General features: G+C 42.5%; 2 long non-coding RNA genes across 2 annotated transcripts; one reads left to right on the top strand and one right to left on the bottom strand.

Annotated features, from left to right (window-relative positions):
- Nucleotides 1–35,220: 35,220 nt before the first annotated feature.
- LOC135063840 (uncharacterized) lies at nt 35,221–36,774 on the bottom strand. Its single transcript, XR_010250213.1, has 5 exons — nt 36,721–36,774; nt 36,247–36,344; nt 35,683–35,779; nt 35,482–35,587; nt 35,221–35,299 (listed from the first exon to the last, which is right to left on the bottom strand). It is a non-coding gene; the product is annotated as an uncharacterized LOC135063840 (long non-coding RNA).
- A 2,510-nt stretch (nt 36,775–39,284) lies between these two features.
- LOC135063736 (uncharacterized) lies at nt 39,285–40,566 on the top strand. Its single transcript, XR_010250111.1, has 4 exons — nt 39,285–39,319; nt 39,696–39,793; nt 40,261–40,357; nt 40,453–40,566. It is a non-coding gene; the product is annotated as an uncharacterized LOC135063736 (long non-coding RNA).
- The last annotated feature ends 31,523 nt before the right edge of the window (nt 40,567–72,089 follow it).

Raw genomic sequence — 72,089 nt, 5'->3', positions numbered from 1 at the left:
TCAGTAGACTTGGCAAGGTAGGCAGGAAATCTCCAATTATAAGAAGTAATCGGGATCTTTTATAGATAGGGTTACCCAAACCGGTGAATGGTCTGAAAGAGCAATACGGCTTTTACCTGAGTCTACCACCCTACTACATAGTGTGTCAGAAAGTAACCAAAAATCTATTTGAGAAGAAGTATGATGGGGGTGAGAGTAAAAAGCATATTCCTGGGAAATTGGATGTTGGCACCTCCATGGATCACATAACTTTAAAGAATCTTTCAAAAAGGTCAACGAGGAAACATCTCCCTCCACACCACGACCAGAGGAATGGTCCAAGCCCCTAGAGAGAACACAATTAAAATCGCCACCAAGCAGCAATTCCCCTTCCGCCCATTCCTGCAATTTTGAATATATAGTCGTAAAAATTGGTCTAGTCGAGCCTGTTGGTGCGTAAAGCGCCGCTAATGTGTATAAGGAACCCAGAAGCGAGAGTTTTATAAAAAGAAAATGACCTTCCGGATCAGACCACGTGTCTTTGATTGTGTATGGCAAGTGTTTCCTAAACAATATAAACCCCCCCTATGTTTTGCAGTAAATGAAGCAGTTTTAAATTCTGCCACCCAAGGTCCCCTAAGGGTGTTGGGGTCTTTTATATGCCAGTCTCTTGTAAAAATTCAATATCCGGTTTAAGGCGTTTCAAATAAGACAATACTTTGCGTCTCTTAATAGGGGAGTTTAGTCCCTCCACATTCCAAGTGATACATTTTAAAGAGGACTGAGACAGTAATATGAGTACCTAGAGCATCGTGCCAAACCTGTATACAAATACCACAAATCCAAAACAATAAACCAAATAATCAGTTTCCAAAATGTTTTATAACGTTTCTGAACCCATAGGAGAATGAGTCCACAAAGTTCTTGGCCATCCTGTGGCGAATCAAAGAAATGGGGTTTGCCATTGTGGAAGACACAAGTTTTGCAGGATATAATAGTGAAAATCGGCACCCCAAATCAAATAACTTCTTGCAGGTCGGGGCATATTCACGTCGTTTCATAGCCACCAAATATGAAAAGTCTTGGAATAGTAATAGCTTTGCACCTTGGTAACGAAGATCAGTATGTTTGCGATAAGCTTCTAACAAACGCACTTTGTCGGCATAATTCAAGATCCGCAATATCACAGGGCGAGGGCGATCCCTAGTATCCTGTCTGTCAGGGCCCACCCGATGCACCATTTCCACCAAAAATGATGAACCGGTCGGGACACAGCCCAATTCTTGTGGCAGCCACTCAGAAACCACTGACATGAGGTCTGCATATTTGACCGATTCAGGAAGGCCGATAATGCGGACATTATTTCTACAATTTCTGTTCTGTAAATCTTCTAGCTTGTCCGCCATGGACATTACCGATTTCTCCTGATCAGATAAAGTGGCTTTAGCCGCAGTAAGCTCGTCTTCCAAATCTGATACGCGTTGTTCTGCTTCAGAGAGGCATTGATCGTGTTTCATGAGTTGTGTGAGTGCAAAGTCGATAGAGTCTTTAAGGGGTGCTAATTTCTGGTCCAAAAGTGAAGCTAGAAGGGTGGTCAGTTCTTGAGAGGTGAGAGAGCCAGCGATGGCAGAAAGAGTGGTATCATAGGCTTGTTCTCTATCAATGTTGCCCCGTCGATTACTGGGAGAGGTGGGTGATGCGGTAGATGGCGTGTTGTAGCCACGCCCCTTGTCCGGCTTGCCCCCTTTAGTGCCTCTGGTAGGTCTGGCCATGTATTTATCCATAATTAGCACAGTGGTGAAGAGAGAGAAACTTGTTGAAATTGAATGCAAGGAGACTATGTTATTCCGAAGCACAAGACTCCAGACAGCCTGGCCCGCCAACAGCCATCAGAGCCGAGCAGGGCATTGTGATGACCCCTATCCACTGCTCCCTGTGCCCACCAGCCTCTAATATGAGCAGGAGGAGTAAAGGCGGGGTATCCAGCAATTAGGGGCAATACAGTCCCCAGGAGAGAGCAACAGAGCCAGGATTATAATAAAAGGGGGGTGATGTTGCAGCTTACCCCAGCAGCTGCGTTGGAGAGCAGAGTGGTGAACCAGCAGCATTCTGGAAGCTTTATCCTGTCTCAGCAGAGAGCCCCACTGCCTGTCAGTGATTATTGCTCTCTGAAGTCCCCTCCTGGTCCTGGAGAGTCTCCGGAAGCCGGCACGCGCCGGCCGGCATGCAGGGGAAGAGGCCCGGATCGAAGCTCCAAACTCCAGGTTGCGGCTCCCTCCAGCGGGGTAGGCTGCAGTGCACGGGAACCGATAGCTGTGGTCCCCAGCTCCATGCGGCCACTCCTCGATGCCCCAGTCAGTGCTGGCCCGATGGCAGTGTGAGAAAGTAAAAGGTGACGAACTGAGTGTCACTGGCGCTTAATCAATAGGATGTCTATTAGGACCCTAACACAATTTATTGTGTGGAAAACTCCTCACCTCACCAGGAGTGGGACTTACCCCTGAATGGTGGGTGAAACAATGGGATAGCAGTGCATGAAAAATGGCAATATATGTAAAATCATAAATTACATATTTATTCATAAAACATAAAATACATAATGAATACAGGTGCAAGGTGAACTGATGGATTCCAAAAGTGACTTGTGCTTGATTGTAACAGAAAAGAAGCTCTCACCCTCTCCCTGTATTGCGGTGGGCTAGCTTATAAATAAGCTGGTGTGGTCCTGGGCTGAAATAGCCGAGCACCACCGCAATCAGATTTTCAGCATGAATTCACCTCGAGTCCACCTGTATTAGTCCTCAGTCCAAAGCAACGCGTTTCGGTTCCAAGGAACCTTTCTCAAGAATTGGATGGCAGTGTGGGCAGGGTGCTTATGCCCACTGTAGCTCCTCTCCCAAGGTGTTAGAGGAAGTTGGGCTCCAGAGCTCAGTGGCAGCACGTCCTTCCTCAATGCCCGCTAGGCCACACACCCTCACCTGTATTTTTTAAATTCTTCATAGGGATGGTCGACAAAGAGGCATGGATAGCGTTGTTCGAGGTGAGCTTACAATGGTGAGTAATGGCATGTTTCACTGTACACACACTTACACAAACCTTGACCCGCCTGCACTCTTGGATCCACATAGTCCAATGGGTTTTGCTGGACTGTGTGGTTCCACAAGTGCAGGCGGGTCAAAGTACAGACCACTGACACCACGACTCTTCCACCTTGACCGGCCTACACTTGTGGAACCACACTGTCCAGCAATGGGTTTTGCTGGACTGTGTGGTTCCACAAGTGCAGGCGGGTCACAGTACAGACCACTGACACCAGGACCCTTCCACCTTGAGCCGCCTGCACTTGTGGAACCACACAGTCCAGCAATGGGTTTTGCTGGACTGAGTGGTTCCACAAATATTCTTGGGAAATGCACTATGGAACGTGAACGAGTCATCACTACAGTGCCCTTTACTTCAGTCTGTTTCTCAAATTTTTTCAGAATTATACACAAGAACAAGGAATTTAGCAAGAAGAACAAACACTTTTTTTATGAACAATAAAATATTAAATTGAGAAGTTTTATGTTTTTCTTTTAGATATTGTAACTGTAATTTAAAAGTAGGCATTTATGGGGTGTGGGGGTATTGAAGGTCTTGAGGTAGGCCGGCATGGGAGCGGGGGTGAGTGTCTTAGCTCCACTGTCCACTTTATGGGGTTCATGGAGGTACATTCCAGAGAAAACCTGTGGAAGAGAAAAAGTATTATTTACAAGGTACTTCAAAGCGTGACATCCCTCCTGAAAAAAGAAGAATAGCAGGTGCAAGCAACATTGCAAAAACACACAGGTAACACTGACATCAGGGAGGTTGGGCTCCAACATCTCACCTGAAGGGTCTCTTTGTAACATCACAGTGGGGGAGGTCCACATCAGAAGTAGGCCGTCATGGTAGAGGGGGGACTTTTGCATCACTTTACAATGGAGAGGGTTCTTTAGGCTTGGAAGGGCTACCCTGTGAAACCTGTGAAAGAGAAAGAGTATTATTTACAAGGTACTGTACTTCAAAGCGTGACATCCCTCCTGAAAAAGAAGAATAGCAGGTGCAAGCATCATTGCAAAAACACACAGGTAACACTGACATCAGGGCGGTTGGGCTCCAGCATCTGACCTGAAGGGTCTCTTTGTAACATCGCAGTAGGGGAGGTTCACATCAGAAGTAGGTCGTCATGGTAGAGGGAGGACTTTAGCATCACTTTACAATGGAAAGTGTTCTTTTGGCTTGGAAGAGCTACCCCATGAAACCTGTGGAAGAGAAAAAGTATTATTTACAAGGTACTTCAAAGCGTGACATCCCTCCTGAAAAAGAAGAATAGCAGATACAACCAACATTGCAAAAACACACAGGTAACACTGACAACAGGGCGGTTGGGCTCCAGCATCTGACCTGAAGGGTCTCTTTGTAACATCGTAGTGGTGGAGGTCCACTTCACAAGTCGAAAGTCCAGGTAGAGGGCCACTTTGCACAGAACAGGATTCAAAAAAGGGGTAAACACACCCAACTGGTAATAACTGATAATAACACTCATCAACAGGATGCCACCAACTTGACGGAACTCAGGAATTAACAGGATGCTGTCAACAGGACAGAACTTTGGAATTAAAAGAAAAAAAACACACACGCAATTTATTTAAAAAATATAAACACTGATTTACAAAAATTTTTTTTTTTTTTTTTTTTTACAATTATACTCACAGGATGAAAGGAATGTCCAGATGAGATGGCTTCTTGCTTCCTCTCCTTCATCCATACCCACAGGTGGAGCAGAAGACCAGTTCCTATTGCGGAAAACCCTGCAACGAATAGTCACCGGCAAACAGTTTGCATCACAAATGTTGTGGAGGATTAATTATGCCGCAACCTTCGCTGGGGAGTATAAAAGAGTACCGCTGGAGGAGTCTAAACTTCAAAACTGGCTTTTAAGTACACCAAAGGCATGCTCAATTACTCCCCGCAATGTAATGTGTGTCTCTTGGTACCATTCTTGGGCTTCACCTTTGGGATTAGACAATGCGGTCAAGAGCCAAGGCTTGTTAGGGTAACCCGCATCAGCTATGAATAAAAACAAAAATAGGGGTTAATATCAACAAAAAAAATTAACAAAAAATAATAATAATTATACTTACCTAACAACCAGCCATCAGGCATTTTTACCGTCTCAATATCATGAAACAGCGATGACTGGCTTAGGATAAAATGAGTCATGGGCCGGCCCAGGGAAACCTACAAAAATGTTAGTAAACATAATTTTTGCATCACAGACCGCATGAACATTCATGGAATGGAAGCGTGTTTGATTCCGAAAACATTCTTCCGAATTCCTGGGCGTTCTGAATTGCACATGCTTACCGCCAATCGCGCTCAGAGCATTGCAGAATTTCCATTCATGGTAAAAGACAATTTTGATCTCATGACATCTGCTGTCCGTATTTGGGAATTTAATAAACTGGGTTGTTAATTTGCAGAACGCCTTAATGACCTGGGTTAAACAGCACAACAGTGTTGGCTGTGAAAAACCGCATGTTTGAAACAAAGTAGCCTGGAATGTGCCTGATGCCAAAATATGTAACGTAGCCAGCAGTTTCTGGAAACCACTGACTGCGTGATTTGTCCATGCCCGAGGTTCCAGGTCAGGTTCCAACAGATCGTACAGTGAATATATTTCACGAGCCGATAAACGATAATTTTATTATCACCTCGAATTCGGAGAGATCCTCCAGTACATGCCTAGTGTGATACTGGTGTGGATGTGGAAATGATGCACTCACTGACTCACCCAATGCAGACATTTGCTGACCAAGATCCTGATCTTCAAGATCTTGTTCCTCCTCCACACTTGCCTGGGTCATGAGTATCACAATGTGGTCAGAAAAAGGCTCCATTATTGTAGTCAGTGTAAAAAATATTAAATATATGTTAAAAACGCAGATTGCCCTTAAAAAACGATTCTACAAGACAGCTGACTGTAATGGCTGCTCTTCTCCCTGAAGTCTTAAGCATAGGATTGGCTTTGGTGAAGTGTAACCTGGGTAACAATGTAGAATCATGGGTACATTCTTACCCTCAGCCCAGTAAAGAGAAAAAATATTAGGAAAAAAATCTTAATATAATAATGTGGCTCATAAATACAAAAAACAATTATATAATTACCTAAAATATAAATAGATATGCTAGGAGAAATAAAACAATAATAATTCAGGTATTTAAAATTCCTTGTCAGCTCACGACAGAAAAACTTGTCAGATTGAAATTGTCGAAAGTCACATTAAAAACCACTGACACTGATTCGACAATCTTCAAATGAATATGGTTTTGTTGAAAAGCTGGAGTTTTTTTTAACATTACAGACACTCAACTGTCGAAAAGTCAAAAGTCGGAACGGATCCGACAGTAAATTTGTCGAAAAGTGCCGCATTGACATTCAACAGTATTTTTTGTCGGAAAGGACCGTTTTCCAACAAAATGAGGGATTAGACACCAATAGGGGTAATTACATTCAGAAGCAAGTATAACCTACCTGTTTTTAGACTGTGGGAGGAAACCGGAGAACCCATAGGGAACCCATGCAAACACAGGGAGAACATACAAACCTCACACAGTTAGGGCTCTGGTTGGAATCAAACGCATTACTTCAGTGCCATTACTGTTTTAACTAGAATTTTTAGCAATTTAAATGGTCATTTACAATGTCAGAAAATGTAATGGCTAATAACATTTTATTTTGTGAAAATGCAAATGCAATTTAAATATTGGTATGTATAGTGGTGCAGCCTCATTCCACAACTGAATAGACAGTTAAAACAGATTTGTTCAGTGACTAGGAGATGCCTATTTAAAAATGTCCTATTGAAATACTGTACCTTTAGACATTATTTGCTCATTCAGTCCCTGCCCAAGTGGAGCTTTCAATCCATATTCCCTACTACATGAACAGTATACACATATACACACTAGGATTCATTTTTTCAGGAGCCAATTAACCTATCAGTAAATATTTGTATTGTGGGAGGAAACCGGAGTATCTGAGGAAATCCATGCAAGCACAGGGAGAATATACAAACTCCACACAGTTAGGACCATGATGGGAATTGAACCTCAGTGTTGTTAGGCAGTAATAATAAACTATACACCATCCATCAGTGAAGGACTGGGGGCGCTTTCCGGACATGAAAGGGACACTTGAGGGTGGGGAGGCTGTGCTGCGCTTGGCTTTCCCGGCTCTCTGTGCAGCCGGACCGGCCCACCAGACTATCGGCCCTTCTGGCCTTTGCCAGAAGAGCCAGATGGGCAGTCCAGCCCTGTCGCCCATGCTGACCCATTTATTTGCTTTAACCTCTGAAAGAAAGGGACATCAAGTTGCATGGGCATATTAATTGCCAACTGGGCCTGTGTGCAGGAGGACTGGTAAGTGTGCAGCCACGGGAGGGTGGAGATGGGATGGAGTGAGGAGTGGGGCAGAATGGGTGGCAGAGTGGGTGGAGGACTGGACCATAGTGCGTATGTTGCGTCCAATATATTAGTATACATATATATGCATTAATACTGCCACACAGCTGGTATCATGCACAATATGGGTAAAAACCGAACGCAGACATATTTATTTTGCTTTATTTCCGAATTTAGCCTAGTGGCATGGCTGCTTCCAATCAAGGATATAAAAGGCCTAGTTGGGTGTGGCTCACAGGCCAGCCTTTGTCTAAGTGTTACCCTCTGTGATGGTGAACTGAGCATATATGCTAGTATAAGGATTTACAGAGAAATGGATCCTTGACGATGGGCTGCAAGCTTAAATGTTTTGATCAAACTATGAACATAATCATCATGCTTTTATTTGTTAGACACACACAGATTTGCAGTATATTATTGTTATCGCCATTACAGGTCGAGTATCCCATATCCAAATATTCCGAAATACAGAATTTTTTGAGTGAAAGTGAGTGTAACCTTTGTTTTCTGATGGCTCAATGTACACAAACTTTGTTTAATACACAAAGTTATTAATAATATTGTATTAAATTACCTTTAGGCTGTGTGTATGTATAAGGTGTATATGAAACATAAATGAATTGTGTGAATGTAAACACACTTTGGCCCTCATTCCGAGTTGTTCGCTAAGTTTTTCGTTCGCACAACCTATTAGTAAAGTTGCGTTAATGTAGTAAATTTGCGAACATCCGCCCCCAACGTATTTTTGCTCATTCGCACGCATTATTACACAAAGTGGGCGTACGCCAAATGACATCGCAGCAATGCGAAATCCTCGCAGCAATGCGAACCCATCGCATTAACACATACTTCTTCGTAAAAATACTAAGTTGTAGTAGATTTACACATTTTTCAGTTAAAGTGCTCACTTTTGCTGAGAAACGCAGCACAATTTGTTTTTATACTATTAAGTGGACTAACACCTTCCAATTAAAAGTCCACAAGCCCTCCTCAATAACAAATCCAATTAGTGAATGATTTGAAATGTTCATGATCAATTAAGTATTTGTTTAAATACCTGAAGTGCACTTTGTAGCCATAAAAGAGCCTCCTTTTATTTACATGTTTAATATAAATATAGATGTTTGCAATGTGCTTGGTCTAATGTGTTTTCTTAATTTATTAAAGTAGAGTTTTTGTATGTGAATGAAGGTGTTTGCATGTTTATTTAGCCAATAACATGTTTTATTTGGTGTTTTAAAATAACTTACGTTAGATGTTTGAAATGTTTAAGGTAAAAAATGTTTGTTCTGCAATCTGCTGTTCCTTTATTGCATTAATAAATAATAAAGAGCCGCTGAAGTATTTAAATTTAGTAGTTTATTTTTTTTTTTTACTGGAATAATGATAATATCCTTTTTTTTTTTTTTTTTTAAATCACAAAATTAACAAAATTTTTCCATTGCGTCCACAAGACCCAACAAGGCCTGGAGATGGAGCCTCATGTTGGAAACAATCTCCTGCAACGATGTGGGATCTCCAACGGCAACATCTGAAATTAAGAGATAACATAAACATTACTAACTTACTCACATTGCTTATTATCCAAGCAAGGCACAAAGCACACTTTAATGCAGGCAGGTCCAAACTGCATCCCTCAAGCTTGTGTGAAACTACATATACCAGCATGCGTTGACTCAGTTTTGGGGCCAGGGAATGCCAAACCTGTGTCAGGGCATGCTGGGATGTGTAGTTTCTCAACAGTTGCAGTTGCGCAGTTTGGACAGGCCTGCTTAATGGCAAAGTTGATACATCATGGCTGTTTTATGGTACAATCATTAGCAGAAAAACACACAAGCCTGCTCAGTCTTTTTTTGTTACTTATTACAGTTTTCTTGACCATGGGCTACATTTACTACTATGTGAGTTCATTTTAAGATGTAGCGTCGCCCATAGCAAACAAGCCAAAATAAGATTATTATCTTGTAGAAGTGGTTCCCCAATTGTAAAGATTAATTGTATTGGTTGTTATGGGCGACATCCCATGTTAAAGATAACTTCCATCTTCGTCACTGTTACACCATGTTGGCATTCATTCTCATCTTTTTTTATTTTTATTTTTTAAGGGGTTTGGTCCTGCCTCATCACACTGCATATCAACATCTTCAGAAGGCCAACATATCCTAGCATTCCCACACTCCCTGAAAGCTGCCCTTACTAAATAAGTGCAAACAGGTTTGACTTGAACAATTAGTCATTTTGTGAATGTAACTTTCACACCACAAATCAGTGTGTCATTAGGCTGCATAACAAAGTGAAGCATGTGATTTGTAAGTGCAAATATTAAGACTACACAGGCACAAGTGTAAAAGACCAACAACATACTAAACTCCACTCAGGTCTAACTGTTTACCAGAAAATGTAACACATATAAACCCTGTTGTCCTGGCAACCCTGGCTACCTAATAAGTGTCAACCTAGAGTGGACACACAAAACATTGCACACATACACACTGTACATATAATGACACTCACAAATATGTAAAGGCAACATGTACACCATGAAGAAAAACACAAATATTTGTCCTTGGCCCAAGAATTCAAACAGTACAACACTGCATGTTTTGTCATTGTAAGTGTAAGTGGGTAATCATTTGTAAATTTTTTTTAAAAAACTTACTTTCCACGGCAACATGAAGACTCCCTGAACTGTCTTCAGGGGCTTCCTCTGCCCATTCACTGGGTGGGGATGTTGGCTGGATGGGGGAAGGCGGCTGGATGGGGGAAGGAGGAGGGATTGGGGAAGGAGGAGGGATTGGGGAAGGAGGCTGGATGGGGGAAGGAGGCTGGATTTGGACTGCAATTTCAGAGGGGGGGTCTGATTGAGAGGGCGAGGGGGGCGGAGAGAAAGTTAATGCAATAGAGGGTGAGGGGGGTTGAGATGGTGATGTAGAAGTTGAAGGAGAAGGGGTATGGGAAGGAGGAGAAGGGGTCCCAGAAAGAGATGGAGAGGTGTGGTGAGAAGGGGAGTGGAAAGTGGAGTGGGCCAGGGAAGCTGAGGGGGACTGGGAAGCTGATGGGGACTGGGAAGATGAGGGGGACTGGGAAGATGAGGGGGACTGGGAAGCTGAGGGGGACTGGGAAGCTGAGTGGGACTGGGAAGGGGAGGGGGACTGTGAAGGGGAGGGGGAGTGAGAAGGGGAGGGGGACTGGGAAGGGGAAGGGGGCGGAGAGTTGTGCCGTTGTTGTTGTCCTATAATGATATTATTGACAACATTTAGTTTACATGAGAAATTACATAGTAAACAATTTGAATTATCAATGTTCTGTTCCATGTAAAATTCAGTGTTTTTAAAAATTGAAAAGCAAACATGTTAAGATCCTCTTCATGTTGGCCACAGCAAACAAAATGAGTCCAAACTTTTACTTTGAAGCTCATTCCTTAATCTAGTCCATTGAGTCATAGTGATTGGTCTAGGCAACATCACCAGATCACTATTCAAGGCACCTTATTATATAGCCAGCACTGATCAAGTATTTGTGTACAGTTTCCTGGCTGGTTCTTATTTCTTGAAAACATGCACTTGTTTGGTGACAGTTTGCTACAGTCAGTACTGTTTGCCCTAACCACACACACTGTCCTATTTTCCAAAAAAGGACACTCAAGGTTGCAATTAGCCTACCACTTAGTGTAAATTGTGGGTAATTCCAAGGGGATTACAGCAGGAATATAGTTTGCAATTGGCCAAAACCATGTGCACTGCAGGGGAGGCAGATATAACATGTGCAGAGAGAGTTAGATTTGGGTGGCTTATTTTATTCTGTGCAGGGTAAATACAGGCTGCTTTATTTTAACACTGCAAATTATTTTGCAGATTGAACACACCCCACCCAAATCTTACTCTCTCTGCACATGTTACATATGCTTCCCCTGCAGTGCACATGGTTTAGCCCAATTGTTCACTAAATTCCTGCTGCAAACAACTTGGAATTTCCCCCATTAGCACAATTTATGCTAATAATCTTATGTAATGTAACTTACTTCGTGTATGCATAGTTCGGATTTGCTGGCGGATCTCCGCCAACAGATCGGGAGTCCTCCTGCGGAGATCACTCCACCTCCTCTCAAGTTGTATGATTGTCCGCCTGCTGCGGACGCGAGTCCGCAGCAGGCGGCGGACCTCCGCGTAGGCCTCGCGCTTCACCCGATTGGGGATGAAGCGCCCAACGCGGCCTACGCGGCGGTCCATCACCGCAACCAGCACGCGGAGCTCCCGCCTGGTGAACGGTGCTGCACGCATCATGGCAATGGCGTTTTCCTTATTTGGGCATATATTTATAGTGTCTGTTAGCATGTGATTGGTCCAAAATCTATGTTGTCATTTCTAATAACTTTATTGATCTTTGCAATGCTGTGAAGAGCAGAGTGTTATTTCGCACGAGCGGAAATACGCATTCGCAGAAGCAAATATTTATCATAAACAAAATTTAAAAAAAAAACACAGACACAGAGACACAGTTTATTTAAAATTACTATACATATCTGTGTACTCACCACAGTTCGTGTGATCATTCAGCTGGACAGTCACAAAGTGGGAAACATTGAGTATCATTTGTTTGTGTGTTTGTTTACATAATCAGGATTTGAGGATATAAAACAAATAAGGACACTATTTAGCAACATTACATTATTTGGTTTTCTAACTAAACATTGTAAACTTAACGTGTTTGCGGAATTTGACGCCAACAAAAATTACCCATTCCAACACAACAAAAGCCTTACACAATCACTTTACAATATCATACAAAATGTCATCATTGTTAAAAAAACATAAGCATACTGTGTTTTAAAATTTTTAAAACTAGAAAATATCAAAACACTATACCTGAAATATTCGGCAACAATCCTTGCCCTCACTTGGCTCCCCCTCCGTGTAACACTCCCCCCACCGAAATGTCGAACAACCCCTGGCTCCTCATCAGGCAATTCCTCTGCCTGAGGAAGCTCTACACTACTCCTTACCGCGATATTATGTAGTATTGCGCACAGGACCACTATTTTACTTGCCATCTCCGGCGAATACATGATGTCGCCACCAGTGCGGTGGAGCACACGAAACCGCCCTTTAAGGACACCAATTGTGCGCTCCACCAGCTGCCTAGTGGCAGTAAGCGCGGAGTTAAATGCCATCTGTGGTCCTGGCCTGGGATTACGGTAAGGAGTCATGAGCCAGGGGGTGCAAGGATATCCACGGTCTCCTGTTGGAAGAAAAGCCAAAATTTTGAAATATTAAATTTGTCAAGTTACTTTTTTTAGAAAAAAATATTTGAGCAACAACTCACCCAATAACCACATGTCTGCTCGTTGACTTGATCTTAATCTCTGCCATATCCCTGATTGTCTAATGACATATGCATCATGTGAACTTCCAGTTAATTTTGCATTCAGGGAAAGGATCTGGAGGGATGGCCCACAAACAACCATTACATTCAGAGAATGAAACAGTTTCCTGTTTCTATAAATTTCTTCATTATGTCTTGGTGGCTGAATAGCAACATGTGTGCCATCCACAACCCCAATAACATGTGGGAAGCGACTACCACCTTCCTCAAATTGCCGCTTCACCACATCTAGGGCACCAACATCCAAAGGCATATCAATGAATTGCTTCACCCGCTTTAGGAAAGCCTGGCAGACACGCCGCAGGACCTTACTGAACTGGCCCTGCGACATGCCAACCAGGTCTCCCACAACATGCTGATATGAGGCTGTAGCCAAAAAATGTAACACTGCAAGGAATTGTGTCAATGGTGGTATTGCTGTAGGATACCGAATTTCAGACTCCAGATCACTCTCTATTATGGAGAGAGTGTCTAGGATTAGATGTGGTGGCAGCCTGTATCTACGCACCACCACATCATCTGGCATACCAAAAAGTAGGACACGGGTTCGGAAAATTGGTGGCCTAGCACGCCTCCGTTGCCTTGGTTGATGAGGAGCCGGCTGTGGTTGTGGGGCTGGCGGTTGGGGTGGGAGTGCTGGCGTGGGTTGGGGAGGTAGGGCTTCTGCAGCAATAAATATTGACATAACACACTTTTTTGAAAAAGAAAAAAAACCAGGTGAAAAATACAAAAACAACTTATAAAAAATATTCAAACAATAAATGTTGTAAAAAATGTTGGGGAAACTTACTGCAGGAGCGTACATTTTTTCTGTGTTGAATTCATGGCCAAAATGTGAAATTAATAAAAAGAAAAATTAAAAAAATATGTTATTTTTACAAATAAAAAAAAACCAAAATTAAACATTTCTGAGCATCAAAAGTCATCACAAACACCAATTAAAAAAACAAAAAAAAATAAAAAAAACATTTAGTAGCTAGTCCAGGAAACACAAACACTACTTTGCAGATCAATCCTGGGAAACAAAAATTCTATTTTAGACAAAATGGAAAACAAACAGAATCACCACACTTTTAAGAAACACAAACAGCAAACCAAAACACAGGCCAAGGGCACTTACCTGCTCCAAAAAAAAAAAAGACTTGGTGTTCAGTAGCACACCCAGAAAATAAATGAAACCAGGGATATTTCTCCCAAAAGCAAACACCTACAAGAGAACACAAATGACAGTCAAAAAACAGCATACAGACCATTAAAACTAAACAGGCACCAACACAGGCCAAGGGCACTTACCTGCTCCAAAAAAAAAAAGACTTGGTGTTCAGTAGCACACCCAGAAAATAAATGAAACCAGGGATATTTCTCCCAAAAGCAAACACCTACAAGAGAACACAAATGACAGTCAAAAAACAGCATACAGACCATTAAAACTAAACAGGCACCAACACAGGCCAAGGGCACTTACCTGCTCCAAAAAAAAAAAAAGACTTGGTGTTCAGTAGCACACCCAGAAAATAAATGAAACCAGGGATATTTCTCCCAAAAGCAAACACCTACAAGAGAACACAAATGACAGTCAAAAAACAGCATACAGACCATTAAAACTAAACAGGCACCAACACAGGCCAAGGGCACTTACCTGCTCCAAAAAAAAAAAAAAATTGGTGTTCAGTAGCACACCCAGAAAATAAATGAAACCAGGGATATTTCTCCCAAAAGCAAACACCTACAAGAGAACACAAATGACAGTCAAAAAACAGCATACAGACCATTAAAACTAAACAGGCACCAACACAGGCCAAGGGCACTTACCTGCTCCAAAAAAAAAAAAGACTTGGTGTTCAGTAGCACACCCAGAAAATAAATGAAACCAGGGATATTTCTCCCAAAAGCAAACACCTACAAGAGAACACAAATGACAGTCAAAAAACAGCATACAGACCATTAAAACTAAACAGGCACCAACACAGGCCAAGGGCACTTACCTGCTCCAAAAAAAAAAAAAATTGGTGTTCAGTAGCACACCCAGAAAATAAATGAAACCAGGGATATTTCTCCCAAAAGCAAACACCTACAAGAGAACACAAATGACAGTCTAAAAACAGCATACAGACCATTAAAACTAAACAGGCACCAACACAGGCCAAGGGCACTTACCTGCTCCAAAAAAAAAAAAAATTGGTGTTCAGTAGCACACCCAGAAAATAAATGAAACCAGGGATATTTCTCCCAAAAGCAAACACCTACAAGAGAACACAAATGACAGTCAAAAAACAGCATACAGACCATTAAAACTAAACAGGCACCAACACAGGCCAAGGGCACTTACCTGCTCCAAAAAAAAAAAAGACTTGGTGTTCAGTAGCACACCCAGAAAATAAATGAAACCAGGGATATTTCTCCCAAAAGCAAACACCTACAAGAGAACACAAATGACAGTCAAAAAACAGCATACAGACCATTAAAACTAAACAGGCACCAACACAGGCCAAGGGCACTTACCTGCTCCAAAAAAAAAAAAGACTTGGTGTTCAGTAGCACACCCAGAAAATAAATGAAACCAGGGATATTTCTCCCAAAAGCAAACACCTACAAGAGAACACAAATGACAGTCAAAAAACAGCATACAGACCATTAAAACTAAACAGGCACCAACACAGGCCAAGGGCACTTACCTGCTCCAAAAAAAAAAAAAAAATTGGTGTTCAGTAGCACACCCAGAAAATAAATGAAACCAGGGATATTTCTCCCAAAAGCAAACACCTACAAGAGAACACAAATGACAGTCAAAACAAAGAAGCACAGGTTTATTTTCACAAATGGACTAGCAAAATAGTTATGTTTTTAAAATATTTAAAACAATAAATTTTTAAGAAAAAATTTTAACAAAACAAAAAAAAAAAAAGAATCAAGAATACTCACAAACGAAAAAACGCATAACAAATGCAACACTGTCTAGATTCAAAACGCAAACAAAATGACAAAGGTATGCTTGACAATTACTCACTCTGCAAATTCCACAAGCACCTTCACGCACAAGCCAACAAACAACTGAAACTCCAAACTACCTACACTCACAGCGTGCAAAGTAGGCCCTTAAATAAGCAGTGCAATCATTAACCAGAATAACAGTGTACAGCTGTGTGAATTAACGATTCGCACGTAGGTATATAAGCACACACCTCGGCGTACACACGTCATCACAAACATGGCTTCTCGTGAGCAAATCGCTGCAGAGATGGACCGCATTGCAGAGCAGGAGATGGCATTGCGGAAAAGACGCATAGATTGCCAACGGCGCATGCTGGAATACGCCTCTGCGGATGTTGAAGAGGCAGGACCTAGTACTCTGCAAACGTCTGCTTCTGAACCACAACAATTGACTGGGGATACTCTGCCACACACACAAAGTGACCAAACTGAGGGAGAATTGGCTTTAGCCACACAAACACAACAGACAGAAGCTGCTAGTGAGGAGGAAGATGGTGATGAACAACAAGAAACCTCACAGGCTACCTCCAGACGGAAGAAAAGACAGCCTGCATTCACTAAGAGGGAGTTGCGTGTCTTGGTCACGCAGGCCATGTCCAAAATCCATAGAGGGCCAAAAAACATGGGGGCTGCTTCAAAAGAACGAATCTGGAGAGACATCACCAAATCTGTGAATGAAGTTGGCTCTGTCGTCAGAACATCACAGGAAGTGAGACGACGGTAAGTGCATATTGACAGTCCTTTTTCTGTGCTAAGTTGACTAAAAAATGTAGTTACATGTGATCAGATGCGGGTTGGCCATAGTGTTTACAGGGAAGATTCCCGGTGGGCCGGTGCATCCACAGGGCCTGTTCTGTTTGAGGACATGTGGTCCTTTTTATAGACATAATGAATAAGATGCTAAATAATTTGCATATGTGAAAATGACTTTGCCACTTAGCCTGTGATTGCAGATGATCTAGTGTATGCTCTGTCTGCCTGCTTGGCTGACATATAAGACTGAGTGAATAGTGATTGGGATACGGTTGGTGTAATAAGCAAGAAAATATATCTTTCTAAAGAATTATATAGTTTCCTAAATTCTGAATGTGTATCATATAATGTGCTAATAATATTTAATTTTATTTATTTTTAACTTCCCCCTTGATGCTGGACATGCCCACTATCTGGAAAGTCATGGGGGTAGGGTGCTGCTGCCATGGCCCATGGCTAGACCTTAAACCCCTGATGCTGCCCATGTGGGGCCACTAGTACAAATTTTTCCAGGGCCGTTTTTTGTTCCCAATCCGCCCCTGCATGTGATGTTATGTCTAGCAAACACAAGCAGAACACGTGTCCTATATATTAGCTTAGACAAATAATAAGACTCTACTTTGTCCCTCTTTCACAATACATATGTAGGTGGGCCGACTTCAAATCCCGCCTGAAGGCAAAGAGGGCTGCTGAGTGGAATGCCTCAAGGGCTACAGGTGGAGGAGCACCTGTCGCTGTGGAGTATACTGACTTGGAGGAGATGGCGATGCCCTGTGTCAGTTATGAGGAGGGCCAAGGGGTGTCTCATATGGACACGGACCTGCCTGAGATCCTGACGGGACATGACTTGGAAGGTAAGTTTACACATTTATTTGTCTGTAATTTTGACAGTATTTATAATAATAAACTAATTTTGTATCCTACTTTTTTCCCACACATTCTTCTATTTGCTTGCCACAAAACACAGCACAGGGGGGTGAACAGTTTGAGTCACAGGCCGGTTATGTGGTTGAGGCTGAGGTGGAGGGACCTAGTGAGTCTGGCAGTGTGGCCCAACAAATCCCACCTCTGCAGGTTCCTACTGGCCCCCCCACCCAACCCTCTGCTATCCCGGAGATCCTGCTTGAAATCGCTAGGTATGGTGAGAGCCTAAATCGGTTTCAAGACGGGGTCATCCGGGAGGTAAGCCAGATAGCTGTCCGGCTCACTGAGCACCGAACCTGTGTTGAGCAAGGTGTTGCTCAACTCTGCCAAGGTCTGGCAGAGATCAGGCAGGGCCAAGAACAACTTGCCTCCTCATTCCAAACCCTTGCAAATAACATCTTGCAAGGGCTCCAGGCCATCGCTGTCTCCCTTGCCCACAGTGGCAGAGAGCCACCCACATCGGCTCCCTCCCCTGCCCAGGAAGAACAGCCCACTGGGCAGGCCCAACGAAGGTCGCTCCGCAGACCTTCCAAAGAAGAACAGCCTCAGGCGGGGAGAAAAAGAAGAAAATGATGTCTCTCCAGATGGGCAGCACCCATGTTTTTGATGTTGCCTCTCTGTATTTTTGGAGTTGGCTTGTGTGACCAGAATGGATAACTCCCTCTTAGTGAAATGTATTTTTTCTGTTTGGATGTATTGTAGCCTGTGAGTTTATGTGTATAAACACCAGAGCCATCTTCCTCTTACTAGTGTGCTATGTATTGTTGTGTTTGTGTGGTGGATCCTAATTCTTTCTCATTTGGTTTAAAATGTGTGTGTGGCAGGGTGTGTCATGTTTTATTTATGCTTTAAATATATACTTTTGGCAGAAGCAGACTTTTGCAGAGTACTGAGTTCTGCTATCTAATGATTGTCAGTGCCATCTGCTTGCTGCTTGGTCCATCTCTGCCTGTGCGACTCATGTGGAGCCATGTTTAAATGTTGTCAAAAAATTATATAGTAATAAAAAATATATTTCAAAAATTTGAGCAGTTTCTTCCAGGTAATGCAGTTCCAGAAAGATTAGGTCAGCATATAGACACTTGTAGACCAATCTGCTAATTCTCCTTAAAAATTGAAAAAAACAAAAAAGAAAGGTATGCTTTGCACCACACTTTAATGTCCATATTAAGTAAACAGACACGACGCTTTTTATAAATATCTAGGGTCAACAGGACATCATTTCAAACATTGTCAGATATTATAATCAAATATTATTGTGACTTTTAAGGCTAAATTAAAGTGTATGCTGCATTATGTTGGTGTTGGTTTATTTTTAAACAATTATGCAGATTTCAAACACTTTCACAAAAATTTTCATTTGCTTGTATTTGGGAGTCTTACACACATTAAAACAAGTTTTAAAAAGGCTTACACAACAATTTCCAAAAAAACAAAAACCCTTATTTGGCAGTGTGTGAGATTTCTATGTGAGTAGACTAAACATGTAATGTGTGTTCAGACAATTGCTGGTTGGTAACTTTCATCTGCTCATTAATTAACAAGTAATTGGACATCAGATGAATGTGATATCCAATTAACTGCTAATTACTGCATACACACTTGTACCAGTACTTCGCAAATGTAGAGTAACTGCAGACCTACTCTGCTGCTGCGTGAATGTTGCTACGGTTTCCTATGTTAGTTTTAACAGCGACAATGTTTATTTGCTAAAAACACGCCCATTGCGAGTTGCATACTCCCACACTGTACGCCCACTTTCACGCCCATGTCGGAGCATTGCGAAGTCGCGCCTCCGCAACGCCCACGCCACTCCTCGTTTTCGGTTGCCAGTTACGGCTTTTTTTTTTCTAAGTAATTTTGCACAGTTGTCGTACGTATGTACTCGCGCATGCGTAATCACGCATTTGCGCATGCGCAGATACTTACATTTCGTAAATTTGCGATGCGATGACTCTTAGTGAACAACTCGGAATGAGGGCCCTTATTTAATGCACAAAGTTATCAGAAATATTGGTTAAAATTACCTTCAATCTGTGTGTATAAGATGTATATGTAACATAAATGCATTCTGTTCTTATACTTGGGTCCCATTGCCATGATATCTCATTATGGTATGCAATTATTCTAAAATACGGAAAAATCCGATATCCAAAATACCTCTGGTCCCAAGCATTTTGGATAAGGGAGACTCAACCTGTATTAGCAAGAGTCTATTTACTGTATCCTGCATTAGGTTGGGAAGAACAGTACAATGACAATCTTACTGCAGCCTGTGTAATATAGTTACCCTGATACTGGTGCATGTGTGGCTATAAAAGAACTACTATGAACAATATTTTTATTATTATTATTATTATTATTACTAACATCAAATTAATTATCAGGATGTTGAAAAATGTGGTCTGAAAATGACTGCTATTGGCATATATGTGCAGTCGTCTTCTCAAACATTAATAGGTCCCACCGAAACAATACATGATCTGGTAACTAATACCCCTTTCACACTGTTGCAAAAACCTGGTTTATTGGCGGGTTACAGGGGCAGTTTGAACGGGTAACCTAACCCGGATCATCTGACCCAGGTGCCATTCACTTTATAGAGAGAGCCACATTCCAGGTGCTTGGAGATGATGTCATCTTCAAACCCTGCAGAGAGAAGCCCCGGCAATATGCTGGGTCTAGCCAGAGGGGTGAATGGGATTCAAGCGGCTGTGACATGGCTTGAAACCTGTGTTCATAACCCAATGCGGTGTGAAAGGGGTATATGTTATCTTACTAAAATGTGTAACCACTGTAACCTGCAGAGAAGAGACCCATGATGGTCATTAATAAGAACATGAGGAAACCTGTATGCAGTCGAGAGACTCCGACTGTAACAAGGGGGGTCATTCCGACCTGATCAATGCTGTGCGTTTTCGCACAGCAGCCGATCAGGTCGGGACTGGCCGGCGCATGCCAGACGTCCGATGGCCGTCGGACCGCTACGATCGGACCGCTGTCAATCAGGCAGAGGCGGACGCTGGGTGTGTGTGTGTGTGGGGGGGGCGAGGGGGCGGAACGGCAGCGTTTGGCCATCATTTCGTGGGCACGGTCCGGCCAATCTAGGCATGGCTGGACCATGCGAGGGGCGTGATGTCACATGCAGCCGCTGCGGGCCAGGGAGCTACTCCTAAAGTGCAAAAGCAGCGGCGATGCTTTTGCAATTTTGCGGGGGGGGGGGGGGGGGGGGGGGGGCATGGGGGGCAGGATAGCATGTCTATGTTCACGATCGTAGCTGTGCTAAATTTAGCACAGCTATGATCAACTCGGAATGACCACAAGGATACAATGGGGTTAATTCAGAGTTGATCGCAGCAGCAAATTTGTTAGCAGTTTGGCAAAACCATGTGCACTGCAGGGGGGCAGATATAACATTTGCAGAGAGAGTTACATTTGGGTGGGTTATTTTGTTTCTGTGCAGGGTAAATACTGGCTGCTTTATTTTGACACTGCAATTTAGATTTCAGTTTGAACACACCCCACCCAAATCCTTCTCTCTCTGCACGTTATATTGTTATATCTGCCCCCACCCGCAGTGCACATGGGCCCTCATTCCGAGTTGTTCACTCGCTAGCTGCTTTTAGCAGCATTGCAAACGCTAGGCCGCTGCCCTCTGGGAGTGTATCTTAGCTTAGCAGAATAGCGAACGAAAGATTAGCAGAATTGCTACTAAAAATTTTCATGCAGTTTCGGAGTAGCTCCAGACCTACTCCTAGACTGCGATCACCTCAGTCCGTTTAGTTCCTGGTTTGACGTCACAAACACGCCCTGCGTTCGGCCAGCCACTCCCCCGTTTCTCCAGCCACTCCTGCGTTTTTCCCTGGCACGCCTGCGTTTTTTAGCACACGCCCGGAAAACGCTCAGTTACCTCCCAGAAACGCCCCTTTTCTGTCAATCACTCACCGATCAGCAGTGCGACTGAAAAGCGCCGCACGAACACCAGCAAATCTACTAAGTTTTGTGTTAAATAACTTAGTACATGCGCGCTGCGTACCATGCGCATGCGCATTTTCCACCTAATCGCTGTGTTGTGTAAAACGGCAACGAGCGAACAACTTGGAATGACCACCATGGTTTTGCCCAACTGCTAACAAATTTGCTGCTGCGATCAACTCTGAATTAGGCCCCATGTTTTTTAGGTTTTTAAGATATCACAGAAATAAATGTGCAGTCATTCGAAAACTCTCTGTTGGTAGTTTCTTGTAAATCCCTGCATGTCTTTCATTTTCTTATAATTAATGTATAATGTGAACTCAACCTTTTTCATCATCACATGCTTCAGATCAGCAAGCACAAACAATATGGCTCTGACTCTGCCAGCTGCACCTTGGTAATTTAGCCTAACAAAAAAGTATCTTACTGGTCACAGCTATGGTAAAATAATATGGATCTTGTTGAGCGAACATCACTAAAGCACTAAGCACGCTCTGTACTTTGGACCTCATTCAATAAGGATTGCAGTTTCTGCTAAAAAGCAGTTGCTGTGATCAAATAGTTACCGCCCAGAAATAGAGAAAAAATGCCTATTGCAGAAATTGCGAATGCATCGCAATGTGTGTTCTGATCGCAAAACCGTACACAATTACTGGAACATAGAAGATTTTTCCCATCTGTGTCAGGCAAGGTTGTCCACAATTTTGGCGACGCAAGAGGCTGGAAGTGGTCATTGATGACGTCAGAGGCCCGCCTTAAAAACGCCTTGGCATACCTGCGTTTTTTCAGACACATCCAGAAAACAGCAGGTGTCTGCCCAGAAATGCCGGCTTGCTGTCAGTCAAACAGCGGCTGCATTGCAATTACGATCTGTATGAAATATCTGTTGCTATTTCCCCACGCACATGCGCAATACGATGCTACGCATGCACAGTCGTTTGATTATCGGATGGATTGCGATTCTCAAGTTTTGCAATACAACCTAAATAAGGCATTCTGAACCCAGAAATATATTTTCTACTACAGTGTATACCTGTTGTTGCTCAGCGTAATTACTTTTTCAAACACAGTAGTGCCATTTTATATTGTGATGTATATTTTATATTGTACACACTGATCACAAAATTTCTTTGCACGCAATATTTGCAGTTTTTCCTTCAGGGATTAACACAAAAAGATTCTTGAGATCAGTGGCGGAACTAGCGAGCGGTGGGCCCAGGTGCGACAAAATGCTTTGCCCCCCCCCCCCCCCCCCCCCCCCTCATCCCATCCAAGTCCACTCTCTCACCCCTGGAGAGGATCTGGTGAGGGGGACCTGCTCAGGGCCAGAGAAATGGATACCTAGCAACAGTGCCGTAACTAGACATTTTAGCACTGTGTGCAAGAAATGGCATCGGAGCCCCACCCCTGCATGCAAAACAGGGACAGTGCGCGCCGCAGGCGCGCGCAAAAATACATAGGGGCGTGGCTTCGTGGGGAAGGGCTGTGGCCACAAAATAATACCAATTCATAAAATGGTGCACAGTAGTCTTCATTATTCAAATTACGCCGCACAGTAGCACCACTACACCAGGTAGAGACCCTTTTACACCTTACGGCGGACAGATTCCCCTTTTTACACATTACGGCAGACAGCGTCCCCTTGTTACACATTACAGCAGACAGCGTGCCCTTTTTACACATTACGGCAGACAGCATCCCCTTTTTACACATTACGGCAGACAACGTGCCCTTTTTACACATTACGGCAGACAGCGTGCCCTTTTTACACATTACGGCAGACAGCATCCCCTTTTTACACATTACGGCAGACAACGTGCCCTTTTTACACATTACGGCAGACAGCGTGCCCTTTTTACACATTGCGGCAGACAGCGTACCCTTGTTACACATTGCGGCAGATAGCGTGCCCTTTTTACACATCATGGCAGGCAGATTCCCCCTTTTTACACATTACGTCAGGCAGATTCCCCCTTTTTTACACATTACGGCAGACAGTCCCCCTTTTTGCACATGAAGAAAGAAATAAAGAAAGAAAGAAATAAAAAAAGAAAGAAAGAAAGAATTATACTTACCCTCTCCGCTGGCTCAGGCTCTTCGGTGCAGCTTCTGGCAGAGACCCCGGGCAGGAGAGAGGGAGGAGGAGGGGGGAGGAGGAGGGAGGTGGAGGAGGGAGCCGCAGCAGCGCTGTGTTATTGGTGGAGGCGCTGCTGCTGCTGTCCCTCTGCTTCACTATAGGCTGTTCTCCACCGCTGTGAATGCTGGGATGCGCTTCACAGCGGCGGAAGACAGCCTATAGTGAAGCAGAGGGACAGCAGCAGCAGCGCCTCAACCAATGAAACAGCGCTGCTGCGGAGCCTCCTCCACCTCCCTCCTTCCGCCCGTGTCTGCTGCGCTCCTCTCCTCTCTCTCTCCGGGCGGCTGTGTGCTGCGTGCAGCGGTTGCCCGCAGCACACAGCAGCATGTAATGAGTCAGTTTGACTCATTACATGCTTTGGGCCCCTGGACAGAGGCGGGCCCCAGTGCAACGCACTGGTTGCACTGGCGGTAGTTCCGCCTCTGCTTGAGGTAATAACTTGTGAGCAAGCCACATAAAGCTGCCCATGTGAGAAGCAGTTGGTAATGGGATCTACACCTGCAGCCCTGAGCGTTTCTTGGGGTGTGCAATATATGTATATATTGTATATATGTATATATTTATATCATTTTGGACTTGAGGAGTCTGCATACTGCACACGCCGAGTATTAAGTGCCTGGTTTATCCTTTATTGTTCCTCTCCCTGATGTCACATTGATATCATACATATCTCAGTTTCTTTTTAGGTCACTAAGCTATACGGTAGTGAAGATGCAATCCAAATTCATCCAGTAGTTTTTGCATGATGCCAAAATGAACAGACAAACAGACAAATAAAATTTCCAATTTTTTTTTGTCTTCTCCATAGTTCATAAACAGTCCCTAGAAGTGCATGTCTCAAAAAAAAAATTGCTATGTACACACACCTTTAAGCTGGCAATACACCTAAAGATTTGTTGTGCAATCTGGATGGTTGGAATAAAAATCTGGTAATGCGCACTATAAAATATATTGGGGGTCATTCCGAGTTGATCGCTCGCTAGCAGTTTTTAGCAGCCATGCAAACGCTATGCCGCTGCCCACTGGGAGTGTATTTTAGCTTAGCAGAAGTGGGAACGAAAGGATCGCAGAGCGGCTACAAAATAATTTTGTGCAGTTTCAGAGTAGCTTCAGAACTACTCAGCGCTTGCGATCACTTCAAACTACTCAGTTCCTGTTTTGACGTTACGAACACGCCCTGCGCTTGCCCAGCCACGCCTGCATTTTTCCTGGCACGCCTTCGTTTTTCCGAACACTCCCTGATAACGGTCAGTTGACACCCAGAAACGCCCTTTTCCTGTCAATCACTCTGCGGCCAGCAGTGCGACTGAAAAGCTTCGCTAGACCTTTTGTGAAACTACATCATTCGTTGTAATAGTACGACGTGCGTGCGCATTGCAATGCATACGCATGCGCAGAAGTGCCAATTTTTTACCTGATCGCTTGCAGCGAACGAAAGCAGCTAGCGATCAACTCGGAATGACCCCCATTGTGAAATATAGTACTTTAGTTTCAACCAATCTGCACAGCTGGTATAGTAGGTATGGACAATCCGTCATTCATTGAGTTGTTCCATTGGATGTGTTGCATGTTCAATGGGATGATTCCACGACCAACTGGGTGTAGTTACAGGCAGCATGTAATGATACGTTGCGCCGTTGTACAGCAGATCACACTTCGGAAGCTGTGCCTCCACCTTAAGCATATTTACCAAAGTTTATATAGGAACATAGAATTTAATGACAGATAAGAACCACTTGGCCCATCTAGTCTGCCCATGTACACACACACTAGGGTTACATTGCAGTGAGCAGTAATGCTACCCACTACACCATCCATCTTGCACTTACCTCCACTATAAATCTTACTGATTCCGCAATGTTTCAATGCCAGCTTTCAAATCTGATTGAGAAAAGAGCAACCAAGAGGATTTTGTGCCTTCTATGCATTTTGATAATGAAATGCTTTAAAGAGGATTTAACTTGTAATATTATGTTTTTATTTGTAACAATGGTCTTTTTACTCTGTAAATAATTTCTAAGGGGGTCATTATTGCTGTAATATTTTGCAACCTGAAGGCAAGCAAGGAAAAAACATTCATGTAAACAGACTCAACTGGATGTATCTCAAAGTGCACCCGTCTGTACACAGCTCCAGTATATGCCTCCAGGTTACATCAGGAGTATGTATACTCATGTACCACAATAGCAGACAATGTAATCATTTTATGAAGTGTCACACACACTCACACACACACACACACACACACACACACACACACACACACACACACGCACGCGCACACACAAATGCACACACACACAAACGCACACACAAGAGAGAAATGTGTCTTGTCAGTGTTAATAAATGCAAAAGTTGCATTTACCATCTAAAATCAAATTAAATACTAACACAAAGCCATATGAACTTAAATACAAACATCTGCTGTTTGCCTCTTTAAACATCAAACAGAAATCTTCTTTCCCGCTGCAGTCCAAATTGAAATATCAAACAAGTAATGTGACTAGACACCTGCAGATGCATATAATATAGAAGCAACGCTAATAAAGTTCTGTGGGTGAGTAGGATCAGGATGCAGTCAGCCAATGTGAAGTGGCTAACTAGTGCTGCCAGTTGTATCATTATTGCATACCACTGATGATAGCTATAATAAATAGTCTAAGCTTCCTGGCAGGTATTTGTGTATGGGTGTTTACCTTGGTGGCAATCACATGAACATTCCCTTATAGTAGTAGTTGGCCTATGCTTGCCCGGTCCTTCCCTTCTTCAACCACTAGGAGTCACAAGTGTGATGTGCAAATGGACATATATGTGTACACGTTTTGGTAACCAGTGCTCTGAATAGAAATGTAAAAAAGAAAACAAAAAGAAACATTTTTCCTTCACATTAGAGACTATGAATGGATATAATAAAACAAGCTACAAGTTACTTCTATACAAGTACAAAGTGAGGTTTTGAATTTCAGAATTTGCCAGATTTTGCCTTTTTAAGATGTATTTTTTAAAATTAACATGCACAACACAACTCCTATTATTCAGTAAATTGAGATGCTAAAATAGTTTCTTTTCAATACAAAACAGAGATCCATATCCTAATACAGTAAACTAGGATGTATAATGGGGTGATGAAAACCCCAAAGCACCAGAAACATGGTACAGCAGCCATCCACCAAAGTAGTGATTTACCTTATTTTAGCCCAACAGAACACATACACAGAAACGGGCAGCAATATCACCATGGTGGTGTACTATGGCTAGAAATGTCAATTGCAGTGTTACTATGGGACCTGTTTTATCATTGTATATTTGTGGCTATATCCCCTAAAACTCTCATTTTCTTGGTTTAGCTGCAAATATTAATTATCCCCCGAATGTATGTAGGAAGGATCTCAACTGGTCTCTCCAATATCAGTCCATTGTCGCTGCAGCCGCATCCCCCATATGTTTCTATGGAGGATGTGATGCTGCCCAATTTATCAATATCCGGAATGAAATGTATTCCCAATAATGGCACCCACAGCTACCACCATCTTGCCCATTGTAGCCTATGGGCTACACATCATGCTTGCAGCTGGTGGAGGGTTCCCCCTGGAACCTTCCCCAGAAGTGGCCTCTGTGCTTGTGCGGTCTTAGCTGACCGTGCATGCTCAGACCATGGTAAGATTCTGCCCACATCGTATTTAATATGCAATCTATGATAAATGGCACCCTATCTCTATAAAATTACACTAACAGAATTTTTGTGTGCCATAATAACATGTATTAAAATGACGATTTCAATTGAAATGTGTGTAAAAGATTTAAATCTAGATAAAAATAGACCTTTTGACCCAATATTTTGAATATCTAAGCAAAACAGACCATAGGACTCTATTAAATGGAAATCTCTCTATTTGGAAGAATTAAGGAAAGTACTTTTATGTGAGCACTCAGATAGATATATATATATATATATATATATATATATATATAGGTAGTGGAAAACGGCGGCACTCAAGCAGGCTTAATCGTTATAAAGATAAAATTTCCTTTAATCACCTACATGTTTCGGGGAAAATCACCCCGTCCTCAGGGCTCAGACAACAATAAAAACATATACATATGACACTTGAATACACCACAGACAAAACGACATTAGTGCAAAGATTGTACTCACCTGTCCTCACGGCGCTGCCGCCCATCCACACATGCTGCACGCTTCCGTGTCGCTGAGTGATGACGTCACGGTGCGCCGCGGGACAGGGAGATCGTCATAGAAACCAACAGTAAACAATTGCAGGCATCCAAAGGGCCTGTACAAAAAGCATAATACATTAAAGGACAACACATTTAAAATACATATAAATCATCGCTTATGGAGAGGTCCCAGCAACACCTAATCCGAGTAATGTAACTACCTCAATAGTAACATGTTAAGTGCTTCTGTTATTAATCGAACAGAGTATTAGTAATGAATAATTAGCAATTTAGCAAATAACGAATAACAAATACAGGTAGCCGACCCCACAGCAAAGTAAATTAAATGTATATTATGTGGCCCTAAAGAAAACACTGGAGACCCAAATTCTCATTAAGGCCACCAGGGGATAATGTACCCAACCTAAAGATCCAATGAGACTCCTTCTGTAAAAGTAATCTATCCCTATTGCCACCCCTCAATGAAATAGGGGTATGGTCAATAAGGATAGCCCGAATGCTAGCCACCCCATGCTTAGCTGTCAAACAATGACGTGCAAAGGGCTGATCACTCGTGCCCTTCTCGAACGCTTTTTTGATGGCACTCCTATGAAGTGCCATCCTTTCCCTAAATTGTCGTATGGTTTTGCCTATATAGGCTGGACCACAGGGACATGTAAGTAAATAAACTACATGGGTAGTGGTGCACGTCAGGCGATGTCTAATAGGGAACTTCTGACCCGTTTGGGGGTGATTGAAAGTAGTGCCTGTTTGTAGGGTGTTACATGTGGCACATCCAAGGCATCTGTAACACCCCATCTTAGGTCTAAGAAAATGGGATTGATTACATTTAGCCTTATTTGTAACATCAAGGCGAACAATATGGTCCCCTATATTACTGCCCCTGGTGTGACTAGGCAGTAGTCTAGTGTTGGATAGACTACTCAGGGCAGTATCTGTTTGTATAATGGGCCATAATTGTTTGGCCTTGCTCACTATTCTTTTTGAACTCGTAGTGAATCTGCTTACCCATGGTAATCTATCGGCCTCTAAATTCCGATCGGACCTGGGGTTCAGTAGTTGTTGCCTAGGGATACGGAGGACTGCCTCCTTTGATTTCTCAAGTTCCCTGATGGGGTACCCCCTTTGTGCAAATCTCAACAACATTGCATTAAGGGCCATGTCTGTTTCCTGAGGGTCCGATGTAATACGCCGCACCCGCAGGAATTGCGAGTACGGCAACCCTTTCTTAAGTGCCAATGGGTGGAAACTTTGATGATTCAAAAACGTATTCCTGTCGGTGTTCTTAACGAAAAGGGAGGTACTAAGCTGACCAGAGCTAACCTGACCTTATTTTATTGGTGGTGGAGGAGTCTACCCGGGAGCTAAACCTGGTTAAAGAGCAGATTCAGTCTTTTGAGTTACAACATAAAACCACCATCTGTGCGGATACACAGACCGACTGGATGAACAAACTGAATACCCAGATGGAAAAATATCGTCAAGACCTTATACGGTTTAAAAAAGACAAACTTGCAAAAGTCCAAAGAGACTATTCACAAAGGCAAGTTTATCCTTGGCTGGGTAGCTCCAGGTCTAACCAGCAACAAATCTCCTCTAGACGCCGACAGCAAAATTGGCGACGCAGGGAACAACCTGGTATGTCATCCTCGGCGAGCGATTCGGATATGACCTCAGCACCATCAACTTCTACTGAGAGAGTGGTCCCTTTAGGACAGACCCAGAAGGGGGTCCAAGGACGCCCCAATCGCAACCCTACAAGCGGTCGCGGCAGAGGACGAGGAGGTCCAAACAAAACCAAAGGATCGTACGAGCTAAGACCGCCACGTCATTAAAAGAGCTTGTTTTTAACCTTTCATCAACCCCTCTCTCCGATCAAGAGTATGGCCTTTTGGCTAAAGGACTTTCCTTTGTCCCCACAACGATCCCAGATCCACTGGAATGGAAGGCGGATATTTATCGGCTTAACAGGACGTTGAAACGTAAGGAATACTTCAATAACAGAGTCCCACGTCAGACACCACGGGAGGAGGCCTCTGTAGCAATACCGAGACAGCTTTCAAAAATAGCCCCCAAGTCTCAATTCGACCCCCCCAGTCAAAATTCGTCCATCAGGACATTTATCCGTATGGTAGAGCAAGAAGGTGAACAGGCCATGAATGAGCAAGTATATCCAAACCTCACCCTTGAAGAACGTACCACATTAAAGAATTTGTCTACCAGAAATGACATCGTAATCCGTAAGGCGGATAAAGGTGGGTCGATAGTTATTCAAGACATTGGGGCCTATATTGCTGAGTGTGAGCGCCAGTTAAGGGACTTGTCTGTTTATTCCCGTCTCAACAAAGATCCTACTAAGGACTTTAAGAAAGAGCTGGACATTTATTTAAAGGAATCCAGTGATTTGGGTATAATATCACAAGATGTTCGCACTGCCCTTACGGTGGACTTCCCGGTAGTACCGCTTTTTTATACCTTGCCTAAGGTACACAAGACCTTGGAGAATCCTCCAGGTCGACCTATTGTGTCAGCAAGAGGCTCGTTATACCAGCCTATAGCGGTCTACCTGGATGCCTTCCTCAATCCCTGTGTTCAAGCTTTGCCTTCCTTTTTAAAGGATACATCGTCTCTTTTGCTGCAATTACAGCAAATGGAGTCGATACCTACTAATACTCTTTTGTGTAGTGCTGATGTGACCAGCCTCTACACCTGCATCCCACATGATGCAGGTGTGGAGGCGGTTAGAGTGCTTATTGAAGGCAATGCTCTATACCAGGGTCCAGATGTGCCTTTCTTTCTACATTTATTGAATCTGGTCCTGACAAGAAATTATTTTGTCTTTAAAGGGGAGTTTTTTCTACAGTCTTCTGGTTGTGCGATGGGGTCCGCTGTGGCTCCATCGTACGCTAATGCTTTTATGTACCAGCTGGAAAATATTATGTTTTACCTTAACCCTTCTGTTAAGTCCAATGTTGTTTATTACAGGCGTTATATTGACGACCTTTTGGTCTGCTGGGGTGGTTCGAGGGAGGAGCTTACTAGATTGTGGGACCAACATAATGCCTCTGAGCATGTAGTAAAATTTACATATGTGATTGATGAGAAGCAAATCAATCACTTAGATGTTTCCATTACTCTTAGCTCTGGTCAGCTTAGTACCTCCCTTTTCGTTAAGAACACCGACAGGAATACGTTTTTGAATCATCAAAGTTTCCACCCATTGGCACTTAAGAAAGGGTTGCCGTACTCGCAATTCCTGCGGGTGCGGCGTATTACATCGGACCCTCATGAAACTGACATGGCCCTTAATGCAATGTTGCTGAGATTTGCACAAAGGGGGTACCCCATCAGGGAACTTGAGAAATCAAAGGAGGCAGTCCTCCGTATCCCTAGGCAACAACTACTGAACCCCAGGTCCGATCGGAATTTAGAGGCCGATAGATTACCATGGGTAAGCAGATTCACTACGAGTTCAAAAAGAATAGTGAGCAAGGCCAAACAATTATGGCCCATTATACAAACAGATACTGCCCTGAGTAGTCTATCCAACACTAGACTACTGCCTAGTCACACCAGGGGCAGTAATATAGGGGACCATATTGTTCGCCTTGATGTTACAAATATGGCTAAATGTAATCAATCCCATTTTCTTAGACCTAAGATGGGGTGTTACAGATGCCTTGGATGTGCCACATGTAACACCCTACAAACAGGCACTACTTTCAATCACCCCCAAACGGGTCAGAAGATCCCTATTAGACATCGCCTGACGTGCACCACTACCCATGTAGTTTATTTACTTACATGTCCCTGTGGTCTAGCCTATATAGGCAAAACCATACGACAATTTAGGGAAAGGATGGCACTTCATAGGAGTGCCATCAAAAAAGCGTTCGAGAAGGGCACGAGTGATCAGCCCTTTGCACGTCATTGTTTGACAGCTAAGCATGGGGTGGCTAGCATTCGGGCTATCCTTATTGACCATACCCCTATTTCATTGAGGGGTGGCAATAGGGATAGATTACTTTTACAGAAGGAGTCTCGTTGGATCTTTAGGTTGGGTACATTATCCCCTGGTGGCCTTAATGAGAATTTGGGTCTCCAGTGTTTTCTTTAGGGCCACATAATATACATTTAATTTACTTTGCTGTGGGGTCGGCTACCTGTATTTGTTATTCGTTATTTGCTAAATTGCTAATTATTCATTACTAATACTCTGTTCGATTAATAACAGAAGCACTTAACATGTTACTATTGAGGTAGTTACATTACTCGGATTAGGTGTTGCTGGGACCTCTCCATAAGCGATGATTTATATGTATTTTAAATGTGTTGTCCTTTAATGTATTATGCTTTTTGTACAGGCCCTTTGGATGCCTGCAATTGTTTACTGTTGGTTTCTATGACGATCTCCCTGTCCCGCGGCGCACCGTGACGTCATCACTCAGCGACACGGAAGCGTGCAGCATGTGTGGATGGGCGGCAGCGCCGTGAGGACAGGTGAGTACAATCTTTGCACTAATGTCGTTTTGTCTGTGGTGTATTTAAGTGTCATATGTATATGTTTTTATTGTTGTCTGAGCCCTGAGGACGGGGTGATTTTCCCCGAAACATGTAGGTGATTAAAGGAAATTTTATCTTTATAACGATTAAGCCTGCTTGAGTGCCGCCGTTTTCCACTACCTATGTTTGTCACATTGCTGACTTGGAGGGCACCGCAGCAAAGGAACTCGTGTTTACCTCTGGGAGTGCCGGTATGACTTTTTGAATATATATATATATATATATATATTCTTCACTTCTATTCTTTATGGATACACAGACCTGTTTTCAGCTCAACCTTTAATCTAGCACTCTTGCCTAGAGATGAGCGGGTTCGGTTCCTCTGAATCCGAACCCGCCCGAACTTCAGGTTTTTTACACGGGTCCGAGCAGGCTCGGATCTTCCCGCCTTGCTCGGCTAACCCGAGCGCGCCCGAACGTCATCATCACGCTGTCGGATTCTCGCGAGGCTCGGATTCTATCGCGAGACTCGGATTCTATATAAGGAGCCGCGCGTCGCCGCCATTTTCACACGTGCATTGAGAGTCATAGGGAGAGGACGTGGCTGGCGTCCTCTCCGTTTAGAGAAGAGAGAGACACAGTATTTTGGGGAGCATTATTAGGAGGAGTACTACTATACTGTATACTACTATACTACTTGCTGAAGTGATATTTATAGATTAGATAATAGTGTGACTGTAAGTGTATTATCTGACTTGTGGGGGAGACACTGACAGTGGGGAGCAGTTAGAGTCTGAGAGCAGGACTCAGGAGTACATATAACGTACAGTGCACACTTTTGCTGCCAGAGTCAGTGCCACACTGCCATTGTTGTGACCACACTGACCACCAGTATAATAATATATTTTGTGATTGTCTGCTTAGGCCTCGGAGTACTAGTTGCAAGTTGCAACGTGACCTGAAGTGACCACCAGTTTAATAATCAATCATCACCAGTTTAATATATATATATATATATATATATAATTGTATATAATATATATATATATATATATATAATATTGTATACCACCTACCCGTGTTTTTTTTTTTTTCATTCTTCTTTATACATACTACTATAGTAGCTTACTGTAGCAGTCTGCGGTGCTGTGCTGACCTGACAGTGTCCAGCAGGTCCGTCATCAGTCATTACATAATAAATATATATAGTACCTGTCCGGCTGCAGTACTAGTGATATTATATTGATTTCATCTCATTATCAATAATTTATCATCCAGTCTAGACTCTATATTAGCAGCAGACACAGTACGTTAGTCCACGGCTGTAGCTACCTCTGTGTCGGCACTCGGCAGTCCATCCATAATTGTATACCACCTACCCGTGGTTTTTTTTTTCTTTCTTCTTTGTACATACTACTATAGAGTATAGTAGCTTACTGTAGCAGTCTGCGGTACTGCTGAGCTGACAGTGTCCAGCAGGTCCGTCATCAGTCATCATTACCTAATAAATATATTATCTACCTGTCCGGCTGCAGTACTAGTGATATTATATATACATACATATATATATTGATTTCATCTCATTATCAATCATCCAGTCTATATTAGCAGCAGACACAGTATGTTAGTCCACGGCTGTAGCTACCTCTGTGTCGGCACTCGGCAGTCCATCCATAATTGTATACCACCTACCCGTGGTTTTTTTTTTCCTTTCTTCTTTGTACATACTACTATAGTATAGTAGCTTACTGTAGCAGTCTGCGGTGCTGCTGAGCTGACAGTGTCCAGCAGGTCCGTCATCAGTCATCATTACCTAATAAATATATTATCTACCTGTCCGGCTGCAGTACTAGTGATATTATATATACATACATATATATATTGATTTCATCTCATTATCAATCATCCAGTCTATATTAGCAGCAGACACAGTACGTTAGTCCACGGCTGTAGCTACCTCTGTGTCGGCACTCGGCAGTCCATCCATAATTGTATACCACCTACCCGTGGTTTTTTTTTTTTCTTTCTTCTTTGTACATACTACTATAGTATAGTAGCTTACTGTAGCAGTCTGCGGTGCTGCTGAGCTGACAGTGTCCAGCAGGTCCGTCATCAGTCATCATTACCTAATAAATATATTATCTACCTGTCCGGCTGCAGTACTAGTGATATTATATATACATACATATATATATTATTGATTTCATCTCATTATCAATCATCCAGTCTATATTAGCAGCAGACACAGTACGTTAGTCCACGGCTGTAGCTACCTCTGTGTCGGCACTCGGCAGTCCATCCATAATTGTATACCACCTACCCGTGGTTTTTTTTTTCTTTCTTCTTTGTACATACTACTATAGTATAGTAGCTTACTGTAGCAGTCTGCGGTGCTGCTGAGCTGACAGTGTCCAGCAGGTCCGTCATCAGTCATCATTACCTAATAAATATATTATCTACCTGTCCGGCTGCAGTACTAGTGATATTATATATACATACATATATATATGACAAGAATTACTCTCCCACTGCGCTATTTCAAATAAAACACTAAAATTAATTAATTATATGGCTGCCTGTATCCTCTAAGTTCCCTGTTAGGAGGAACTAAATGTGGAAATATGAAACGAAATAGAGGAGATGGCGCCAAGGGAGTTATATCAACGCCCTACCTAAAAATGGACCCTTACAGAACTCTCCGGATAAATTACATCAGATAACAAATACTAACATAAAAATTTATTAAAACAACATATAAACCCGACACAAATGTTCATAAGTATACAGAGTTGATACATTTACATTTGTCGCACAATTTGAACAATCAGTTTGTAGTGATGAGGAAAAAGCGTAGATATATCACTACGATTTCCTCCTTCTCCTTATTGTAGATTCGGAGGTAACATCAGATAATAGATAGATAAATAACCCAACGCGTTTCGTCTTGTTCCAAGACTTCATCAGGGGTAAAATCTACAATTGTAGAATAATAAGTCAAAACAAATACATAGCAATAAGCATCTTACACTCACATATAACATGACATATTGGTATCAAAAGAACATGACATAGCAACATGAGGAGGAAAACAGAATAAATAACATGAAGAAAGAGGAAAAAAGAGAACCAAAAAGCACAGGTTGTAAAAAACATACCTCTTCATTTCAGAACATATTGTCAGCACATAAAAGGTCATTCAAAGATGTATGAACAACGTTTTAATATTTCAATGGGACTTGATTGATACAGCGGGGACCATACCTAATTAAAAAACATTTAATAACCTTTATTAATTAAAGGACACTTTTTGTTCAATTAGGCAGAGATTGGGATTAATCCAAGGGAACGGCACATACCTCATATATCATCAGCTTGAGTCTGACATTCAGATATTCGAATATGGGGAAGATTCATATGTGTATAGAATCTAACTGGTTCGCAAGCATAAGGAACCTAATAAATTGATTAATTGGGTATTAATTATAAGAACACCTACGAGTTCATAAATAGACCTCTATCTTATTTTGACACCCATAATTATAAAAATTCTGGTATCATTAATGTCTGATCACTAATGAACAGATCTCATGACTAACCCGTGTGGTTTCTATATATGATACAGAACAAAGCCACAGAATTGGCTATAACAAACACCAATGTTACCACTATACAACGATCCTCTACTAAATGATCTGATTATAACCAGCCATTTATTCATATTTGGAAAACCCAGGACTAATTGTATTAACCATCAGTATAGTGAACCCACATGATATGTTTATTAGGGAAACCCATCCTTTATGGACGGTATCACTGATCTATGATCGAATAATTCAAAGAAATTACTCAAAGTGCTACCCACAGGGGGTGTAGTTCATTAGTGCCAATCATTAAAGAAATCTCTATAATATAGCACATACCTCGTCGGTCAGCAGCTTGAACCTGACACTCAGAGACTCAGGAGTGAAGGCAATTCAAATGGGAATAATGTCTAACCAATTTAGAACACGTGGTAGACCTGGTAAATTAATTGGGTTGATATCAATTAGACCATCTATTAAAGTACCAGTATGGTACAAAGAGTTCCCACCCCATGGAGAAACAAATACTCCTTTCACTTAGTAAGGGGAAGATCTATTAACTATAAAAATTATATAAGTGAGTGTATAACTCATACAACTTAGTTTCATATTCATGAATACATCTGTCATATTTATATAGTGAATATATATAATTAGTGCATATCATATACTCTTTAAAAAATTAAATTTATAAATGATTAGTGGTTAACCAGTCAATAAAATACATATAGTTGGTACAAAGTGTATACTAATAAATGGGACCACTTTCAAAGTTGATAATATACTATTGTAAAATCAAAAACAAAACCTTACCCTCCAGTGGTGCAGTGCTGACAGCCAAGTCTCTGTATAATGAGGCATTGGACCTGATAACCACCCTTTATAAAGGGAAAAGTGATTACATCACTTCCCTTGCTATGTGATTGGTGCTCTATATATATGTGCTCCATTTACTATATTAGAATGGAGATTACTTAACCAGAAGTGCATAGATTTATAATTTTCAAATAATCAAACTAAGTGTATTAACGGTATTATTATGAGAATAACTCCTTAGGAGGAAATACCTAATTGATTAATATTACCCATAATGCTTTTCACTGTCTCTCTGGTTACTATTTAGGGAAACCAAACCTGGCTAAATGCCAGGAATGATGTTGGACACACCCCATCTCATTTAACTCAGTTTCATGTCCTGCATATTAGACTGATCCCCTGTGGGTAATTCCCCTTGATCGTATTGCATGATGCTGGAGCTATAATAAATAAATAAATAAATAAATAAATAAAAGAAAGAAAATAAATAAATAAATAAAAGTAAATAAAAGTAAAAATAAAAAACGGAAATAAAAATAAAAATAAAAATAAATAAATAATAATAATAAAAATAAATAATAATTAAAAAAAAAAAAAAAAAATAATAATAAAAAAAATATTTATAAAAAAAATATATATAATAAAAATACATAAATAAAATAATAATAATAATAAAATAATAAAATAATAATAAACAAAAAAAAATATTAATAATAAAAAAAAAAAAATTATATATATATATATATATATATATAGAAATAAACATAAACCTAAAAATAAGAATATTGATGAAAAAATGATAAATAATAAACAAAGAAATAAATAAATATAATAAAAGTTAAAATAAGTTATAAACAGATATGTCTGATCTTTATAAAAATAAATTAAGTCCTTTATGGTTAAACATGTACATGAGTGTATATATACTGGAAACGTGATGTATGTATGAAAAAAATGAATGAGATGAAGAGTTATGAACTTGAAAATGGCCCCACTTGTACACGTCTGTATGTCAAGTGGTAAAATTTAATAACCAATGATAAATACACCGGGGAAATCTTATGATTTTTAAAGATCTGACATTCAATTCCTCTACGTGCACATGATATATAATGAAACTACGTTACATTAGTATGAAAATTCAGTACTGGCCATTAACTACTCTGACAATATCTCCATCTCTACACACTAGATACACTTTATCTACATCAAAGGAATGCTATCATATCGATATTCTCATTCAACCCTTTCGGTATAAGCGTATTTAAAGTATAAATCCAGAAAGATTCCCTTCGAGCAAGCTGGAGGTCCCTATCTCCTCCCCTCTTATCTTCGGGTACATGTTCCACCACATTAAATGTTAAGCCCTGAATTTCGGACCTATGTTTTTCCTGGAAGTGCCTGGGGAGGCTATGATTCTGGACCTTATTCTTGATGTTTCGTAAGTGTTCCTGTATTCTAATTTTGAGACACCTCTTTGTTTTACCAATATAAGAGAGTTTGCAACTGCAATCTATCTTATAGATGACGTAATTGGTATTGCACGTAACAATGGACTTTAGTCTAAAAACCCTTTTAGTCTCATCTTTCCAGCAGAAACTCTTTTTATCGATGAAGCGGCAACAATTGCACTTATTGCAGGGAAACAGCCCTGCTCTCTTCATGAGTGGGTGTTGGTTGGAATTATCATCTTTTTTCCGATGTTCTGTCTGTAATTGACTAGGAGCAAGGATACTTTTAAGGTTCTTAGATCTCCTAAAGACAATACTTGGTCTACTGGGTAGATGAGGCCCTAAAACTGGATCTTTAAGTAAAAGGTGCCAGTGTTTATTCATAATACGTTTGATAGTTCTGTTTTCTTGATTGAACTGTGTTACAAAAGGTCTCTCTCCCCGGTGTCGATCCTGTATACGATCTCTCGTCATAAAGAGGCTGTTCCTGTCAATTTCGGAAGCACGGGCTTGGTCTATTCGTAGAGTCTTTTCACTGTAACCCCTATCTATGAACTGAAGAACTAATGATGATGACTGTTCCCAATATGCATCCATACTGCTGCAGTTTTTCCTAATCCGTATAAATTGGGAATATGGTACCGCGGTTTTCCACCGGGAAAGGTGGCAGCTGTCGGAAGGAATGAAACTATTGGCATCAGTTTTCTTGAAAAAGGTTTTAGTACTTAAAGAGCCATCTTCTTCAATTTTCAAAAGAACATCCAGGTAGTCAATGGCTACAGGGTGTTGTTTGTAAGTAAACTTGAGGTTATAATGATTCATTTGAATGTCAGATATAAAACTCGTCAGGGTTTCAACCTCACCATCCCAGATGAAGATCAAGTCGTCGATGTATCGTTTGTAGAATTTGATGTTAGTACATCTAAAATCTCCATCCACATACAGAATTTCATTTTCCCAACAGTCCATATAGATGTTTGCATATGAAGGGGCGAACTTGGTACCCATCGCCGTACCCTGTTTCTGTAGATAGTATTTTTCTTGAAATTCAAAATAATTATGGTTAAGGACAAACCTAATACTATCCACAAGGTCCAATGCCTCATTATACAGAGACTTGGCTGTCAGCACTGCACCACTGGAGGGTAAGGTTTTGTTTTTGATTTTACAATAGTATATTATCAACTTTGAAAGTGGTCCCATTTATTAGTATACACTTTGTACCAACTATATGTATTTTATTGACTGGTTAACCACTAATCATTTATAAATTAAATTTTTTAAAGAGTATATGATATGCACTAATTATATATATTCACTATATAAATATGACAGATGTATTCATGAATATGAAACTAAGTTGTATGAGTTATACACTCACTTATATAATTTTTATAGTTAATAGATCTTCCCCTTACTAAGTGAAAGGAGTATTTGTTTCTCCATGGGGTGGGAACTCTTTGTACCATACTGGTACTTTAATAGATGGTCTAATTGATATCAACCCAATTAATTTACCAGGTCTACCACGTGTTCTAAATTGGTTAGACATTATTCCCATTTGAATTGCCTTCACTCCTGAGTCTCTGAGTGTCAGGTTCAAGCTGCTGACCGACGAGGTATGTGCTATATTATAGAGATTTCTTTAATGATTGGCACTAATGAACTACACCCCCTGTGGGTAGCACTTTGAGTAATTTCTTTGAATTATTCGATCATAGATCAGTGATACCGTCCATAAAGGATGGGTTTCCCTAATAAACATATCATGTGGGTTCACTATACTGATGGTTAATACAATTAGTCCTGGGTTTTCCAAATATGAATAAATGGCTGGTTATAATCAGATCATTTAGTAGAGGATCGTTGTATAGTGGTAACATTGGTGTTTGTTATAGCCAATTCTGTGGCTTTGTTCTGTATCATATATAGAAACCACACGGGTTAGTCATGAGATCTGTTCATTAGTGATCAGACATTAATGATACCAGAATTTTTATAATTATGGGTGTCAAAATAAGATAGAGGTCTATTTATGAACTCGTAGGTGTTCTTATAATTAATACCCAATTAATCAATTTATTAGGTTCCTTATGCTTGCGAACCAGTTAGATTCTATACACATATGAATCTTCCCCATATTCGAATATCTGAATGTCAGACTCAAGCTGATGATATATGAGGTATGTGCCGTTCCCTTGGATTAATCCCAATCTCTGCCTAATTGAACAAAAAGTGTCCTTTAATTAATAAAGGTTATTAAATGTTTTTTAATTAGGTATGGTCCCCGCTGTATCAATCAAGTCCCATTGAAATATTAAAACGTTGTTCATACATCTTTGAATGACCTTTTATGTGCTGACAATATGTTCTGAAATGAAGAGGTATGTTTTTTACAACCTGTGCTTTTTGGTTCTCTTTTTTCCTCTTTCTTCATGTTATTTATTCTGTTTTCCTCCTCATGTTGCTATGTCATGTTCTTTTGATACCAATATGTCATGTTATATGTGAGTGTAAGATGCTTATTGCTATGTATTTGTTTTGACTTATTATTCTACAATTGTAGATTTTACCCCGTGGTTTTTTTTTTTCTTTCTTCTTTGTACATACTACTATAAAGTATAGTAGCTTACTTTAGCAGTCTGCGGTGCTGCTGAGCTGACAGTGTCCAGCAGGTCCGTCATCAGTCATCATTACCTAATAAATATATTATCTACCTGTCCGGCTGCAGTACTAGTGATATTATATATACATACATATATATATTGATTTCATCTCATTATCAATCATCCAGTCTATATTAGCAGCAGACACAGTACGTTAGTCCACGGCTGTAGCTACCTCTGTGTCGGCACTCGGCAGTCCATCCATAATTGTATACCACCTACCCGTGGTTTTTTTCTTTTCTTTCTTCTTTGTACATGCTACTATAGTATAGTAGCTTACTGTAGCAGTCTGCGGTGCTGCTGAGCTGACAGTGTCCAGCAGGTCCGTCATCAGTCATCATTACCTAATAAATATATTATCTACCTGTCCGGCTGCAGTACTAGTGATATTAAATATACATACATATATATATTGATTTCATCTCATTATCAATCATCCAGTCTATATTAGCAGCAGACACAGTACGTTAGTCCACGGCTGTAGCTACCTCTGTGTCGGCACTCGGCAGTCCATCCATAAGTATACTAGTATCCATCCATCTCCATTGTTTACCTGAGGTGCCTTTTAGTCGTGCCTATTAAAATATGGAGAACAAAAATGTTGAGTTTCCAAAATTAGGGAAAGATCAAGATCCACTTCCACCTCGTGCTGAAGCTGCTGCCACTAGTCATGGCCGAGACGATGAAATGCCAGCAACGTCGTCTGCCAAGGCCGATGCCCAATGTCATAGTACAGAGCATGTCAAATCCAAAACACCAAATATCAGTAAAAAAAGGACTCCAAAACCTAAAATAAAATTGTCGGAGGAGAAGCGTAAACTTGCCAATATGCCATTTACCACACGGAGTGGCAAGGAACGGCTGAGGCCCTGGCCTATGTTCATGGCTAGTGGTTCAGCTTCACATGAGGATGGAAGCACTCAGCCTCTCGCTAGAAAACTGAAAAGACTCAAGCTGGCAAAAGCACCGCAAAGAACTGTGCGTTCTTCGAAATCCCAAATCCACAAGGAGAGTCCAATTGTGTCGGTTGCGATGCCTGACCTTCCCAACACTGGACATGAAGAGCATGCGCCTTCCACCATTTGCACGCCCCCTGCAAGTGCTGGAAGGAGCACCCGCAGTCCAGTTCCTGATAGTCAGATTGAAGATGTCAGTGTTGAAGTACACCAGGATGAGGAGGATATGGGTGTTGCTGGTGCTGGGGAGGAAATTGACCAGGAGGATTCTGATGGTGAGGTGGTTTGTTTAAGTCAGGCACCCGGGGAGACACCTGTTGTCCGTGGGAGGAATATGGCCGTTGACATGCCTGGTGAAAATACCAAAAAAATCAGCTCTTCAGTGTGGAGGTATTTCAACAGAAAAGCGGACAACAGGTGTCAAGCCGTGTGTTGCCTTTGTCAAGCTGTAATAAGTAGGGGTAAGGACGTTAACCACCTCGGAACATCCTCCCTTATACGTCACCTGCAGCGCATTCATAATAAGTCAGTGACAAGTTCAAAAACTTTGGGTGACAGCGGAAGCAGTCCACTGACCAGTAAATCCCTTCCTCTTGTAACCAAGCTCACGCAAACCACCCCACCAACTCCCTCAGTGTCAATTTCCTCCTTCCCCAGGAATGCCAATAGTCCTGCAGGCCATGTCACTGGCAATTCTGACGATTCCTCTCCTGCCTGGGATTCCTCCGATGCATCCTTGCGTGTAACGCCTACTGCTGCTGGCGCTGCTGTTGTTGCTGCTGGGAGTCGATGGTCATCCCAGAGGGGAAGTCGGAAGACCACTTGTACTACTTCCAGTAAGCAATTGACTGTCCAACAGTCCTTTGCGAGGAAGATGAAATATCACAGCAGTCATCCTGCTGCAAAGCGGATAACTGAGGCCTTGACAACTATGTTGGTGTTAGACGTGCGTCCGGTATCCGCCGTTAGTTCACAGGGAACTACACAATTTCTTGAGGCAGTGTGCCCCCGTTACCAAATACCATCTAGGTTCCACTTCTCTAGGCAGGCGATACCGAAAATGTACACAGACCTCAGAAAAAGACTCACCAGTGTCCTAAAAAATGCAGCTGTACCCAATGTCCACTTAACCACGGACATGTGGACAAGTGGAGCAGGGCAGGGTCAGGACTATATGACTGTGACAGCCCACTGGGTAGATGTATGGACTCCCGCCGCAAGAACAGCAGCGGCGGCACCAGTAGCAGCATCTCGCAAACGCCAACTCTTTCCTAGGCAGGCTACGCTTTGTATCACCGCTTTCCAGAATACGCACACAGCTGAAAACCTCTTACGGCAACTGAGGAAGATCATCGCGGAATGGCTTACCCCAATTGGACTCTCCTGTGGATTTGTGGCATCGGACAACGCCAGCAATATTGTGTGTGCATTAAATATGGGCAAATTCCAGCACGTCCCATGTTTTGCACATACCTTGAATTTGGTGGTGCAGAATTTTTAAAAAAACGACAGGGGCGTGCAAGAGATGCTGTCGGTGGCCAGAAGAATTGCGGGACACTTTCGGCGTACAGGCACCACGTACAGAAGACTGGAGCACCACCAAAAACTACTGAACCTGCCCTGCCATCATCTGAAGCAAGAAGTGGTAACGAGGTGGAATTCAACCCTCTATATGCTTCAGAGGTTGGAGGAGCAGCAAAAGGCCATTCACGCCTATACAATTGAGCTCGATATAGGAGGTGGAATGCACCTGTCTCAAGCGCAGTGGAGAATGATTTCAACGTTGTGCAAGGTTCTGATGCCCTTTGAACTTGCCACACGTGAAGTCAGTTCAGACACTGCCAGCCTGAGTCAGGTCATTCCCCTCATCAGGCTTTTGCAGAAGAAGCTGGAGACATTGAAGGAGGAGCTAACACGGAGCGATTCCGCTAGGCATGTGGGACTTGTGGATGGAGCCCTTAATTCGCTTAACAAGGATTCACGGGTGGTCAATCTGTTGAAATCAGAGCACTACATTTTGGCCACCGTGCTCGATCCTAGATTTAAAGCCTACCTTGGATCTCTCTTTCCGGCAGACACAAGTCTGCTGGGGTTGAAAGACCTGCTGGTGAGAAAATTGTCAAGTCAAGCGGAACGCGACCTGTCAACATCTCCTCCTTCACATTCTCCCGCAACTGGGGGTGCGAGGAAAAGGCTCAGAATTCCGAGCCCACCCGCTGGCGGTGATGCAGGGCAGTCTGGAGCGACTGCTGATGCTGACATCTGGTCCGGACTGAAGGACCTGACAACGATTACGGACATGTCGTCTACTGTCACTGCATATGATTCTCTCACCATTGAAAGAATGGTGGAGGATTATATGAGTGACCGCATCCAAGTAGGCACGTCACACAGTCCGTACTTATACTGGCAGGAAAAAGAGGCAATTTGGAGGCCCTTGCACAAACTGGCTTTATTCTACCTAAGTTGCCCTCCCACAAGTGTGTACTCCGAAAGAGTGTTTAGTGCCGCCGCTCACCTTGTCAGCAATCGGCGTACGAGGTTACATCCAGAAAATGTGGAGAAGATGATGTTCATTAAAATGAATTATAATCAATTCCTCCGTGGAGACATTGACCAGCAGCAATTGCCTCCACAAAGTACACAGGGAGCTGAGATGGTGGATTCCAGTGGGGACGAATTGATAATCTGTGAGGAGGGGGATGTACACGGTGATATATCGGAGGATGATGATGAGGTGGACATCTTGCCTCTGTAGAGCCAGTTTGTGCAAGGAGAGATTAATTGCTTCTTTTTTGGTGGGGGTCCAAACCAACCCGTCATTTCAGTCACAGTCGTGTGGCAGACCCTGTCACTGAAATGATGGGTTGGTTAAAGTGTGCATGTCCTGTTTATACAACATAAGGGTGGGTGGGAGGGCCCAAGGACAATTCCATCTTGCACCTCTTTTTTCTTTAATTTTTCTTTGCGTCATGTGCTGTTTGTGGAATGTTTTTTGGAAGGGCCATCCTGCGTGACACTGCAGTGCCACTCCTAGATGGGCCCGGTGTTTGTGTCGGCCACTAGGGTCGCTTATCTTACTCACACAGCTACCTCATTGCGCCTCTTTTTTTCTTTGCGTCATGTGCTGTTTGGGGAGGGTTTTTTGGAAGGGCCATCCTGCGTGACACTGCAGTGCCACTCCTAGATGGGCACGGTGTTTGTGTCGGCCACTAGGGTCGCTTATCTTACTCACACAGCTACCTCATTGCGCCTCTTTTTTTCTTTGCGTCATGTGCTGTTTGGGGAGGGTTTTTTGGAAGGGCCATCCTGCGTGACACTGCAGTGCCACTCCTAGATGGGCCCGGTGTTTGTGCCGGCCACTAGGGTCGCTTATCTTACTCACACAGCTACCTCATTGCGCCTCTTTTTTTCTTTGCGTCATGTGCTGTTTGGGGAGGGTTTTTTGGAAGGGCCATCCTGCGTGACACTGCAGTGCCACTCCTAGATGGGCCCGGTGTTTGTGTCGGCCACTAGGGTCGCTTATCTTACTCACACAGCTACCTCATTGCGCCTCTTTTTTTCTTTGCGTCATGTGCTGTTTGGGGAGTGTTTTTTGGAAGGGCCATCCTGCGTGACACTGCAGTGCCACTCCTAGATGGGCACGGTGTTTGTGTCGGCCACTAGGGTCGCTTAGCTTAGTCATCCAGCGACCTAGGTGCAAATTTTAGGACTAAAAATAATATTGTGAGGTGTGAGGTATTCAGAATAGACTGAAAATGAGTGGAAATTATGGTTTTTGAGGTTAATAATACTTTGGGATCAAAATGACCCCCAAATTCTATGATTTAAGCTGTTTTTTAGTGTTTTTTAAAAAAACACCCGAATCCAAAACACACCCGAATCCGACAAAAAAAATTCGGTGAGGTTTTGCCAAAACGCGGTCGAACCCAAAACACGGCCGCGGAACCGAACCCAAAACCAAAACACAAAACCCGAAAAATTTCAAGTGCACATCTCTACTCTTGCCTGATTTTTTTTCTTTATTCAAATAGTTTGTCCATTTGCTGTTATAACACAATTATTAGGAAAGAAACCTCAGGGTACGTTTAGTATTACACTGGATTTTATGTGACCTGTATAAAAGAAGTCAGCCTACAACTTTCTGCTTTTAGATTGTAAGCTTGTGAGCATGGCCTTCTTACTTCTATGTCTGAGTGTTATTATTACCCAGTTTTGCTTGATTACGGTTTGTTCCCAATTGTAAAGTGCAACAGAATATGCTGGTGCTATATAATTAACTGTTTATAAATAAATACATTTTATATGGCCACAGAACCTATCTGTGACTTGTAGTACCCATATAATTTACAGTTGCGGGTGCATTATGCTATATATATATATTATAATTTGCCTTAGAGTGATGGAAAAAATAATAATAATGAAATAAGATTTAGCTGTTGGTTTCTTTCTTAGAGAAATGTTGTGGACAGCTGAATATATTATAAGCATTCTTCCAATATCTCCATCTCCTATACAATGTTTCAATAATACACAAAAAACCCCAGCGTGACTAGGCGATCCGTCCGCCTAGCCACACTGGGAGTGCACAAGCCGCTTCCCATTGTAAGCATCTCTGTCTGGGCGCGTGCGCCCGCCCAGACAGAGACGCTCTCCATTCAAGTGAATGGGGAGTGTCTCCATCCGGGCATGCTCGCCCGTCCAGACGGAGATGCTCACAGTGACTAGGTGCACCCAGGCAGGCGCGCCTAGTTAAAGATGGAGCCTGGATAATGGAGGCTCCATCTGTACTAACAGCTAAGCAGCTGGTCATCATCATTCTGCCATGTTGATGGGCCTGTTTTTTGTTGAGGCCTGGAGCTGTAGCTCCATCCGCCCCATTGTTAATTTGGCCCTGGGCACGCATCGTGCTGCTATAAGACTTCCTGCTTCATTACTGAGGCGAAGCAGGAAGAGACAGACAGGATGTATTAACATCTTGTCTGCCGACGCAGGGGAGCGAAGGCTCCCCCCTCTGGTGATGTCCCCCGAGCACACACCGCATCAGCTCAGAGCTGACGCGCTGTGTCTCCTTCCCGGCTGGCTCACGCAGGATCTCGCTACTCACGCGAGATCCCCAGTGCAGTCCGGAGCTCTGAAGCTGTTGTGGTGAATGGGCATCGTCACCTTCAGCTGTCGAAATCGACAGCTGCAGGTGTTGGAACGGTCAGCGATGCTGACCATTCCTACATTTCCGGCGCATATCGGCCTGCTATCTTCTAGATAGCAATGCCGACATGGACAGGTGCGTAGCCTTCATACATGGGGGAGAAGCGGTATAGCACTGATAACACTTCTCCCCCATACTGCCAGTTAATACATATAGGGGTCTATTTACTAAGCCATGGATGGAGATAAAGTTGCTGGAGATAATGTACCAGCCAATCCGCTCCTAACTGCTATGCCACAGGCTGGGTTTGACAAATGACAGTTAGGAGCCGATTGGCTGGTACTTTATCTCTAGCGACTTTATCTCCATCCAAGGCTTAGTAAATAGACCCCTTACCCCTTTATGCCCAAATTCCTCCTAATTATTTTGGTTTTACCTCTGAAACACCCTATTTTATAGCTAAAAACAATTAACAAACCAAATGACAGTAAATTCAGTCTCCAAATAAAAAAAAATGCAATATTAGATAATTCAGGCAAAGGTAGTGACAGTACCTATGATATTGATTGGTGTCAGCTGTGAGCAGAGGAAGTAGTCCATGCGGCAGAATGCTTAACTAGGTTTATTGGTTTATTAACCGGCAGATAACAGGATGCAGAGTAACACTGGGTTATGATACAAGCAGAAGTGCACTTGGGTCGGAGGTGGCACTGTGACATCAGCGAACCTCCATGTAGGTACAGTGTACTTGACCTGGCAATGAGGAAGAGACAGCAGAGAGCGCCCTCCCCTTCTAACAAATAGAAGAATTGACATTCCTGCCAATTGAATGAGATTCCAAGCATTGACAATGCAGGTTTCACCTAATGAAAGCCTCTCATTTTCAGCCAACACCATAAAGTAGTTTTATTTATTATTTATTTATTAGCAGTTTCTTATATAGCGCAGTATATTCTGTTGCGCTTTGCAATTGGAAACAACAGTGATAAAACTAAACTGCGTACTCACAAACAATTATAGAGGTAGGAAGACCCTGCTCACAAGCTTACAATCTATAGTGAAAATGTCTTGATGTTTATGTCTTGACGTTTGAAATTTCAAGAGATCTCCTCATGGGACTAATGGGACACCAGCCCTGGACCAGCCCGCAGTTGCACCAGTGTGATATCTACTCTATAGCAAAGATCTGTGTATAGAGTTCACCATTGTTATGCTTTATTAAACTAGTGATGCTGGCATTTATATATAGATATAGCAGCATGAAGGTGATAAACCAGCAGAAAAAGAGGATACAAACAAAAGAGTAAATAAAAAATATCTAAAAACAAACATGACTTAGGTATCTTATATGTATGATTCAATAAGAAAATGGTAATAGTAACAATTAACTCTAATATTAAAAGGGTGATAACCCCTCATTTTATATAGGTAATTGTTACTGTTAAGTGGTCTGTGTGCAAATCACATGACTTTGAAGAATTGCAGAAGTGTGATTTTACTAGCTGCAGTCATGTTGTACAATGGTTGCAGAAGTACTTCCTGTAAAACAAACACTTCCTATATAACAAACACTTTCTGTATAACAAGGGGATTGCAACAAAGAGAACAAGAAACATGTGTGTGGGTGTAAGACAGTGTGACAGATGTTGGATGCAGGGACAGTGTGCAACAAAGAAAAAACATAAGCTAAAAAAAATGGAAACAATAAGTTTGAAATGCGACAGTGCTGTCATAATATGATATGAGCTCTCTGCTGTCTACTCCAGATAACGGTGGTCTCTCCCCCCCCTTTATATACAGTATGCTATCTTGCAAAAGACAGGAGTAATTGGAGCTGAGTGTACTATATTATTTCAACAGATGTTTTATTTCCTCTTCATTTAGTATTTAAGACACCATTGTACACTTTCTATAATAAACATAAAGTTTAATAAAGGGACTAAGAACAGAAATAGAAGTACTGTATATGCGTGCCCTTAATTGTGTTAAATAAAAAGGTTAAGTAACTTAGGGGGGCATGTACTAAGCAGTGATAGAAGTGGAGAAATCAGCCAGTGGAGACGTTGCCCTTGGCAACCAATCAGCCGCTCTGTATACTTTTAAAGTATGCAAATTAAAAATGTTACGTCAATGCTGATTGGTTGCCATGGGCAACTTCTACACTAGCTCACTTCTCCACTTTTATCACTGCTTAGTACATGTACCCCTTAGGGATCTATGTACTAAGCCTTGAAGATAAAGTGGGAAGAGATGAAGTACCAAAAATTCAGCTTCTAGCTGTCATTTTTCTAACACAGGCTCAAATGTATTGAGCCTTGATAAAGAGTGATTAAGTACCAGCCATCCAGCTCCTGTCATTTTTCAAACAAAGCCTGTAACATGGCAGTTAGGAGATAATTGGCTGGTACTTTATCAGTCTTTATCAATCTCACTTTATTACTTTTCAAGGCTTAACACATTTGGGCCACAGTCTGTAACATCCTAATTAATAACTGGTACTTTATCTCTGTCTACTTTATCTCTCTCTAAGGCTTAGTACATATGCCCCATAGTCCTGGAATTTTGGATTGCCTGGAATTTTGGATTGCCTGGAAATTGCCTTTAGATTGCCTGGAAATTCCCATAGACCTGTTGACATAGAAAGGGGCTAGTGATGTGTCTAGTGGTTCATTATTGGGCAAGGACACGTGAGGTGGAGGTGTTGGCTCACACTCCCTAGCAGGAGGTGTCTACTGTGCGCCTACAAAACGCATGATGGTGTGTGTGTGTGTGTGTGTGTGTGTGTGTGTGTGTGTCTGGACAAAAAGCATTGAGCAGGAGAGACAAATCCATTTCTCAGAGTATTTCTCCAGCTGAGGAATGCCATAAACATAAACTCATCAGAACCATCTCTATTAGCATTTGTCTAACAGGTTCTTTGCTGAACGTACTGCCCTTTCTGTTAGTCCATTGGACCGTGTCTAGTGAGGATTGCTGGTGACATGTGAAGATGATCCAATTCACTGGTGAAAGTTTGAAATTTGCCACTCAATACTGCATGGCATTGTCAGTAAGTAAGTTGTGTGGCATGACATGTACACAATAGAGGTTTTTCATTTAGATAATGGCTGTGGCACGTGTCAGTTTGGAAAGATAATCTATCTCGGATCAACCATAATATGAATCCTTTAACACAAGGTGTTGGTACCCCATCCATTCAAAGAGATCTGCAACAATGATCAGAGCCTCATGGAGAGTGAGCGGTTCCTTGGCATCGTGGACCCATACAGCAGGGGGCACAGGCAGAGACAACAAGCTTAATGTCAGCAATTATTGAGGTCCAAAACAGTCATCTTGGAGGCCTTAAGCTCAGGGTGTTCCTGGTGGGCCTTTTGAGCATATTAATCAGCCATAGAGGACAATATGAGAAAACTGTTGGAAAAGGTCATTCCTCAGTGCAGCATCACAAAGCTCCTCCATGCACATAGAGGAGAGGACATCAAACCCGTTGATATTCAGGTCAGCATCAGGGACACCTGAGTCTGGGAGGTGAGCATGTGATAAGGCATCAGTGACATCTTTTCCATGTTTTTACACCACATCCAGATGGTATCTTTGGAACTTGAGCATGAAATGTTGAATTTGTGGTGAGACAGTATGCAGGGGTTTGCGTAGAATGGTAATCAGAGGTTGGTGGTCTGTCTCAATTAGCCCTTGACCCCCATAGGTGAACTCATGAAACTTTTGACAAGCAAAGAATAGTTCCGTATAAGTCTAAGCGTAACAAGACTCATTCTCAATAACTTATTTCACAAATTATTTGGTGGACCTTGTGGAGGCACGTCATGTTTATCCATGTTTATTCAAATGAGGTTGTTATCCACATTGGTATTCCTCGAAGAGATGCTCAATACAACGTTGGAATACTTCACTTCCAGTGCATATTGTCAGCGTAGGGAGTCTTACCGGTACGCTGGGGCCGCGGGGCTGGCTTCCTTGGTGATGTGCGGGCAGCGGCGGAGGTGGGCTGCTGCGCTAGATCTGTGGGCAGCAGTAGCGGCGGTGAGGCGGTCCGCTCGTGGCGGTGGGACGCCACTACAGCGGGTCGCTCTTGCTGTGCCGTTGCTAGGAGACATGGGGCAGTGAGCAATGTGGCTTTGCATAAAGGTCTGCATTACTGGGCGCCGCCATGTTGGAGACCAAGTTTTAAGCATAGTTCCTGTTTCCTGTTTCTTCCAGCCAATCCAGGGGAAGCTCTCCCTATAAAAGGGGGGCTGGTTTAGGACAGGGACGCCAGTGCTTCAAGTTACAACCCTGTTGTAGGTGCTTTAGCCTGTGCTCCCAGGATTCCTGCTGTATTCTGGTTCCTCCTGATCCTGCTTGGTCGGTTCTCTGTTGCTGCTGCAGCTCTGCCATTTCTAGCCTGCTACTGCCTGTGGAAGCGCTCCTGGAAAACCCGGTCTAGTAAGACTCTTTGGGCACTGTCAGCCCCGGGTCTTCTGCCTCATCTTTCAAGCCACACTCCACAGATCTCCTTCATCAGCCACGCCTTTGTACCACCGACCACAGCCTGCAGATTATTATCTTCAGCTTCGTTTTCCAAACTACAGTCCACAGTCCTTGTCTCCAGCCACGTCATCAACCACCATCCACAGTTCCACAGTTCATCATCTACAGTACAGTCTCGTCTTTCAAATCACAGTCCACAGTTCTTCGCCTCCAGCCACGTCTTTAACCACTATCCACAGTTCTGCAGTTCATTAATCACAACCTCGTCTTTCAAGCCACAACCCGCAGTTCTTTATCCGCAATTACGTTCCTTAACCATCGTGCTCCAGCCTCAGTTCTCTACCTCAGCCCTGTACATAATAAATACTTTCTATTGACTCTCAAACCCCGCCTACGTTCTTCATTGCTCCGTGTCCCATGCGAAGGAACTATATCCAACCCCCTCATCTTGTTCATCCACAGCCTGCTACCTCCTCGGGCAAATCTCAGCTGCCGGATCATCAAACTTTGCTAGACGTGACAGTAAGCAATGGCCCAATGGATTCGACGGGTGATCAGGCCTCAGGAGGGGATTCAACTGCAGATATCTGGTCTCGCTTAAGTAAGCAGAAGGCCACACAATCTCAAATCGTGCAGTTCATGCAGAGTATGTCCAAACATCTCGATTCTCTCTGTGTTGCCATGACAGCCCCTCAAGTATCTACAGCTGCTCCCACATTAGCACCTCCGGTCCCGCTTCCTCCTGTACCAGTACCACTTCCACGGTTGCATGTGCCATCTCCCAGTAAATTTGATAGGAATCCAAAACAATGCCGCGGGTTTCTTAACCAGTGCGAAATCCAGTTCGAACTACAGTCGGCCAACTTCCCATCAGCACGAACCAAAGTAGCCTGTATAATTTATTTACTTACTGGGCAAGCGTTGGAATGGGCTTCACCTTTGTGGGAGAGGATGGATCCCATCTTATCTAACTATCCAGAATTCGTGGCCACCGTTCAAAGAATCTTCAACGAACCGAGCAGGACTTCTGCCGCCTCTTTGGAGATCCTGCGCCTGCGTCAGGGCACGCATACGGTCAGTCAGTACGTGATCCAGTTTCGCACCCTTTCCCCAGAACTGAACTGGAACGAGGAGGCTCTCATTGCAGCTTTCTGGAGTAGTCTCTCCGAAAAGATCAAAGATGACCTCGCAACTCAGGACGTACCTGATAAGTTGTATAAACTAATTTCTTTATGCAATAAGTTAGACCTGAGGTATAGGGAACGCTGTATGGAGAGGTTGCGGTCAGATCGCCCTAAGCCTAGAGTTGTTCTTCCACCAACACCATCATAACCAACTGCAGAGGAACCCATGCGGATTAATCGCTCCCGCCTCTCCAATGAAGAACATCAGAGACGGCGACAAGGGAACCTCTGCTTGTATTGTAGTGCATCTGATCACTTTGTTAAAACTTGCAATCTTCGTCCGGGAAACGCCCGCTCCTAGTTTGTGCTGGAGAGGTCAAGCTAGGAGAATTCTCAGAATTACATACCAAGAAAGAATCTGTCTTGTTAACCCAATTGGAGCTCCCTTCTTCTGCTCTTCTCATCCCTGCACTACTCGACTCCGGAGCCGCCGAAAGCTTCATTACGTCAGCTCTGGTCAAACGATCTGGAATACAAACGGTTCCTTTGGATCGCACCATTTCTGTTACCGCGGTGGATGGAAGTTATATCCCTGAGGGTATTATATCCTTTTGTACTATTCCTCTCAAGATGAAGGTCGGAGTTCTCCATTCAGAAAAAATCTCTTTCCTTGTAATTCCTTAAGCCTCTCATGAACTAATCCTAGGGTTTCCATGGCTAATCAGACACAATCCCCACATAGATTAACAAACTATGGATGTTCTCTCTTGGGGACAAAACTGCTTTCAGAACTGTTTACCTTCAGTTAGACCTCTCTGTTCTTCCAGCCCTTCCAGCCTTCCTGTGGAGTACCAAGCTTTTCAAGATGTTTTCAGTAAGCATGGGGCGGACACCTTGCCTCCGCATCGTACTTGAGATTGTCCCATAGAGCTAGTACCCGGTAAGACTCCTCCCCGAGGTCGAATTTACCCTCTCTCACTTCCCGAGACACAGGCCATGTCGGAGTATATCCGGGAGAACTTGGAGAAAGGGTTCATCAGGTCTTCTACATCTCCGGGCGGAGCGGGGTTTTTCTTCGTCAAAAAGAAGGATGGGGGGTTGCGGCCCTGTATTGACTATAGAGGTCTCAATGACATAACAGTTAAGAACAGATATCCGTTACCTCTGATTCCAGAACTGTTCGACCGTGTTAAAGGAGCTACTGTATTTACTAAGCTGGACTTACGGGGGACCTACAATCTTATACGTATTCGCCCAGGGGATGAATGGAAGACGACATTTAATACCCGCGACGGCCATTATGAATACCTGGTAATACCTTTTGGCCTATGTAACGCCCCAGCCGTCTTTCAAGAGTTCGTTAACGAAATCTTCAGAGATCTCCTCTATGACTGCTTGGTAGTGTATCTGGATGACATCCTCATTTTTTCTAGGGATCTGAAGACCCATCGGGAACAAGTCAAAGAAGTGCTAACTCGTTTACGAAGGAATCAGTTATTCTGTAAGTTAGAGAAGTGCACCTTTGAAGTACCCACGATTCCATTCCTCGGTTACATTCTTTCAGGGCAGAGGTTACAGATGGACCCCGCTAAAGTCCAGGCGATTCAGGATTGGGCGCTTCCAGCTACCCTTAAAGGAATTCAATGTTTCCTGGGGTTCGCTAACTTCTACCGAAGATTCATTCAAAATTATTCTTCTGTCATAGCTCCTATAACCGCATTAACTAGGAAGGGAGCCGATCCTGCCAAGTGGTCTCCCGAGGCTTTGGAAGCTTTTTCATCTTTAAAAGAGGCCTTCATGACTGCTCCAGTTCTTCGACAACCCGATCTCAGCCGTCCGTTCTTGGTGGAAGTTGATGCCTCTACTGTAGGAGTAGGAGCAGTATTATCCCAGCTCTTCGAGGACAAGAAGGTCCATCCTTGTGTGTTCTTCTCGCGAAGATTCCCTCCCGCTGAACAGAATTACGCTATTGGGGAACAGGAATTACTGGCAATTAAGTTGGCCTTTGAGGAGTGGAGGTATTTGTTGGAGGGAGCTCAGCATCCAATTTTGGTGACCACGGATCACAAGAACCTCCTGTATCTACAGTCAGCCCGATGTCTGAATCCACGCCAAGCAAGATGGGCACTCTTCTTTACCCGTTTTAATTTTAAACTCAGTTACTGACCAGATTTCCTCAACAAAAAGGCAGATGCCTTATCTCGCTCCCTAAGTTCAGAAGAACCCTCTGACCATTCAAAAGAGCAATTTATCCTGGAATCCACCTCTTTTTCTGCAACTAATACCTCTCCACTTCCTCCTCCAGGGAAGATCTTCGTTGCACCAAATCTTCGCAAAAAACTTCTTACATGGGCTCACTCCTCCTCCTTCATGGGCCATGCAGGCGGTCATAAAACACTTAAATTCATTCAGCGCTCCTAATGGTGGCCTCATCTCAGGACTGACGTTCAGGAATTCATAGCTGCCGGTCCAAAATGTGCCCAGCATAAAAGTCCCAAAGGTCCACCAGCCGGGTTACTCCATCCTTTGCCGGTACCACTAAGACCATGGACGCATATTTCTATGGACTTTATTACAGATTTACCTACGTCTGGTGGACGGAACACTGTATGGGTCATAGTTGACCGATTCTCTAAAATGGCACACTTTGTTCCTCTGGCTAATCTTCCATCTGCATCCCAGTTGGCAAAATTGTTTATAGCAGAGATCTTTCGACTCCATGGTCTACCACAGGAAATCGTGTCTGATAGAGGTCCTCAATTTGTGGCCAAGTTTTGGAGAACTCTATGTTCTGCTCTTGGAGTGAAATTAAACTTCTCTTCAGGATATCATCCCCAAACGGATGGTAAAACAGAGAGAGTGAACCAGGATCTGGAGACTTTTCTGCGTTTTATTCATGTCCTCCTCACAGGACAACTGGCTGGACTTCCTCCCGTTTGCAGAATTTGCCCATAACAATCTTTATCACTCTGCCACAGAATCTTCTCCATTCTTCATTAATTATGGTTACCATCAAAGAGTTCCTGACTTCCAACTTCTGCCTACTCTCAAGGTTCCTGCCGCAGAGTCAACACTTCGACAATTTACTGAAGCCTGGAAACAAATTCACAAGACTTTGCTCAAGACATCCAAGAGATATAAGACCTATGCAGATCTGAAACGAAAAGCTGTACCAAGCCTTAAGGTAGGAGATCGGGTTTGGGTTCCCACACGTAACCTAAGATTAAAGGTTCCTACAAGAAAGTTTGCTCCCAGATTTATTGGGCCTTACCCAATCGAAAAAGTGTTGAATCCTGTGGCTTACAAAGTGAAATTACCTCTGCAGTTAAGAATTCCTAATGCATTTCATATTTCTCTCTTAAAACCATTGGTACTTAATCGGTTCAGAGCCGCTCTGCCTAAATCACCCAAGATCCAATCAGCACATGCAGACGAATTTGAGATTCACAAGATCCTCGATTCTCGCAGACGTTATGGTCGCATCCAGTACCTTGTTGATTGGAAGGGGTATGGGCCAGAGGAGAGATCTTGTGTAGTTGCAGAGGATGTCCATGCTCCAAGACTTCTTCGGACATTTCATGCCAAGTTTCCAACTAAACCACATAGGTGTCCGGAGTCCACTCGCAAAGGGATGGGGGGTACTGTCAGCGTCCGGAGTCTTACCGGTACGCTGGTGCCGCGGGGATGGCTTCCTTGGCAATGTGCGGGCAGCGGCGGAGGTGGGCTGCTGCGTCAGATCCGTGGGCAGCAGTAGCGGTGGTGAGGGGGTCCGCTCGTGGCAGCGGGACGCCGCTACAGCGGGTCGCTCTTGCTGAGCCGTTGCTAGGAGACATGGGGCAGTGAGCAATGTGGTTTTGCAAAAAGGTCTGCATTACTGGGTGCCGCCATGTTGGAGACCAAGTTTTAAGCATAGTTCCTGTTTCCTGTTTCTTCCAGCCAATCCAGGGGAAGCTCTCCCTATAAAAGGGGGCTGTTTTAGGACAGGGACGCCAGTGCTTCAAGTTACAACCCTGTTGTAGGTGCTTTAGCCTGTGCTCCCAGGATTCCTGCTGTATTCTGGTTCCTCCTGATCCTGCTTGGTCGGTTCTCTGTTGCTGCTGCAGCTCTGCCGTTTCTAGCCTGCTACTGCCTGTGGAAGCGCTCCTGGAAAACCCGGTCTAGTAAGACTCTTTGGGCACAGTCGGCCACGAGTCTTCTGCCTCGTCTTTCAAGCCACACTCCACAGATCTCCTTCACCAGCCACGCCTTTGTACCACTGACCACAGCCTGCAGATTATCTTCAGCTTCGTTTTCCAAACTACAGTCCACAGTCCTTGTCTCCAGCCACGTCTTCAACCACCATCCACAGTTCCACAGTTCATCATCTACAGTCTCGTCTTTCAAATCACAGTCCACAGTTCTTCACCTCCAGCCACGTCTTTAACCACTATCCACAGTTCCGCAGTTCATTAATCACAACCTCGTCTTTCAAGCCACAACCCGCAGTTCTTTATCCGCAATTACGTTCCTTAACCATCGTGCTCCAGCCTCAGTTCTCTACCTCAGCCCTGTACATAATAAATACTTTCTATTGACTCTCAAACCCCGCCTACGTTCTTCATTGCTCCGTGTCCCATGCGAAGGAACTATATCCAACCCCCTCATCTTGTTCATCCACAGCCTGCTACCTCCTCGGGCAAATCTCAGCTGCCGGATCCTCAAACTTTGCTAGACGTGACACACATGCCATAAGGAATTCAGTGGAAGGTATACCAGCTCACAGGCTCACAGGTATCATGAACATGGTGAGCATGGATGATTCCTTGTCCAATGTGATCTGCCAGAATACACATTTGAGTGGTACATATTTTTGCATTTGACATATCATCTATAACTTTATTTACAGTTCTGAGTGGGTAATGCCACACAAACGTGGTTGCTTTAACCGCTGGAGCAATTACACCTAATGCTATCATGCAATTTAACTCCGCTATCACTTTGTCCTTCTTGGCTAGAGGAACACGTCTGGTAGCACATACCGTGGGAGAAACAGAGGTGATAGGTGACTGGGAGTTTCCCAATAGTATTACAATTCAACAGATCAAAGCAAAGTATTTTAACTCTGGAACATCCTGTTGAATGACGTGTGCAGTTATTAACCCCAGTATGGTGTCTTGCAAACCTGGGAACAGTTAGACATTACTCTACTCTACTATAAGACACTGCAGAGGGAAATTTATAGATGTCAATGTGACCATGTGTTGCAGAAGGTTGTATAGATCAGACTCTCTTGTAAACGCCACTGCACCTTTAGTGTACTGTTGATGCAGCATATATATATATATATATATATATATATGTATGTATATATATATATATATATATATGTATATATATATATATATATCCAAAAAATGGTCGCACTCACATCTTCAAAGGAGACAACGACTGGGGTGATCACTCCAGAATGCAAAGGCATTCAAATTATAGAACAGACAGTAGAGGCACTCTCCAGAATTCATAAAGATGCAAAAAGGTGAATTTATTTATACGTTACACAATACACTCGAATGGTATTCCTTGATATGTCCTCAAGCGCTTTCGGCCCACAGAGGGCCTTCCTCAGGAGGCAGTATGTAATAATTCCATCAGAACATAAGACCAAACACAGGGTCTACCCGGATATCCAGCAGTAAGCTGGGTTATGCCTGACAGGCTCTATATACACCAGTGATCAATTAGAATTTGGCGCTAAACACGCCCCTAATATGACCTCATATCAAATGCGACATAATTATACAAACTAACATCTAAAGCAATCAATACAAAATAAATACCAAAATTTCCCAACCAAGAAGGGGTAATGCAGGACACACTTATACTTAGCGGCCAGGCTCCATGTGACACAAGTGGGCAAAGCCCGTCCGTTGTAAACACTAATAGCGGACATTCCCCGTCCACAGCTGCTGAGTACAGACGGACCGCAGTGACGTGCGTAACTAGGCAACAAGCCGCACTTCCTGTCTGTGAAACGCACGTGTCACAAAGACGGAAGTAAAGCTGGAACGCATATCGGAACTCTCTTAGACAGAATAAAGACATCCAGTCTGTCAAATCCAAGTAAATTCTGAATTAATTCACTCCAATACGGAATCTATATTAAATAACATGGGACCTAGCCAGTTTAGTGTGTACCTCATTCCCCGGTGTAAAGAGCCAATCAGCTGCAGTTAAAAACCCCAAAGTTAAAGATAATAAACACACAATATACAAACCATAAGGGAATATACAAAAAATACACAAAAGAATTTAGTATTGATCAGACCATACAATGGGTACCCACTATTGCTGTATTATCTCTATGCAAAACTTGATATATAAATAAATAAATAGGATACCTCTTCATACAAAGATGAAGAAAATCTTATGATCCAATTAGTGGGTAACCCCAGTCGACCAATATTAAATCAAAAAAAACAAAAGAAACAGCCTTAGCTATAAAATATCATAATCACCACAAATCCAGACAATAAAAATTCCTACATATGTATATACATATACCTATAGGTGTCGGTCAGAGCATATCACTACCCCTAATCAAAGATATTTTTTTAAAACAAACATCTATACGGGAAGATATGTATCAAAAGTGCTATTGCACAATCTATATCCACCATAGTCAACGTAGAAAAAAATTAAGAGGGTTAGATTCATTAAGTCCATAGGGGGACACTGAACCCAGTCTGTGGATCCACCTCGCTTCCAACTTCTTTAATAGGAGTGATCGATCCCCACCCCTCTTAGGAACCGGAACCCAGTCAATGATCCGGCACTTCAAGGACGCCACTTGATGTCCTAATGTAAGGAAATGTTGGGCCACCGGTTTGTCAGTCTGTCCTGTCAACAATGCCTTGTGAATTGAACTCCGATGGTTCGCCATCCTCTCCCTAAAGGTGCATGTGGTCATTCCCACATAGGGGAGGCCACAAGGGCAGAGGAGCATGTAAATTACATGATCGAGTCGGCAATGCAGCCGAAATCTAATATTAATCATTTTCCCACTTCGGGGATGCGGAAATTTATCTCCAGCCAACATGGAACGACATGTCACGCATCCAAGACATTTTACACAACCCTTCTTTTGTGGTTGCAGCCAACCACTTTCTTCCTTGGTGAGTCGCTTCGCTGGGTGCATGAGGAGCTGTTTCAGACTACGGCCACGTCTGTATGCCATCATGGGCGGTTGTTCAAACAGTCCCTTTAATTTAGGGTCAGACTTCAATATTGGCCAATGTCGTCTTAATGATGATCCAATGTTGGTGGATTTACCATCAAATTGTGTAACGTATATCATACGTGCCTCCTTCGGTGGTGCAGACCTTATGCATTTTGTTCGTGCCCTCATCAAGCAGGTATCAATAGTACTCTTTTTGTACCCCCTTTCCAAAAAGCGGCTCTTCATCTCCAGAATCTGTGTTTCAGCTTTTACTGGATCAGTATTGTTCCTCAATACCCGCATGAACTGGGAGATGGGTAAGCTTGATTTTAATGCCGGTGGGTGGTTACTTGTTGCGTGTAAGATCGTATTCCGATCCGTCTCCTTTCTGAATAGGGTGGTTCCTAATTTATTCCCCTTACGAAAGATTGTGAGGTCCAAAAAATTGATAGAATCCCCACTAATCTGACCAGTGAAGCGTACTGTGGATTCTAAACTGTTTAAGTGTTCCAACATACAGTTAAATTCAAACTCAGTGCCGTCCCATAGCATAAATATATCGTCTATAAAACGCTTATAATAAATGATTTTACTGCCATATGTAGGTAAGATATTAATCATCTCATATTGATGCATAAAAATGCCTGCATAGATAGGGGCCACATTGGAACCCATAGCAGTTCCTGAGCACTGTATGAAATAATCATTTTGGTACATGAAATGATTATTCAGCAAAATCAATTCCAAGAATTCCAATAACCCCTCAATGGGGATTGACAAAGTCCCTACTGTAATAAGTAGCTCCCTTACTGCTTCAAGACCCAGATCATGGGGAATTATAGTATATAATGATGACACATCAAGTGTCGCCAACAGAGTTCCTTCGTCTAGGTCACCAAGTTCCATGATTTTAATAAGGAAATCCCCAGTGTCTTTTAAGTAGCTAGGGATAAATGGGATCAGTTCCTGTAAAAAAGAGTCTACAAACATCGCTAATGGTTGTAAGAGAGACCCTCTGGCTGATATAATCGGCCTTCCCGGGGGGCTGATCAAGGACTTATGAATCTTGGGTAGAGTGTATAGTATAGGACAGATGGGCTGTTCAACCTTCAAAAAAAGGGATATCTGTTCAGTCAGCCACCCCTGGCTGACCGATCTATCAACCAGAGAGTCAACCTTCTTTTTAATAAATGGCATCGGATTGGTATCACATTTAGTATAAGTATTCACATCGGATAACTGGCGCCTGACCTCAGCATCATAGCTCTGAAAATTCTGAATGACTACGGCCCCACCTTTATCGGCGGGCCTGATGACGATACTATCATTGTTACGTAGATCATTCAGAGCCTTGCGTTGCTCAGGCGTCAGATTCCCAAATGTTCTATCAGGCATGTTATTGAAATCGTTCTCAGTCATTCTCAGGAACGTCCGTATGCTAGCGCTACAGGTCGGTGGATCAAAGCTACTAGGTTTCTTCAGAACAGCAGATCTAGTTGTCCCTATCTCAAGATTCCCTGTTTTGTCACTGAAAAACTCTCTCAACCTTAGCTTCCGGCCAAATTTATATTGGTCGACTGCCAGGTTAAAGTCATCATGTCTGGCTGTTGGCACAAAAGATAAACCGAGAGCCAAGAGGGAGGTCTCATTAGTAGTGAGATTATAATCAGAGAGATTAAAAATATTGGTTAAACTTTCTTCCTTCTCCCGCTTCTCTTTAAAACCGCCTCTTCTTGGGTGGGGTCTTCTATTTCTACTCGGTTTTTTGCTGCCGCCACCGGTCTGCCTCTGCCTAAAAAACCACTTGGAGGTCTAGATCCCAGGGAATCTGAATCTGAAGCTGAGTGGGATGTCGATGAGTCTGCACCCGGTTGGTATCTATTACGGAAAGGTCTATTTTGTCTAAACCGTCTAGAATTACCTGTTCCACCCGTTAACCATCTGTATACCTGATGGGTAGCATAGTCATGATTCACCGCCTGTAGCTTTTTCCTTTTAAATGTTACCAATTCGTCTTTAAACGTATCAACCTGTGTTTGAATCTTTTCACACCAGGTATCGGTTTTATCCGATTTCAAAGTCTGGTGATGGGTTTTTTCAAATTTGACAATTTCTTCACGAATTTTCACCAACTCCAAACCAACCTCTTCAATAACTAATAAGATGAGATCGAGTGAGCACTTATTTAATACTCCACACCATTTGGTGCAAAAAGCAGCGTTGGTTCTACCAATGGTGGGAGTATTGCTCACCCGAAATCCTCGTGGTATTTTTTTGGAGCGGTGATATTCTGAAAGGAACTGGCCATGGAGCGTAAGCTCAACCTCCCGACGTTTCAAACGAGTAATTCTATGGAATAAATCAATGGACTTCTCAGCAGGTAATGATTTAAATTCAAGGTGATCAAAATACACTTTTTCTGCGTCATCATCTGTTAATGAAACTACTTGATTTTCAGCTGCTAAGAGGAGGCCTTCATCAAAAGAAGGAGTACCTGATTGGGTCATTCTCAATAACCTAACAACATATGGTGGCTAAGGGGACTAGACTCTGAAGTATAGCCCCAAAACACCTAGATCTTTTACAGACAAAATACAATCACATATCTCAAAGCAAAGAGCCTGAGCATACTATGGGACGACACTGAATCTTCTGACCGACACCTACAAAAAAAGTGTATATAAATACACAAAACATCAAAAAAAGCAAAATTAGACCATAAACATAATTAAAATTGTTAAAATTGGGGAAAGAGATAACTGCCGTAGAGCCCACTCATACGGCTCAAGATATCCCAACAGGTAAACTTGAAAATGAGAAAAAAATCAGGTGATGGGTGTCCAACCAGAAACCAGTTTTATAGAAAAAACCGAATCCATATATATCCAAAAAATGGTCGCACTCACATCTTCAAAGGAGACAACGACTGGGGTGATCACTCCAGAATGCAAAGGCATTCAAATTATAGAACAGACAGTAGAGGCACTCTCCAGAATTCATAAAGATGCAAAAAGGTGAATTTATTTATACGTTACACAATACACTCGAATGGTATTCCTTGATATGTCCTCAAGCGCTTTCGGCCCACAGAGGGCCTTCCTCAGGAGGCAGTATGTAATAATTCCATCAGAACATAAGACCAAACACAGGGTCTACCCGGATATCCAGCAGTAAGCTGGGTTATGCCTGACAGGCTCTATATACACCAGTGATCAATTAGAATTTGGCGCTAAACACGCCCCTAATATGACCTCATATCAAATGCGACATAATTATACAAACTAACATCTAAAGCAATCAATACAAAATAAATACCAAAATTTCCCAACCAAGAAGGGGTAATGCAGGACACACTTATACTTAGCGGCCAGGCTCCATGTGACACAAGTGGGCAAAGCCCGTCCGTTGTAAACACTAATAGCGGACATTCCCCGTCCACAGCTGCTGAGTACAGACGGACCGCAGTGACGTGCGTAACTAGGCAACAAGCCGCACTTCCTGTCTGTGAAACGCACGTGTCACAAAGACGGAAGTAAAGCTGGAACGCATATCGGAACTCTCTTAGACAGAATAAAGACATCCAGTCTGTCAAATCCAAGTAAATTCTGAATTAATTCACTCCAATACGGAATCTATATTAAATAACATGGGACCTAGCCAGTTTAGTGTGTACCTCATTCCCCGGTGTAAAGAGCCAATCAGCTGCAGTTAAAAACCCCAAAGTTAAAGATAATAAACACACAATATACAAACCATAAGGGAATATACAAAAAATACACAAAAGAATTTAGTATTGATCAGACCATACAATGGGTACCCACTATTGCTGTATTATCTCTATGCAAAACTTGAAATATAAATAAATAAATAGGATACCTCTTCATACAAAGATGAAGAAAATCTTATGATCCAATTAGTGGGTAACCCCAGTCGACCAATATTAAATCAAAAAAAACAAAAGAAACAGCCTTAGCTATAAAATATCATAATCACCACAAATCCAGACAATAAAAATTCCTACATATGTATATACATATACCTATAGGTGTCGGTCAGAGCATATCACTACCCCTAATCAAAGATATTTTTTTAAAACAAACATCTATACGGGAAGATATGTATCAAAAGTGCTATTGCACAATCTATATCCACCATAGTCAACGTAGAAAAAAATTAAGAGGGTCATCATTATATACTATAATTCCCCATGATCTGGGTCTTGAAGCAGTAAGGGAGCTACTTATTACAGTAGGGACTTTGTCAATCCCCATTGAGGGGTTATTGGAATTCTTGGAATTGATTTTGCTGAATAATCATTTCATGTACCAAAATGATTATTTCATACAGTGCTCAGGAACTGCTATGGGTTCCAATGTGGCCCCTATCTATGCAGGCATTTTTATGCATCAATATGAGATGATTAATATCTTACCTACATATGGCAGTAAAATCATTTATTATAAGCGTTTTATAGACGATATATTTATGCTATGGGACGGCACTGAGTTTGAATTTAACTGTATGTTGGAACACTTAAACAGTTTAGAATCCACAGTACGCTTCACTGGTCAGATTAGTGGGGATTCTATCAATTTTTTGGACCTCACAATCTTTCGTAAGGGGAATAAATTAGGAACCACCCTATTCAGAAAGGAGACGGATCGGAATACGATCTTACACGCAACAAGTAACCACCCACCGGCATTAAAATCAAGCTTACCCATCTCCCAGTTCATGCGGGTATTGAGGAACAATACTGATCCAGTAAAAGCTGAAACACAGATTCTGGAGATGAAGAGCCGCTTTTTGGAAAGGGGGTACAAAAAGAGTACTATTGATACCTGCTTGATGAGGGCACGAACAAAATGCATAAGGTCTGCACCACCGAAGGAGGCACGTATGATATACGTTACACAATTTGATGGTAAATCCACCAACATTGGATCATCATTAAGACGACATTGGCCAATATTGAAGTCTGACCCTAAATTAAAGGGACTGTTTGAACAACCGCCCATGATGGCATACAGACGTGGCCGTAGTCTGAAACAGCTCCTCATGCACCCAGCGAAGCGACTCACCAAGGAAGAAAGTGGTTGGCTGCAACCACAAAAGAAGGGTTGTGTAAAATGTCTTGGATGCGTGACATGTCGTTCCATGTTGGCTGGAGATAAATTTCCGCATCCCCGAAGTGGGAAAATGATTAATATTAGATTTCGGCTGCATTGCCGACTCGATCATGTAATTTACATGCTCCTCTGCCCTTGTGGCCTCCCCTATGTGGGAATGACCACATGCACCTTTAGGGAGAGGATGGCGAACCATCGGAGTTCAATTCACAAGGCATTGTTGACAGGACAGACTGACAAACCGGTGGCCCAACATTTCCTTACATTAGGACATCAAGTGGCGTCCTTGAAGTGCCGGATCATTGACTGGGTTCCGGTTCCTAAGAGGGGTGGGGATCGATCACTCCTATTAAAGAAGTTGGAAGCGAGGTGGATCCACAGACTGGGTTCAGTGTCCCCCTATGGACTTAATGAATCTAACCCTCTTAATTTTTTTCTACGTTGACTATGGTGGATATAGATTGTGCAATAGCACTTTTGATACATATCTTCCCGTATAGATGTTTGTTTTAAAAAAATATCTTTGATTAGGGGTAGTGATATGCTCTGACCGACACCTATAGGTATATGTATATACATATGTAGGAATTTTTATTGTCTGGATTTGTGGTGATTATGATATTTTATAGCTAAGGCTGTTTCTTTTGTTTTTTTTGATTTAATATTGGTCGACTGGGGTTACCCACTAATTGGATCATAAGATTTTCTTCATCTTTGTATGAAGAGGTATCCTATTTATTTATTTATATATCAAGTTTTGCATAGAGATAATACAGCAATAGTGGGTACCCATTGTATGGTCTGATCAATACTAAATTCTTTTGTGTATTTTTTGTATATTCCCTTATGGTTTGTATATTGTGTGTTTATTATCTTTAACTTTGGGGTTTTTAACTGCAGCTGATTGGCTCTTTACACCGGGGAATGAGGTACACACTAAACTGGCTAGGTCCCATGTTATTTAATATAGATTCCGTATTGGAGTGAATTAATTCAGAATTTACTTGGATTTGACAGACTGGATGTCTTTATTCTGTCTAAGAGAGTTCCGATATGCGTTCCAGCTTTACTTCCGTCTTTGTGACACGTGCGTTTCACAGACAGGAAGTGCGGCTTGTTGCCTAGTTACGCACGTCACTGCGGTCCGTCTGTACTCAGCAGCTGTGGACGGGGAATGTCCGCTATTAGTGTTTACAACGGACGGGCTTTGCCCACTTGTGTCACATGGAGCCTGGCCGCTAAGTATAAGTGTGTCCTGCATTACCCCTTCTTGGTTGGGAAATTTTGGTATTTATTTTGTATTGATTGCTTTAGATGTTAGTTTGTATAATTATGTCGCATTTGATATGAGGTCATATTAGGGGCGTGTTTAGCGCCAAATTCTAATTGATCACTGGTGTATATAGAGCCTGTCAGGCATAACCCAGCTTACTGCTGGATATCCGGGTAGACCCTGTGTTTGGTCTTATGTTCTGATGGAATTATTACATACTGCCTCCTGAGGAAGGCCCTCTGTGGGCCGAAAGCGCTTGAGGACATATCAAGGAATACCATTCGAGTGTATTGTGTAACGTATAAATAAATTCACCTTTTTGCATCTTTATGAATTCTGGAGAGTGCCTCTACTGTCTGTTCTATATATATATATATATATATATATATATATACATACACAGGTTGAGTATCCCATATCCAAATATTCCGAAATTCAGAATATTCCGAAATACAGACTTTTTTGAGTAAGAGTGAGATAGTGAAACCTTTGTTTTTTGATGGCTCAATGTGCACAAACTTTGTTTAATACACAAAGTTATTAATAATATTGTATTAAATGACCTTCAAGCTGTGTATATAAGGTGTATATGAAACATAAATGAATTGTGTGAATGTAGACACACTTTGTTTAATGCACAAAGTTATAAAAAATATTGGCTAAAATTACCTATAGGCTGTGTGTATAAGGTGTATATGATACATACATGTATTCTGTGCTTAGATTTGGGTCCCATCACCATGATATCTCATTATGGTATGCAATTATTCCAAAATATGGAAAAATCCCATATCCAAAATACTTCTGGTCCCAAGCATTTTGGATAAGGGATACTCAACCTGTATATATATATATATATATATATATATATACATAAGCAGCAGAGACGGTGCGGCACTCCAATGATTGACACTTGAGACTTAGGTAGAAGTACCTAAGTCTCTTCTACCTAAGTCTCAAGTGTCAATCATTGGAGTGCCGCACCGTCTCTGCTACTTGTGTATCCATTTGTGAGGGCACCCAATGTATTCCTGCTCCTAGTGGCTGTGCCGGACCCCTGCCTCTTGTATATATATATATACAGGGGCGTATCTACCCATTGGCCAGGATGGCACTCGCCAGGGGCGCCAGCCGAGCAGGGGGCGCCGCCAGACTGTGCCGCCCAAGGCCAATGGGTGGAACCCCTTAAGCCGTAGTGTCTGGCAATACCTACTGTGCCGAGCTGCCTGTGCATTGCCTGGGATGGAGGGCGGGAGATCGCTCAGCAGGCAGAAGCTAGCGACGGTGTCCGGCACCGCAATGCACTACAGGGAAGAAATTGAAAATAAACTACAACTCCCAACAACCCTTGCTGTCGGGAGCTCCCGGCGGCAAGGGCTGCTGGGAGCTGTAGTTTATTTTCAGTTTCTTCACGTAGTTTGTTGTTGTGGACTACAGCTATGTGCTGAGAGGGGGATGGGGACAATGGCTATGTGCTTGGGGAGCTGAGGGGCTATGTGCAGGGAGGGGGAACTATGGCTATCTATGCTGGCAGGGAACTATTGTTATGTGATGGGAGGGGGTGGGGACTACTGTATGACTGTGTTGGGAGAGGTGGAGACTACGGCTATTGCTTGGGGAGGTGGGGCTATGGCTATTTACTGAGAGGGGACTATGGCTATGTGCTGGGAGAGGGATGGGGACTATGACTGTATGACTGTGGGGGCTTATCTGACACTGTGGGGGCATATGTGTATCTGGCACCATGGGGGCATATGTAGCACTGTGCGGGCATACCTGGCACTATGAGGGCATATCTGGCACCTTGTGGGCATGTGTATCTGGCATTATGGGGGCATATATTTGTCACTGTGGGGGCATATGTGTATCTGACACTGTGGGGGCAAATCTAGCACTGTGGGGGCATATGTGTATCTGGCACTGTGGGGGCATGTGTGTATCTGGCACTGTGGGGGCATGTGTGTATCTGGCACTGTGGGGGCATATTTGTATTTGGCACTATTGGGGGCATATATGTATCTGGCACTGTACTTTTGGGGTCTTATGTGTATCATGCCCCCATTTTCATTGGCCATGCCACATGTGGCATGTGGCCACACCCAAAGCACAGTACCACTAAGATTTTTTTTCTACACCACTGAGTAGTGCGCTGTACTGTACTTCTTTGTACTACTATTTGATCATACTACCTGGCCTTGGGTGGCATTGCCACTCAGCCAGGCCAAGCACAGTGTTATAAGAATTACTGTGTGGGCATAATGTGTAACGGGAACTGCTACTGTATGGGCATGATATGTATAAGGGTTACTACTGTGTAGCTTAATTTGAATTGGGGGAACTATTGTATGGTCATGCCGCTTTCCCACAAGATCATGTCCCTTGTTCCTTTTTTGTACATGCACCTTCACTATATAAAATATAGGGGGCACCAGTCCCTTACTTTGCCAGGGGCGCCCGGACTCCTAGATACACCCCTGTATATATATATATATATATATATATATATATATATATAGCAGTGTCCAGTAATAATTCTTCACATAATAAATATGCACAAGTTACATGATTATAAGTTCTACTGACAATCCTGTCCTTGATGAGCTCACTTTGTAATGCACCATAATAACATTTCTTTGCTAGTGGCTTCAATCATGCAACATATATCTGGCAGCGTCGGACTGGGGCATGAAGGGCCCACCAGGGGAATGCAGTGATAGGGGCCCTTACTTAGGGGTGTGGTCAGCCTACAAAGGGGGTGTGGCCAACCACCACAGAGGCTTGAAATACACAATAGACTTGTGCAGTGTAATGCAACATATCTTCCATATATAATACAAGATCACAGTCTGGAACCTGATCCCTAGAGGAAGGAGTGAGCCCCCAGGCAGTGGGGCCCACTGGTGGTTTCCCCTGTACCCCTGTGGGCCAGTTCGACCCTGATAACTGGTTACTCTCATAGTGGTTCTGTATGACAGTATTATAAGAATGATTGTCCATCACGCATTTTTTATTAGTGAACAAATCTCATCAAATATTTTTAATAGTGTTTCTGGATCCTTCTGATCTTCACCCTCTAAATAGACAAATGTGTCTGTCTTATCTTCAGGATCAGCCCTAACTAGATATACTCTATATATTCCTGTTCCTTTTTTGACTTGTCTGAGAGTCCTGCACAGTAGTATATGTAACATTCCTTGTTGAATTTGAACTCTGCAATGGCATAGTTGAAACCAGCGGATCTATGTGTCAGAGACCCTGTGCCACTACATACTTCTGACACCATGTAAAGTGTTCTGTGCAAATCACCATAGGATTCTGAAGAGCTGCAGAAGTGTATCTTTACTAGCTGCATGTCATGCTGAAAAATGACAGCAGAAGCATGTCCTGTATAACAAGGAGATGGCAATGATGCAACTTCAATCATCCACGTGCAGCATGCATCTACATTTACCCTTCAACAATAACAATAATAGTTATTATATCTATCAGTATCTGTAGGGCTGTATTAACCCATGGCTGGGCACCTAGGCCTTCAGGTATTTCGGGCCTCCTGCGTCACTTCAATCTTTCTCCCCACTACAGCTGACGTTTAGAGAGCAGAGTTTATGACATCATTTACACTTTCAGTATTCACACAGACACTGACACAGGTAACAGTGCCTCAGCAAAAATAAAAAATAAAAAAATTGATGGGCCCCTTGTTCCTGCAGGGGCCCCTAAGCTTCAGCTTATTTAGCCTTATGAATAATACGGCCCTGAGTGCCTGGATCCACAACTAACCCTCAAAATATTGTGGTTGTTTCTTATTTTGCTTTAAGTGTTATTTATTTTGTCTTTTTTTTGCCTGTTACAATTTTGACCTCTGCTTGTTATCTCAAAGTAGTTATGTTGACATTTCATCACAGTGTGCCAAGATAACTTGTACTGATATTGAACACTTGTCAGACCATTTTGCTTACTGTTTTTCTGAAGGGCAGAGCAACTTCCCTTTACTGTACTTTCCATCATCTGGGAGGAATAAGAGTTAGCTAAGCCCAGAGCCGGCCCTAGGCATAGGCAATCAGGCCAGTGCATTTGGTATGCCTGGGGGCACAAACAGCTTCTGCTGATTAAAATGATATGTGGTATGCCTATATTCTGTGTGTAGCATTATGTATGCAGATACAGCTACAGTCGCACACAGAATATAGGCATACCGCATATCATTTTAATCAGCAGAAGCTGCTTGTGCATCCTAGCCACATAGCAATGCAAATACACATTTTCATCAAAAAAAGGTGCCCGACATTAGCAGAGCTGCCAGCTGACTCCCACCAGGCATCTCCTGCTGCATGGCGCATTGAGTATCTCACAAGGTAGACGTGATTCCGCACCGGTATACTATAGGTTACCCAGAATAATTTATAATGATATTATTAATACTACTACAGTACCAGAATAACATATAGTGAGCACGTATAATTCGTGTTACAATTGTAGGATCTGGTGGTGCACCCAGAGTCAGAAACAAGCTAGGAAAAAAGGAAAAATGCAGAAGACTCTTGTGTGGGTGCACTCTTTTTTGAAATATGAGATTATTAAAACATAACTTTTATTTGCTAATCATTCTTTTAAGAAAAAATCCACACTTTTATAATTCACCACAAATATTTCATAACATTTTATATACTACATACAGATATGATTCAGCCCACCAACCTCTCTAGAGGATGTCACATCTATAGTTGTGACTGATCAGAATTACCAGGTTAGGGTATATGTAGGACACAAGCAAGGTTAAAATAAAGAAAAATAATAGAGAAAAATTGGAAATGTTCTGGTTAGTCTATAATATTAGACTGTGGGAGGGATGTAGACACTGTTGCTCTACATCCTGTTCCTATCCAACCAGCACAAGCTCTGCTTGTATTAATGGGACCACAAGGGGTCAATATACTGAAATGTTAGGAATATAGATCTTTATTGGTATTGGACCAATTCCAATCTAAAACATATCAGGGAAGACGGTACTGAGAAAAGGTGAACATAGATTTGGAAGGAAGAAAGGGATGACTAAAGAAGAAAATGGTGATCCTGCTGTTGGCTTAGAGTCGAGAAGGTCATGAATTACAACACTGGGTATTCTCTGGGGGTCACCCTTACAGATACTGACCCAGCCCAGTGTGGATTTTTTCTTAAAAGAATGATTAGCAAATAAAAGTTATGTTTTAATAATCTCATATTTCAAAAAAGAGTGCACCCACACAAGAGTCTTCTGCATTTTTCCTTTTTTCCTAGCATGGCGCATTGAGGCAAGATATATGAGGACACATCTGTATCCAAGGCAGAGGGCACAGTGTTAGCAGCCGTGTGAGTGCTGTGTGTGAGTGGGTTGGTTGTGCAATAGTGTTCAGCATATGTGTAAGGGGCATTATGCGTGTCATGTGTATGAATGCATTAATAATGTGCAGAAAATGTGTAAGGGGCACTATGTGTGTCATGTGTATAAGGGCACCAATAATGTGCGGCATATGTGTAAGGGACATTATGTGTGTCATTATGTGTATAAGGACATTAATAATGTGTGACATTATGTGTATAAGGTGCTCAACTGTGGCGTAACGTATTGAAAGGGCACTACTGTGTAGTCTAAAGCGCAATATTTTGTGGTGTAATGTGAATAAAGAGCAATTCAGTGTGATGTAATGTGAATAAGGGGCACTACTGTGAGGAGTAACATATATAAGGTAAAGTGGTACTACTGTGTGATGTAACGTGAGTAAGGGACACTAACGCATGATAAAATGTGAATAAAGTTGAACTACTATGTGGCGTAATTTGAATTTGGGGTGCTATTGTGTGGCCATGCCCTTGCTCAGCAAGAACATGCCACTATCTGGGCTGTGTGCCGAATGTGCGCACTGTACATATTTAAAATATAAAGGGTATGAACACC

This window comes from Pseudophryne corroboree, chromosome 1 (assembly GCF_028390025.1).
Source record: "Pseudophryne corroboree isolate aPseCor3 chromosome 1, aPseCor3.hap2, whole genome shotgun sequence".
Taxonomy (NCBI): Eukaryota; Metazoa; Chordata; class Amphibia; order Anura; family Myobatrachidae; genus Pseudophryne; species Pseudophryne corroboree.
Note: the sequence above shows the minus strand (reverse complement) of the source record. Positions and strands in the feature narration are given on the sequence as shown.